This window comes from Beta vulgaris, chromosome 5 (assembly GCF_026745355.1).
Source record: "Beta vulgaris subsp. vulgaris cultivar EL10 chromosome 5, EL10.2, whole genome shotgun sequence".
Lineage (NCBI taxonomy): Eukaryota > Viridiplantae > Streptophyta > Magnoliopsida > Caryophyllales > Amaranthaceae > Beta > Beta vulgaris.
The window spans coordinates 43,854,686-43,926,774 of record NC_079206.1 but is presented as its reverse complement, the minus strand read 5'-3'; the positions used below and the strand labels follow the sequence as shown (position 1 = coordinate 43,926,774).

At 37.6% G+C, this 72,089-nt stretch overlaps 5 protein-coding genes across 5 annotated transcripts; 3 read left to right on the top strand and 2 right to left on the bottom strand.

Annotated features, from left to right (window-relative positions):
- Positions 1-21,511: 21,511 nt before the first annotated feature.
- On the top strand, positions 21,512-30,135 carry LOC104893559 (aluminum-activated malate transporter 9). Its single transcript, XM_010679677.4, has 6 exons — positions 21,512-22,118; positions 23,737-23,874; positions 23,976-24,245; positions 24,402-24,538; positions 24,627-24,773; positions 29,027-30,135. The coding sequence occupies exons 1-6, from the start codon at positions 21,566-21,568 to the stop codon at positions 29,633-29,635; spliced, it is 1,854 nt and encodes a 617-aa protein (XP_010677979.2). The 5' UTR covers positions 21,512-21,565; the 3' UTR covers positions 29,636-30,135.
- An 8,079-nt stretch (positions 30,136-38,214) lies between these two features.
- On the top strand, positions 38,215-42,119 carry LOC104893560 (hypothetical protein). Its single transcript, XM_010679679.4, has 2 exons — positions 38,215-38,743; positions 41,739-42,119. The coding sequence occupies exons 1-2, from the start codon at positions 38,306-38,308 to the stop codon at positions 41,910-41,912; spliced, it is 612 nt and encodes a 203-aa protein (XP_010677981.2). The 5' UTR covers positions 38,215-38,305; the 3' UTR covers positions 41,913-42,119.
- Positions 42,120-42,310: 191 nt separating this feature from the next.
- On the bottom strand, positions 42,311-43,366 carry LOC104893561 (non-specific lipid transfer protein GPI-anchored 10). Its single transcript, XM_048645401.2, has 3 exons — positions 43,006-43,366; positions 42,769-42,843; positions 42,311-42,642 (listed from the first exon to the last, which is right to left on the bottom strand). The coding sequence occupies exons 1-3, from the start codon at positions 43,364-43,366 to the stop codon at positions 42,500-42,502; spliced, it is 579 nt and encodes a 192-aa protein (XP_048501358.2). The 3' UTR covers positions 42,311-42,499.
- An 8,834-nt stretch (positions 43,367-52,200) lies between these two features.
- On the top strand, positions 52,201-60,723 carry LOC104893562 (heavy metal-associated isoprenylated plant protein 25). Its single transcript, XM_010679681.4, has 3 exons — positions 52,201-52,361; positions 52,509-52,590; positions 60,344-60,723. Exons 1-3 carry the CDS (start codon positions 52,350-52,352, stop codon positions 60,541-60,543), a joined length of 294 nt encoding a protein of 97 aa, XP_010677983.1. The 5' UTR covers positions 52,201-52,349; the 3' UTR covers positions 60,544-60,723.
- A 5,684-nt stretch (positions 60,724-66,407) lies between these two features.
- LOC125497729 (uncharacterized) lies at positions 66,408-70,739 on the bottom strand. The gene is made up of 3 exons (XM_057394736.1): positions 69,960-70,739; positions 66,964-68,460; positions 66,408-66,896 (listed from the first exon to the last, which is right to left on the bottom strand). Exons 1-3 carry the CDS (start codon positions 70,737-70,739, stop codon positions 66,408-66,410), a joined length of 2,766 nt encoding a protein of 921 aa, XP_057250719.1.
- Positions 70,740-72,089: the final 1,350 nt, after the last annotated feature.

The following is a 72,089-nucleotide window of genomic DNA, read 5'->3' as shown; positions in this document are numbered from 1 at the left end:
TGTTTATAACTATAATCTATCAAAATATCATCAATAATTTAATTAATAAGATATCTAGAGCACATGTTAATCCTACGGTCGGGCATTAACGCTCTCAAATCAACACGCTCAACATAATCAGATTTGCTAATTGTAGGTAAGCCTCTAAAGAGTACTATCTCTCGATCTATGACTCTATATTAGCAATATTTAATCAGACAATTGATCAAATTGCAAGATTAACAATAAAAACACTACTAATCAGTTAGAGAAATCAATAATTAATTAAACCATGAATAAATATCAATTAAATCATAACATATAAACATGGATTCCCGAACATAATCAAAGAAATCAAGGAAAGAGACTAATAAAACTCATGAATTAATGAAGAAGAATAAAAACTAGGGTTTACAACTAGAAAATAGAGAGAAAAAGAGATGAGAAAACTAAACTAAAACCTAGAATATGAAAATAACTTGTGAAAGGAGGAGGAGAGAGAAAGAATGAAAACTAATCTAAAAACATTCAATAACCTAATATGGCTAGAAAAGTCATGTTACAAGATAAGAAAAGTCATAAATAAATCATTAATGGGCGAATTAGTGATCCGCGCGTACGCGTGGTAGATTCCAACAGAAATAGTGCAATCTTCCGAAAGGCATAACTCCTTGACTAAAAGTCTCCTTAGGGCATTCCAGCTATCGTTGGAAAGATCTTCAAGTCTAGTTTCCAAATCTGCTGGAATTAATTGATTTAAACAAACACATCAAAAGTTATGATCAGAAGAGTAGATGTGACTCCTTTTTCACATTTCTTCTAATGATTTTCCGCTTTGTTTTTGCTCAAACTCGTACTATGACATATCCATACGATCCTTATTCATTGTAGCTTCTTTCGAAGTGCTCCTAATCCTCAAGCTTAGCTAATAATACTCCAAATACGTCTTCAATACCTGTAATTCATCAAAAACAAGAAAACATACCGAATAGGAGTAGAAAAGCACAACTTAAGAATATAATGCAATAACGAACGTAAATATGAAACTAAATGCTCTAAAATGCAACCTAAATGTACCTAAAAACTATATATAAAAATGACTTATCAAATCCCACTAGTGAATGCATGTATCATCTTTGATTCTAAGTAAAATTCCGCAGCATTTTCCTTCAGTTCTCCAAGTACACAATAAAGATAATTGTTTATCTTATATGTTCCCGGAGAACAAATTAGGGAAATGACTAACCGAATTTCACTTAGAATCAAAGAATCAACACACATTCACCACCTAAGTGAGATGTGACGTTTAAAAACAGTCCTAAAACGAGGATTATTCGAGACTTACTCCTAATGAGTAAGTCTTGAATGTGTATCTAGGCAGTATGATGTACACAAAAACAATCGCATTCAAATGATTCCAAGTCATCACCAAACAATAATCGCATTCAAGGATTTCAAATTATCACCAAACAATAATCGCATTCAAGGATATCAAATTATCACCAAACAACAAGTACCAAACCACTCCTTAATTTCCCTTCCCCTCCCATTGGAGAGTCTATCAATATAAAGGCATTGCATATCACTTAAAATAAAGAATAATAACATCACAAGAACTTAAGCATAAACAATCCCGTATAACATATTAGGGCATACAAAAACTTAAACAAAATTATCACAAAATCTGTTTTTTATACTCAAATCTTATAACTAATCATATATATACTTCATACTAATCATTTAAACTACAATTTAAGCCAAAATTTTCATTAAAACATTATTAATTAAGAAAAATTTATAAAAAACTAACCTAATATGACAAACCCTCGTCGGAAATTTGGAAGATAAGCAAGGGATGGGAATTACGAAGGGATGAGATTACGAAGGGATGAGCATTACGAAGTCGGGGAAAAAGTATTGCTTAAGGTGTCACCAATGAAAGGAGTGATGCGATTCGGGAAAAAGGGGAAGCTAAGCCCTAAATTCATTGGACCATATGAGATTTTGGCGAGAGTAGGCAAAGTCACTTATCGCCTGGAATTGCCCATCGACTTAGAAAGGGTCCATAACGTGTTTCACGTATCCCAACTCCGGAGATAAGTACCTAATGAGTAACATGTCCTTGAACCTGAAAATGTCGAGTTATATGAAACCTTGTCCTATGACGAAAAACCTGTCCAGATCCTAGACCACAAGGTGCGTAGTACGAGGAATAAGGAAGTCAGAATTGTCAAGGTGTTGTGGAGAAATCAAAATACCGAGGAAGCCAACTGGGAAGTCGAAGATGCGATGCGTCTGAAGTACCCTGAGCTTTTTCAAGAGGTAGGTGAGTTATGGGGACGTAACTTTTCTTTTAAGGGGGGAAAAATGCGATAGAATTTCGCGCTTTCACCCTAAAGTATGTTAATTATGTTAGTTATGTGTAATTATTGCTTATCTGATGTGCGAAAGTTAGCATAACGCTTGTGAAATTTTGGGACTTAGAAGTACAAAAGATCGTCGTTAAGACTGGCTACCTCAAAGTTTCGGGACGAAACTTCCTTTAAGGGGGTAAGCCTGTAATACTCCATATTTGGAGTTAATTCTTTGTAATTAAGAAAATATAAGGAATATAATTAAAAGGTATTTTATTATTATTTACAAAAATATAATTAAAGAATAATAATAATATAGTTCGGTTTAATTAATTTCGGAATTTAAAAAGATTAAACCGAGTCCTACTAGACCTAGAGTTGCCACACTATAAATAGAGTGAAATAGAATAAAAAAATTAGAAAAATTCAGAAACCCTAACTCTCTCTCTCTTCTCTCTCCTCTCTCTCTATTCTTTTCTCTATCAGATTCTCACTCCTCTCTCTCTATTCTTTTCTCTATCAGATTCTCACTCCTCTCTCTACTTCTCCTTCGCCGTTCTCTCTCTGACCTTCATCGGTGAGGGACGGAGGTGTGAGTGTAGTGTGTGTGGTGCGAGAAGGCTTCTCGGTGTGCGAGGGAGTTCGAGCGTTCAACGAGGGATTTCGAACGTCCGCAACGAGGGAGTTTGAGCGGCGAATCTCGAGGGTTGTGCAAAGTGTGTGCAACAAGTTGTGAGGGAGTGTGCAAGGAGTTCGAGGGTTTGTGCGAGGGAATCATTGCTATGCGACGTTGTTGGGCGAGGCATGCGTGCGAACCAGCGAGGAGGTCGTGCGAGCGGTGTTATGTGGCTTGTGCGAATTCGGTTGGTGCGATAAGGTTGTCGTGCGAATTCGGTTGTGTGACAAGCTGGTTGCGCGAGGCTAGTGGTACGAGCGATTTGTGCGCGCGGAAGTGGTGCACAAGTGTGGTGGTGTGCATCGTTGCCAGAAAGTTGGTCGCCGGAGTTTGGTTGCCGGCGAAAGTCAGTGGTATAAAACCTAATATGTATAACATAATATTATGTTAGTTTAATATTATATATTATGTTTTTATAATTAATTTAAGCTGTAAGTAATTAATTTGTAATTTGAGTAAAGTAGTAACTAATTAAGTTGTATAATTAGTTTAAGTTATTAATCTGATTTAAGTTGTGAATCTGGTTTAAGGATTGTAATTAAGTAAGGTGGGAAGTAAAGAAATTAGATTATTGCTATTAGTTGGAAGTATAACCTTGCTATGCGAACCTGATTTTGGATATTGGACATAATACTTGGTTGGACATATGACTTGATTGGATTTGGTAAAGGTAGTGGACTATTACACGAACTAAAATCAGTTTGCTCACTAACATCGACTCCTAAAAGACACTAAACTCAATAGAATAAAAAAGAAAAGGAAGTTCATAAACAATGAGTTTAGCTATCATTTATATTTCGAATTACTAAGTCCACTAGTGGAAAAATAAGGAAGGGCTGCGCTAAAAAAGGCCCTTAGGGCTGCGCTTTTTGACAGCACCCCTTTCAATAGCAACCCTTCACTTTTTAAGTCCACTAGTGGAAAAATAAGGAAGGGCTTTGCCTTACTAATCCTATGATGACCCATTTTGTTGATCAGATCGATTCAGAGCATTAACATCTACAGGTTTGCAAATGTTGAATCATGGGAATCTGGGAATGGAGAGCTTGTGTAACAAATTGTTTTATCAATTGCTTTAGTAGGAACATATTATATTAAGTTTAGTTTTGAAGTTGACATTTATAGTGTGTTGGTTTTAAATACTTATTTATTTATTTATAATAAAGTTTAAAGATTAGTTATTTGTTTTCCGCTGCAAAATTCTGAATAAGCCGATACGTTATCACACGGGCGATAATACTTGGGTAATTCTCTAAGTTTTATATTAAAAAGGTATTTATGAAAAGAGAGAATTATCGGGGTGTTACAAAGTGGTATCTGGGAGCTTTAGGTTATTTTCAAAACTTTTAGGTGCCTAACTAACTACTCCCTCCGTTTCCTAAAGATCTTCCCTCTTTCTGTTTAAGAGTGTTTCCAAAAGATCTTCCCTCTTTTGCTTTATTCCTTATTTGGCAAAACAAATTTCCCTATTTACCCTCTCATGTCACTATCATATGGTCCACCATTACATTATTAATTCAATTATACTCCCTTTCTCTCTCCTACTTTAACCCCTTTATATTTGTTTATTTATCTTAACCCCTTTCTCTCTCCTACTTTACTCACACCATGCCCCACACAACTTGATTTTCCTTGGTATCTGTAGGAACAGTAAGTGGGAAGATCTTTAGAAAACGGAGGGAGTAGCTTACTAGTTATTTGAAGAAATTCTTAGAATTGCTCATACTTATTCATTTTGAAAAATTTATAGGAAAATATTATTATATAACTTTAGATGTCCGAATTTTTTTTTAAGGACCGAAATATTTTCATTTATTATTCGAATTTTTTGTATTCGAGAATTTTGTGGTTCAAATTTTTTTATATTCGGAATTATGATGTTAATTCGGAAATTTCAGATTTCCGGCATTTTTGAAAAAATCAAAATAATTTTTTTTATTTTTGACTTTATAAGTCCGAAATTATTTTGTATAGTGGAAAGTTTTATTTATTTTTTATTTTATAAAGTGTGTCTGTATTATTTTCCATGACTTTAAAGTTTTAACTGTAACATTGTGAGAATGGGTAGTATAGGAAGGGCATATAGAATAGAATTATTATATGCATGCATTGAATAGTTAGTTCAGCATGATTATTATTTTTCTTCCCTGCTAATGATGCATTATTATTTTTCTTCCCTGCTAATGATGCATTACTTCCCTGCAAATGATGCATGATTATTTTTCTTCCCTGCTAACTGTTTATATTTCTTACCTGCTAAGTGTTATGTTCTCATGCATATGATGTTAGTAGTTACTCTTTATTGTGTATTGTTGGGAATGCGTTAGGGAGAAACTGAAATATTATGGTCTATTGGTGATGTAGCTCCCTAAACGTGTCTGCCATAATAAGAAGCTATTATAACCCCATTGTCCTGAGTGACGATGAAATTGATGAATACATTGCTCCCATCTATGATAGGGAATATACCAACTTAGAGTTGACCATGCATAGGATACTGAAGTCAAGAGTTCCTAGTGATGACGAGCTTATTATAGAACTTGACCATGCTAGAGGCATCACTAGAGAAGATATCTATCATGCATGTTTCAGGTATGAGACTAATACTGCATCTGAGGAAGATGAAGAGTCTCAACCTACGAGAAGATCAAAGCGACAGAGGAGATATGTCTACTACGATGAGGATGGGGAAGAAGAAACTAATGATGAGACATTCATGCTTGAACAGTACCAGGAAGCTAAAGATAAGATTGACAACGTAGTACCTTAGATCATTATACGTCTCTGATTAACAATATAGAGTATATTAGTATTATAAAATAATGTTGGATAGATGACCAACAATGATAGAATAGTTTATATAGAACCATTGTTTTTAGGAAAGTATAATATTATAGTAACATTCATTTCATTAAATACCCTTTATGGAAGAATAAAAGCCATTATTGAATTTATATGAGTGAGTAAGAATTTATTCTGGGAACGTGATGGGAAAATTTTATTATTTAATTTTTCCTTATGTGATTACATTCTTTCTTGCTTGTTTCTACTTACATGTTGATGTGAGTATGTTTTACATGGATGATTATATGTTTATTAGAGAACAATTCATGTGAACTTGAAACTAGTTGAGAAATTGTTTGTTGATGCGATCTTAAATGATCAGATCAAATGTTGCCTTCTTAGATAGACATGTAAGTTATGCTGGAACCTAAAGTAGAGTTACATTACTTTCAGATCCCGAGGTAGAATGGCTAACAACAACGACCTAGCTGCTGCTATTCGCCTCTTGGCGGAGAAATTGACTCAGGAGAGAGCTGAGCGTCCTGAGATTGCTGGGGAAATGTTTGAAAGACTAGCTAAAGTTAAGCCACCATACTATAAGGGGCAAGCTGACCCAACCTTCTTAGAGAATTGGATTAGGGAGTTTGAGAAGCTTTTTGAGGTTGTGAACTGCCCTGGAAATATGAGAGTAGGTCAGGCTATGCTATATCTGAAAGATGAGGCTGATTTATGGTGGAGAGCGAGTGGAGCTAGATTGAGTGCTGTTGAAGGATTCAATTGGGATGCCTTTGTGATTGCCTTGAGAAGGAAGTTTTACCCTACCTTTATGAGGAAGCAGAAAGCCCAAGAATTCATTAACATGAGGATGGGTAGTATGACTATCTTTGAGTACTATGGCAAATTCATAACCTTGTCTATATTTGCACCTAACACTAGGGGAAAAAAAAGGAAGGGCTGTGCAGGAAGGGCTGCGCTTTTTATATAAGCGCATCCCTATAAATGAAGGGCTGCGCTTTTCTACAAAAACGCAGCCCTACAGAACAGAAGGGCTGCGCTTTTGTAGAAAAGCGCAGCCCTTCAGTGAGTAGGGCTGCGCTTTTTAAAAAAAGCGCAGCCCTTGTACTTAGTAGGGCTGCGCTTTTTTTAATAGGCGCAGCCCTATTGGGCCTTAAAATAAATGCCCGCTAAACTTAAGACTCCTCACAAAAAAACCCTCGCTCATACGCTCACTCCTCTCATTTTCACGCCTCCTCACAAAAAAACCCTCTTTCTCTCTCCTCTCATTTTCACGCCTCCTCACAAAAAAACCCTCTTTCTCTCTTTCTCTCTCCTCTCATTTTCACGCCTCCTCACAAAAAAACCCTCTTTCTCTCTCCTCTCATTCTCTCTTCCTCTCTCCTCCATTCAACCCTTTTTCTCCATTCAACAACTCTAACATTTTAGCTTCTGCATTTTCAGTTCATTTCAATGGTTGTTCGTTGCTTTTTTTTTCGATTTTATTTTTGTTCGTCGCATTTTCTGTTCGAGAAATTTCGTTCGACTGCACTTCTGTTCGAGTAATGATCTATAATTTTCGAGAAATTTGGAATGATTTAGGGTTCACGAGAGCAACACAGCAACAACAACCACGAGAGCAACAACTTCAGATCTATAATTTTAGGTTTTTTTTTTCATTTTCGTTTTTTTTTCATTTTTTGTTTTTTTTTCAGATTAGTTTTTTTTATAGGTTTTTTTAAATTTTCGTTAAATGTTCATATTAGTTCATTTTCAGATCTATAATTTTAGGGTTATTTTTTCATTTTTTTGTTCATTTTTGTTAACTTCTATTTTTGTTTTCTTTTTTCTTCTATTTTGTTCGTTTTTTTTTTTTGGAATTATTTAATTTCTAGAATTATTTAATTTCAGTTGTATATTACATTATTTTGGTTGTATGATATTAATCAGAATCAATAAAAATCTAAATTTTAATTCTGGAATTGCATTTACACGCCTGTTGTTGTTGCTCTATGGATCGATATGATTTCAATTTTTTTTTTAATTTTTTTGGTCGAAAAGGGCTGCGCTTTTTCCATAAAAGCGCAGCCCTTCACTTGTAGAAGGGCTGCGCTTTACAAGCGCAACCCTTCTTAAAAAGTGAAGGGCTGCTATTGAAAGGGCTGTTGTCCAAAAGTGCAGCCCTACATGTCATTTTCAGCGCAGCCCTTCTTCATTTTTCCACTAGTGTAAGGTTGTAGCCACTGAGGAGCTTACGGCTCAGAGGTTTGAGCAAGGCTTAACTGAGGAGAAACAATTGGGATTAGGAGGAGAGACCTTTACGTCCCTAGGTGTTGTGTATGGGAGAGCATCTCATATTTATGGTTTACAGTCAAGGAGAGATAAGAAAAATGGGGTAGTAGGTGAAAAGAGGAAAGATTTTAATGCTGGTGAAACTAAGGTAATTTCAAGAGAAACAAGAATGGTAATGGGAATTTCCAAGGGAGAAACAACTAGGATAATTGCAATAAGGGTAGACCTGAGAGAGTGCATCACTGCAAGTTCTGTGACAAAAACCATCCTGGGAAAGACTGTAAGGGAGAACCAGTGATTTGTAACTATTGTCAAAAGAAGGGTCATAGGGAGTACGAATGCTACTCTAAGCATGGCAAGGAGCAGAAAGGTCAAGGGAATGGTAATCAGGTCAGATCAGGGTTCAACCAGTCTGGAACCAAGGTCCTAAACCTGGAGAACAGCAGAATAACCAAGGGAACTATAGTAAGCCTGCAAGTGAAAACCCCAACCAAAGTAAGCCTGCGGGATAGATGTACGTGATGAGTCGAAAGGAAGCTTAGAAATCTGCCGATGTAGTTTCTGGTAATTTTTCTATTAACTCAGTCCTTGTTAACACATTATTTGATTTGGGGGCAACTTATTCTTTTATATCTGTCCTAAAGAGTCTGGGGTTGGTAGATTACGAAGAAATTGACTTGTATATTAGTATTCCTACCGGAGAAATCATAAGGTGTACCAAATTGTTTAGAAATCTGCCTTTGAAGATAGGAGACTATGTCTTTCCGTATGACTTAATAGAATTTAATTGGGGAGACCTAGATGTGATTCTAGGAATGAACTGGTTAAGTCTTTACAAGGCAAATAACGATTGTGAAATTCAGAAAGTAGTGTTGAGAAACCATTTGGGAAAATTGACCTCCTATAGATGTTTTGGGAAACCTAAGAAGTTCGGAGTTATCTCTGCTATGCAAGTGAGGAAATTAATGAGAAAAGGGTGTGAGTTATTCTTCTGTAGTGTGCAGGATGTGAGTAAGGAAGTGGAAGTGAAGCTTGGGGATGTCCCAATTGTGAACGAGTTTATGAATGTGTTTCCAAGTGAGATTTCAGGTATGCCACCTGGTAGAGCTGTAGAGTTCACCATAGACTTAATTCCTGCAACTGCACCTATATCTAAGGCACCCTATAGAATGGCACCTCCTGAGATGAGTGAGTTGAAAATGCAATTGCAAGAGCTACTAAATAATTTTATATTAGGCCTAGTGCATCACCTTGGGGAGCGCATGTGTTGTTTGTGAAGAAAAAAAGGATGGAAGCATGAGGCTATGTATTGATTATAGGAAGTTGAATAATATAACCATAAAAAACAAATACTCGTTGCCTAGAATAGATGACCTATTCGACCAGTTGAATGGAGCGAGTGTGTTCTCAAAGATTAACTTACGTTCAGGATATCATCAATTGAGGGTAGCTGATAAAGATGTCCCAAAGATTGCCTTTAGAACGCGTTATGGTCACTGTGAGTTCACTGTAATGCCATTTGGGTTAACCAATGCTCCAGCTATATTTATGGATTTAATGAATAGGATTTTTCATGAGTTTCTAGATAAGTTTGTGGTGGTTTTCATTGATGACATACTAATATATTCGAGGAATGAAGTTGGGCATGATGAGCACTTGAGGATCATTTTGGATACATTGAGGAAAAACCAATTATATGCCAAGTTCTCTAAGTGTGAGTTTCGTTTGGAGAAAGTAGCATTTTTGGGTCACTATGTGTCTAAGGAAGGAATCTCAGTAGATCCTGCTAAGATTCACAAACTCCTATAATATCCAGCTAGACCTAGGAAACTTTTGATATCTGACACGTTCTTTGGAGCTGGCCACTCAGTCACAACTTGAATCTTAGTAGGATCCACTGAGACTCCTTCCTTAGACACATAGTGACCCAAAAACGCTACCTTCTCCAAATGAAACTCACACTTAGAAAACTTAGCATACAATTGGTTCTTCCTAAGCGTCTCCAAAATGACCCTCAAGTTCTCATCATGCTCAGCCTCGTTCCTCGAATATATCAGTATGTCATCAATCAAAACCACCACAAACTTATCTAGAAACTCATGGAAGATCCTAGTCATTAAATATAGCAGGAGCATTGGTTAATCTAAATAGCATTACAGTGAACTCATAGTGACCATAACACTAACTAAAGGCAGTCTTATTAGGTACATCCTTATCAACTACCCTCAATTGGTGATATCCAGAACGCAAGTCAATCTTTAAGAATACACTCGCTCCATTCAACTGATCGAATAGGTCATATATTCTAGGGAAAGGATACTTGTTCTTGATGGTTACATTGTTTAGTTCCCTATAGTCAATACAAAGCCTCATGGTTCTATCCTTTTTCTTCACAAACAACACAGGAGCTCCCCAAGGTGATGCACTAGGCCTAATATAACCTTTATCTAGTAGTTCTTGCAATTGCATTTTCAGCTCACTCATCTCAAAAGGTGCCATTCTATAGGGTGCATTAGATATAGGTGCAGTTCCAGGAACTAAGTCTATGATGAACTCAACAGCTCTCGCAGGTGGCATACTTGAAATCTCACTTGGAAAGACATTCGTAAACTCGTTCATAATTGCAACATCCTAAAGCTTCACTCCAACTTCCTTACTCACATCCTGCACACTACAGAAGAATAATTCACACCCCTTTTCATCAACTTTCTTGCTTACATCGCAGAGATAACTCCAAATTCTTTAGGCTTCCCAAAACGTCTATAGGAGGTCAATTTTCCCAAAGGGTTTCTCAACACTACCTTCTGAACCTCACAATCGATGTTAGCCTTGTAAAGACTTAACCAATTCATCCACATCTAGGTCTCCCAAATTGAATTCTATTAAGTCAGATGGAAATGCACAGTCTATAATCTTCAAAGGCAAATTTCTAAACAACTTGGTACACCTTATGATCTTCCTAGTAGGAATACTGATAGGCAAATCAATCACTTTGATCTACTAACCCAATTGCATTTCCTTATTAGTCAAACCTTGCTCAAATCACTGAGTCTTTAACTCTTCAGTGGCTACTACCTCAAGTGCAAAACTAGACAATGCTATGAGCTTGCTATAATACTCAGAGATGGTCATGCTCCCCATCCAAAGGTTGATAAACTCTTGCGCCTTCAGTTTCCTCATAAAAGAAGGGTAAAATTTTTCTCTTAAAGCGGAAATAAAGGATTTCCAATTAAACTCTTCCACAACACTAAGTCTATTTCCATTTTCTTTTCACCATAAGTCAGCCTCATCTTTCAGATATAGTACAACTTGACCTACTTTCATACCCTCAGGACAGTTCACAGCCCCGAAAATCTTTTCAAATTCCCTAATCCAATTCTCTAAGAAGGTAGGATCATCTCACCCCTTAAAGTACGACGGTTTAATCTTATTTAGTCTTTCAAACATGTCCCAGTAGGATTGGGGCGCTTAACTCTTTCGTGAGTCAAATTCTCTGCCAATAGACGAATAACAGAAGTTAAGGCATCATTGTTGTTTAACACTCTACTTCGCGACTGAAATTTAATTTAACTCTACTTTGGTTTTGATTCACACTTATTTACCATTTTCTACGAAGGCAACATTTGATTTGATCAATCAAGATCGCATCAACAAACAATTTCTCAGATATTTCCAGGTACAACATGAAATGTTCCCTAGCAATCCCATAATCATCCATGAGCAAATATCCTCATCAAGACATACATGTGGAACAACAAGCATTTAATCACATAATAAAAATTTAAATAATAAAAAGATTCCAAACACGTGCCTAGAATAAATCCTTGCTCACTCGAAAAAATAAATAATTAACTTTTATTCCTCAAACGATAATAAGAATATTTTTTCAATCCAAAATAGCCAACTTATTCCTCAATAATATAAAGATGCTAAAGAAGGAGATTTGAACCATTTAGCTTGACTACTTTCCAACAACTAATCTTAAAGCATAAATAAATACTCTATGGAGTTACACTATCATTCCTATCCTTATTTTCTTTATACTTTCATGGAGTAACATTTCATCTTCAAAGTCTCCTGAGTCTTTACTATAATAATAATAATAATAATAATAATAATAATAATAATAATAATAATAATAATAATAATAATAATAATATAATATAATAATAATAATAATAATAATAATAATAATAATAATAATAATAATAATAATAATAATAATAATAATAATAATAATAATAATAATAATAATAATAATAGTAATAAATAATAATTGCCTAAATTCCTAGATCTAGTAGATCTTCGAATCCTTTTGGGTTGATGTTCATTTTCATCCACTTTTGAATCACTTACATCGCTCAGATAAGGTCTCCAAGTAACATTGTAGATGTCCCTTCAGGTTTGCGCTCTAGTATGATCAAACTCTTGAATTACTTCATATATCGCTAACAAGGATGCCTACTTTTAACACATAATGCATAATGATCTCTAGGCTAGTGTAGCTATCACTTCCAGACTCATGACATCCAACACTCTCATCATCACTTATTATAATAGTGTTATGATGGTTTCCTACTCTTTTAACTTGCCTGACAATTCTATTAACTTGCCTGAAAGACATGGTTAGGAATCTACAACAAATAAACCTATTCAATAAATATTTAGTACTCTCCCAGTACGCAATTCCCAACAATAATAGTAAAAAGTTGCCATTAACATCATAGGCACAAGAATGTAACACTTAGCAGAGAAGAAAGATATAAACAGTTAGTAGGGAAGAAAAATAATCATGAATAGTTAGCAGGTTAGAAAAATAATCATGAATAGTTAGCAGGGAAGAAAAAAAAAACATGCTGAACTAACTATTCAATGCAGGCATTTAATATTTCTATCCTATATGTCCTTCCTATACTACTCATTCTCACAATGCAATAAGTAAAATTTTAAAGGCAATAAAATAATGTAGACACTCCTAATAATTTTAAATAAAATAATAATAATTAAGTGTCAAACTAAAAAAAAAAAAAAATCAGACTTATAAAAATTCGAACCATCATAATTCAAAAAAAAAAAATTCGACTCTTGCAAAAAAAAAATCGAATGATGACATAAAAATTTCGGACACGTACCAATAATAATAAAAAGATTTCGGACTCCTCAAGGAAAAATTTCGGTTCTCTTAAAAAGTATAGAATAATATATATATTCATATAACGTTCTCAAAATGAATCAGTAGGAGCGATTCTAAGAGTTTATTCAAATAACTAATAAGTTAGTTAGGCGCCTAAAAGTTTTGAAAATAACCTAAAGCTTTCAGATACCACTTTGTAACATCCTGATAATTCTCCCTTTTCATAAATACCTTTTAATATAAAACATAGAGAATTACCCAAGCATAATTGCCCGTGTGATAACGTATTGACTTATTCAAAAAAATTGCAGCGGAAAACATATAACTAAACTTCATACTTTAATATAATAGATAAATAAGTAAATATGTACTTAAACCAAACACTCTATAAATGTCTACTCAAACCAAACATATTATAATATGTTTCTACTAAGGCAGTAAATATAATAATAGATTACACAAGCTCACCATTCCCAGATTTCCAATGATGCAACATCTGCAAACCTGTAAATGTCAATGCTCTAAAGAATATGCTCACCAAAGCGGGTCATTACATGATCAATAAGGCAAAGTCATGATCAACAATCACAAACAAAGCACGTAATCAACAAAGCTGAGTACTACATAGTATTACATAAACATTCCTGAAATGATACTAATAAATAACATGCAGGGATAAATGATAATATAACAATATAATATTCTGTAGATAACTTCTACTGAACTAAACTTTAAACATCTTTTTATTACTTTAATGGAATAGTTATTGGACCGAGTTGTCTTATCTAAACTTGCCTTCACCTAGGAAGACAAAACATGGGGGAATCCTTATTTCAGAATGACCTGCGATATCGAGGAACCTTTGAAAAATAATAGAGATGGTGATCAATCCATCTCTCAGAAAAAGCCAGGGGCTACCACCATGTACTCTAACTCCTGATTGTCCAACTCTAGACGAGGTGCACAAACCTAAAGTCTATTACTATCCAAGTTACACTTTACGTGATTTACAATTTATTACTTGTTATGATACACACACAAGTAACACAGAAATATCAAATCAAACATTCACCACCGAACTTCTCTTTTATCTCAGGATTTAATAAGTGATCACACAACTTACAATCCAAGATTACTTTCTTTAATCTCAATCTTTCTTATTTGTTGAACCTAGCCAACAATCAATCTTACCTATCAAAGACATAACTTATCAACTTACCACATAAGTCCCACGGTCCTTATGAAGTAGTGAAAAAAATATTGTAAGGGAACACATGATTAAACATGATTCAATCTCAATAATATTATTAATTCCCCCATATGAATTAATAGCTAAAGTTCCCATCCACATGCTTGCATCAACAATTGCATACAAACATGATAATCTTAACTCATAATCAGATCTCAATATCAACATGCTTGCACACAGGCATAAAACATGTAAAATCCAATCATACTAGAATTCACATATGAACTTATCAAGTTTCTATACATGAAACTACAACTTTTCTTCTTAAATCATGATACTATATCACATAGCACATAGGTATGTACATACCTTGTGTAAACCAGTTGATAGGCCACCTTTAATTCCTTAAAAGTCACCTACTGAATATTCTCCGCCTAAAATAATCAATATAAACTAAAATCAAAACTCTAAATAAAATACAGCAACTTTATACTCCCTCTGCTTTTTTTTACTTGCTACATTTGGTTTTACACAACATTTTAGGAGATGTCCCTTTCAAAGCCTTTTAGTGTACTTTTTCACTCTTTTTGCATTAAATGAAGAAGGTCAACATCAGTTAATTAAGGAGTTATGGTGGATATTTTATAGGGCCACAAAGTTAAACCATCCGGTTTTTTGGGATTAAATTTGGTGGGAAATTTTTGAAATTTTCCACTTCCCTCCAAATGCAAATAAAAAAGCACCTGTTGGACTAAATTTAAATTTGGAGCCACTTTTTTCTCAACATTTCACTTCACATTTCAGCCATACACAAAGGTTTCTCATTACCATAAAAATTTTTGTAACCATACAAACTTCAACTTTCAGCCATTACAAGGAAATTGATAAGAGAAAAAACATGGGGAGGGGGGGATTTGATCACTCTCAGTAAATTCTCATCATCGAGTGATTAGGGACTAATTTTTTTTTGTAAAAATTAGCATTTTGCTTCACTTGAGGAGAGTAGATGAGTTCCTTTGGCAACATCATGGTATGAAATAGCATCTCATACCATGGCTTCTCAAAGCCCTCAAAGACCACCCTCCTCATCAGCTCAATCCGTATTTCGAAGGCAACATGAACCATCAACAAGGAACCATCAACAGCAACATGAACCAGAAAGAGTGAACATCCTCCAGCAACATTTGATTCTTGAAGTTCATAACTCAGCAATCTCCAACAGTAATCTCCAACAAGTACATGAACATCAAGATAATGAACAAGGCATCAATCTGAATAAAGAACCATAACATCATGTTGCAGAACCAGAACATGAACAACAACAACAACAACGCATCAATCTCAATGAACAACAAGGCATCAATCTCAATGAAGAACCAGAAGTGAACATCCAAATAAATCTCAATGACGAACCATTTCCTAGTGAGGAAGAGATGATGTCTAATGAATTTTATGATTCAGATGCAGAGGGTGAGATACACATGGAGTGGCTTTCTGATGATTCTGATATTGAAACAATGGGTTATGACTAGACAGATTCAGAATCAGATGAGGACCAACATGACCTCACAACAAACACACAGACAAATGCAACTTTAACAACCGACAAAGGAAATCAAGAACCAGATATCCAATTCTTAAAAAAATCCTAATCAATTGCCACAAATTACCACCATCACTACAGATCCAACAATTATACAGCAAAAAATACAACATACAAATAAAAACTAGATTTTTGAGAGTAGTACTTCCCTTATTCAAAGCCGACTCAGTTTTGAAAGAGGCGAGGGACATAGATCTTCAAGAGTTGGAGAACAATATCAGGAACCCCAATTGGAAAATCTGGGTACATATCCAAAGAAAACCCATCTCGCAGCCTATACTCTGAAAGCCCCAAAATTTCCACTAGCAAATCTTGATTTGACTGTCCGAAATTCAGATCTTCCCCATTTGTTTCTGAAAAACCAAACCCTAGATCCAGTTGGTCAGGAGTGTCTGGGACAACCAGATCTAGATTATCCAACTCAGTAGCACAAGGATTCTGATCAGGAGTGTCCGGTACCATAAGTAGATCATCTTCATTATTTTCCGGTAAGCCGGAATTCATGGTGATTAGTGAGATCGAAAGAGAGAAAAGTTGTGAAAAATTAACAGTTGAAAGACATGAGAAAAGGAGAGAGAGAGATAGAGAGATAATGAGAAAGAAAATAGTGCAAAGGATTAGCACCGGGAGTTAATGTGAAGGTTGGATCCAGAAACTCCATTAATAGGGGTAGGTGGCTGGTGGAGAGAGAGAGAGGGGTTTTTTTATGGGGAAATGAAGATGGTTAGGTGAGGAAGGATTAATTAGCCCTTAATTATTTGTTACAAAAATCCCTAATGACTGAAAAAGTAAAAGACAATGTCTCTTTTTATGGGCCAAATATACCAAATAAGGAAAGAGGAAGAAATGTAGCAAATAAAAAAAAGCAACCCTTTTAGGAAAATGTAGCAAATAAAAAAAAGCGGAGGGAGTAATACTTTAAATCCCCTTTAAAAATATTTAAAAGTTGTTTTTACTATTAAAACTTCAATTACTTTCAATATATAGCATAGTACTACCATACTAGTAATTAAAATCCTTAAAACTCCATTATTAAAGTCCTTTCTAAAATTTCAGGAACCTATAAAATTGTAAATCTATCTTTAAACATACATAAACATGCTTAAATTCATAATTTAAAACAATCTCATAGTTTATAACATGTTACTATGATTTTCCAGTAATTAACACCCTAAAAATCCATACTTTGAAAATTAAAAACTCAATCTACAAATAATAATCAAATCTGAAATTTTATTCTTTTAATACATAATCTATATGAATCAAGATTAATAATTAAAAGAGCAATTTAAAGTTAATAAATCATGATTAGTATTAAAATAAAGCATAAAAACATGATCTTTAATGAAAACTTGATGAAGAAGAAAAGAAATTAACCAACAAATCAAAGAACCAAGAAGAAGAGAGGCGCCGAAAATAGGGAAAGCACGTGGCAGCCGCAGTGGCACACAAGAGGACTTGTGGTTATGGAGGTGTAGTGACGTTTCTTGTCGAAGAAGAAACGTAACTTGAAGAAGAAGAAAGACACCTGAGATAGAGAGAAAGAAAATCACGTGGAAGAGGAGAGAGCAAGGGGTCGGCTGGTATGAGGGAGGAGAGAGAAAATAATCTTTGTGTGGTAAAAATCATTGGGTCTAAGGTATTTATAAAGAGGCTTTTCCTTTTGGGCTTAGGAAAAGGAGATTGGGTTCAAATAGAGTTTGATGATGAATAGGATTAATGAATTAAAACTCATAACATCAATATAAATCATTTTCCTAATTTACTTAGGATTTTGGGTTCTTCAAGCCCATTTAAACTTCTTTTCCAACTTAAATTAGAAATTTCAGACATTTTTCAAAGCATGCCTAAATAAAATATTTTTAACTTTCTTAAATCCTTAAAATAATTTCCTTTGACTTTCAAAATAGTCAACCTTCTTTAAATAATTAAATCATTTAAAACTAAATTAAATATAAAAATAAAAATACTAAAATATATTTATAAAATTACGGGGGATTACACCAACGCGATATAAAGAATATATAAATTTGGTGCAAAGTGTGAACGTCAATTGTTATGAAGTCTATACCATTGTCCAAACAACTACTACCTCCGTTTCCTAAAGATCTTCCCTCTTTCTGTTTAAGTGCGTTTCCAAAAGTTATTCCCTCTTTTACTTTATTCCTTATTTAGAATTTTTTTTCCTTTTTACCCTCTCATGTCACTATCATATGGTCCATCATTACATTATTAATTCAATTTTACTCTCTTTTTCTCTCCTACTTTAACCCCTTTTTATTTGTTTATTTATCTTAACCCCTTTCTCTCTCCTACTTTACCCACCCCACACCCCACACAATGGATCTTCCTTGGTATATGTAGGAACAGTAACAAGGAAGATCTTTAGGAAACAGAGGTAGTATTTGGTAAATTGGATTGATCTGGGAAAGTGAATTCCACTATATTTTTTGGAAAACCAAAAGAATAGGAGAAATTCTATATTGGGTCTCCAACTTTTAATTTTTCTATATGATGGTAGGACAAAAAAAAATATTATACAAAGTGCCTTCCAACTTTGACAAATTCCAACCAGTGACCTTATTTCATTAATGGCTAGATTTTTCAACCACAATATAGCTTCCTTAATCATACTTGTCAGCAATCTGTTGTTTTTTGTCCTGATTTGTATTCTTCTTCTCCACGCAACACATCTAATAACTTTGCACTTTCTCGCTAATTTCGATTTCTGTTTTTCTTTTGAGTAATTTCACTTTTCAAAGTTTGATTTGGTGTAGTAATTTATCGGGAAAAAGAATCATGTAAAGCAGTTGATACTTGATATTGTCATCTGGATTTTCGGCCATTGATTTTTTCTTGAGTGATTGAACTTAAAATTTTGAGTATTATAAGAACATAAGGGTTTTGTAATTTAGTGCTTGATTTTCGGAGGAAGGGGATTGTGCTTTTGAAGGATGATAGTAATTAATAATCATCTAATTACACCCGGAGGGGAGTAGTTGGAGTTTTCCGAAAATCAGGTCACTAGGCAATTTATTTCATACAAGAAAGAGGATGAGAGATGATAGAGAAAACATCGTGTCTTGCGTGTGGCCGATCACACGCGAAATTACAGGTGTGGCCGCACGCGCGACAACCTGTCAGCCCGTCAGCTCATTTTCAAATGGTCACATCTCACTCGTTTCTCATTGCAATCACGATTTTGACTAAGCGTTATCGAGCCAAATTCATCTCCAACTTGAATCTTCCCAAAATATTAAATGTGTTGTGAGATATGACCTTTTGAAGTTGACCCTTATGCACAAACCCTTATGAACAAATGGAGTTACTCTTATGAACAAATGGAGTTACTCTTTATGACCAAATGGAGTTACTTGTATAAGTATGTGATTACTTTTAACAATAGAAGGGTGTCACTCCTATACAGAAATATGGTTACTCTTATAAGCAAAATGCGATTACCAATGTGAACAAATAAGATTACTCATATGATTAAATGAGTTTACTGAATAAATGGGGTTACTCCTTATGAACGAATGAGGTTACTCATATTAATAAGTGGGAGTTACTTGTATGAACATTTGGGGTTGTTGATACGAATGAAACGGGGTTACTTATGTGAACAAAATGAAGTTACTCATATGATTAAATGGGGTTACTAGTATGAATAAATGGGTTACTCCTTACGAACGAATGATGTTACTCGTATTAATAAGTGGAGGTTACTTGTATGAACAATTGGGGTTACGGATGCGAATAAAATGAGGTTATTTTTGTAAACAAAATTAGGTTAGTCATATGATTAAATGGGGTTACTAGTATGAATAAATAGGGATACTCTTTATAAACGAATGAGGTTACTCGTATTAACAAATAGGGGGTTACTTGTGTGAACAATTAAAGGTTACTCGTACAATTAAATGAGGTTACTCGTATAAATAAATGTGGTTAATCAGGTTACTCATAAGATTAAACAAAATAAATTTCTTAAATTTCAAATTCCATCAAAATATATGATCAAAATTCATGTTTGAACTCATTTATAGTGGTTGAATTCGCCTTTTAGTCTGTAAGTGATTGTTTAAGTCTGTAACTTTCATCAGTGGCGAACCCTAATACCAGAAATTTATTGTCGAAAATATGGGGGGATTTTCGAGTGAGATTTTTTCTCATTGACAGATTTGAAGGACTTCAAAGGGCTTCCATTAAAGTTTTGGTCTCAAGGTGTTGGTAAAAATGGAAGACAGAGAAAGTGTGGCGTGAGGATGCCATTGTTGTTGACAGAATTGAAGTGTACAAATTGTTATACGGGGATGTGGGAAGAAATGGAGGAAAAGGAAGGACGAGGTTTTGAGGTATTATATCCGTCTGGACCTCATATATGGGCCAACCACATGCGAAATTATAGGCTATCATGTAGAATTTTCCAAAAACAGATATAGAAAACTATGGTAAGAGCTACAAATGTTAATAATGTAAGATTTTGCAAAAGGTAAGGAACTTATTAGAATTAGATCGCAATTATGTTTCACACTATGAAAGGAAAAAGTTGATTGGTAGAGCAAAAAAAAAAAAACAAGCAATTGCACTCCTCGAACCGAAGTCATAAACACAAGAGTCACTGCCAAAACTGAATCAAATAACCTACGACCAAAATAACTCAAGGCATCACTCAGGCGCAAAAACTAGTTAGATATAAATAAGGTTATATCAGGACTCATCAAATCCAATAACATATAATAAGTTTAGTTCAGATTAACTTATTTGAGAAGCAAAAAAGGGGATTATTTAGCCCAACTTAATGACAAAGACGTCGTAGCCTAGTAGAGCATAACCTCAAATTCCAGAGCTTTACCCCAACTGTTAAGCCTTACTTTCTGACCTATAAGCCTTGTATTTCTCAGAGATTGGTCCTTGAGCTAAATATCTTTCTCAATAAAAACACAAATTATTAAAATAGTCGGTCTAATTTTAACATGAAAATAGAAGAATTCAAGACTAAAAATTTTCTAACAAGCCTATTTCATTTCACTTTAATCCAATACTATCCTAGTCATCCCTTCTCTTCTCCTTCCTTGCTTTTCTTGATGATCGAACTACAACAGATAATTTCTAAAAACTAACTCGATAGTCTTACCAAACGGATTAAACTAATTACTAAATGGATTAACCTAGTCACTGAATGGATTAAAGAATGTCATTACTGAATAAATTAAACTAATTACTAAATAGATTAACCTGGTCCCTAAATAATCAAACTAGTTACTATATAAAAAAAAAGATGGCATGTTCTCTTCTTAATATTGAACTTGGACAATGTCTAATTTTAAATTAAAATTAGACGGTCTCTTACAAAACTCACTAGAATAAAAAAAATACTTAGCCCAACTTCTTTCAGATAGTCTTTTAGATACAAAATATAAATAAATCCAACAAAACTCCAAGATTCTATAAATAATAAAACCACAAAATGGTGATTCCTAAATATCTTTTGGTTCTTCCAGGTTACGAATTTCTAGGCGAACAACAACAAAAAAGAACACGAAGAAAGCTACTAATAATGCGCTCCTTTAAAAAAAGACAACTATTCATACACAATTGGGGTTTGTTTCATTCCTTGAAACTTGTGCTTCACTTTCTTTCTTCTTCACTCAATACTCCTCTTTTTCTTTTTCTTCACTCAGTTAGTTCATCATCACCAAAAACATCACTGATCAGTTTAATGGCGGGTAAATTAGGATCATTCAGATACAGTTTTGCAGAGAGGAGAGAGAGAGAAAGATTACTCCAGTCAAAAGGTCATGGGTACTCTTCTTCATTGGGTTTACCCTTTTTAGAGGACCCACTTGAACAACACCAAAATATCAATCATCATCAGAAAAACTGCTTAATTAAAACTTTTGTAAATTGGTGGAATGGGTTTGCAGAATTCACAAAAAAAGCTGTTGATATGGGAAAATCAGATCCTAGAAAGATTGTATTTTCTGCAAAAATGGGACTTGCTTTGACACTTTTATCATTTCTTATCTTTTTGAAGAAGCCTTTTGAAGATCTTGGCCGTTACTCTGTTTGGGCTATTCTCACTGTTGTTGTTGTCTTTGAGTTTAGCATTGGTAATATATTCATTTCTCTCTCTCTATCTTTTTTTTTTTTTTTTTTTGTATGTGATTGAATTTTCCTTTTCTAGGTTTGTTTCTTAAATTAGTAATATATTGTGTGTGCTATGATAATTTTTATCCCTGGAAATGGAATGTTTTCTATTAATGGAAATTTTTTATTCTAAAAGAAATTAATTTTGACTTCATAAGCAATATGGTGGAGTTTATTTAATAGTTTTCCATTGCATATGGTTTCAGAAGATATTGTCTTCTCTTCTATGTTGTGTTTATAGTATGTAAAAGGTGAATCTTTTTTTTTGTTTTACTCCTTGGCCTTGGTTGATGAAAGAAAGATCAATTTTATTGATTAACATATGAGACGTCCTGATTTGTCTATGTCATAGTAACAATTTTGGTGTTTCTTTAGGTCTGTTCATCTTACATGATCTTTAATTTAGCTGAAATTAATAAATGGTGCATTCTTTTCGCTTCGACTTATCTAAACTTATTAAACCTGATTGAACTTGATTTCACCTTATACTTTCACTTTATTAGACGTGATCAGACATGAAACTTATTCTCTTAAGGTGAAGAGAATGCACCCTAAAATTGTGTTTTACCTATTATATTTGGTGATTAAATATTATAATGATATTAATTCTTTTGTTAAATCAAACTGTTAGTAGAAAATATGTTGTGAGAAGATCTATATTCTATAAGCATTCCAGTGAATGTTTGCTGCTTGGGTGCCTAATGCATGCACCTATTCTATACTGAAATAAACTAGATTTTACTGAATTGAGCCTTTATTCACTAAATATTACTCCCTCCATTCCTATTTAGAATTTTTTGAGAGAGAAAAGAAAGTCAAAATAGGAAGAACAAATAGGAAGGGAGGGAGTATTATTTTAAGGTGAACTGAAGAGGCCTAATTGTTTACATTATGTTTAAAGCTAGTGCTTTCTCTTGTGAGTCCTCTCATGTAATCCCCTACCTTGTGGATGTTTCATTCAAACAAGTGAACTTAAGTTAATCCTTTATGTTTAACTCTTATGCGCCCTTTCTAGTGATCCATCTAAATGAGATGGAATTGAGAAAAGATTGTTATGATCTATTAAGCTTGAATATGTTGATAATAAGTGGTCGGAGCGATAATAATCATAAGATGTTTGGTGTGGCTAATAATTTGGTTCTATCTCTTAACTTGGCCTTGCTGCTTCCTAATTCTTGTGTTTAATCTTTAAAGATTGGATGGAAACTATAGAAGTCACCCTTGTAAAATACTTCAAGAAAACTTCCCTTTTTCGCTTTTGTGGAACAACATGAGTGATACCTTTTGTCTAGCATGTTTTTGAAAAGATTATGCTGTTGAGTAGAATGCCAGATTTGAGAGTAATGCCATTTCTTTGGTGCTTTAGATTTGTAAAAGCTGTGAAAATTTTCTTATAGCTAATATTTTTTCTTTCCAAAACCTAGTTATTGTAATTCTGGACAATGACTACACACTGCTACACAGTCTGTATTTGTAATTCCTGATGTTCTGCTGAATCAATGCTCTTTACTGTTGTTTTTTTTTTGTTTATTTTGTCATGCTTACATATCTTTTTTTCCTGCCTGTCTGATGCGTTTCTAGGAGCAACTCTTAGCAAAGGATTCAACCGTGGATTGGGGACATTATCTGCTGGAGGACTTGCTTTGGGAATGGCAATGTTGTCAACTTTTGCTGGTGACTGGGAAGAACTTGTAATTATCATTAGTATTTTTATCATAGGTATGGTACTAGTGACAGCAACTCTTTCCTGAAGAATTTTCATCCCTTTTTTAATTTTTTTTCCTAAGCTGCTTTCCTTATATGGTGCTGCTCAATGATAGGATTTGTTGCCACATTTTTGAAGCTATATCCTACAATGAAGCCTTTTGAGTATGGATTCAGAGTATTTTTGCTGACATATTGCTTTATCATGGTATCTGGGTATAGAACAAGAGAATTTGTCGAAACAGCTGTTACTAGATTCATACTTATCGCACTGGGTGCTGCTGTTGCCTTGTTGATAAATACTTGCATTTACCCAATATGGGCTGGGGAGGATCTGCACAACTTGGTGGTGAAGAACTTCACAAATGTTGCAGTTTCTTTGGAAGGTTGGATGATATTTCTTTCATTTTTTTTATAGTACACTTACTTATCTATGATACTAATGGAAATTCTTAGGTGTTGATTGTCTATATATGTCTTGCCTGTTGTCTTTATCTACAAGTTTGCGATTTTTGAATAACTCCTGCTAAGTTACTCTTTAGGTGTTGTGAATGGGTATCTAAGCTGTGTTGAATATACTCGGGTCCCTTCAAAAATTCTTACTTTTCAAGCTTCTGATGACCCACTTTATAGTGGTTATAGATCGGCTGTAGATTCAGCAAGTCAAGAGGATACTTTGGTAAGTTCTTTGCTGGATAATTCAGTGCATTCTTGCTGTTAGCATTCATCAGGTGTCTGAGAGCCTTTTTTGTTTGTTGCATGTTTAGGTAGGTTTTGCTATCTGGGAACCACCTCATGGTCCTTACAAAATGCTTAGATATCCATGGAAAACCTATACCAAAGTCAGCGGCGCTTTGAGGCATTGTGCATTCATGGTTATGGCCATGCATGGCTGTATTCTGTCTGAGATTCAGGTTTATATTCATAGCTATCTGCTCCTTGGTGGTCAGTTGTGTTTATTGCTTGTTTGGGCTTCTATATCAGTAATCAGTATTATTATTTAAACATTCATATTTAAAATGTGAACTTCATCTGTTCTGGTTGGTGTCTTCTTCCTGGGAAAGCTAGGTGAGTTGGTATTAGCGAATGAAGTGCTGGATCATTAAAATCGAGGCAGTTGTCTCACTAATATGGTTGATGGTTCAACTCCTTATTGGTTGTGAGCAGGCATCTATCCTGTTTTTTTTTTTTTTTTTTTGGCATATGCAGGAAGGATGTGTCGCGGACTTATATAAGGGAGAAGGGTATTCTAGGAAATAGCTTTATGAGCTAGTAATTAGTGGCTTGGAGAATAAGCTAGCTACTTAGCTAGGATAGAAACTATATAAATAGAGGAAATGAGAGAACGGAAGAATATTGTTAAGAGTTTTAGTTAGTTCTTGGGAGTGACCCAAGCCTCTCGGAAGGTTGTTACTATCTTTACATTTTCTGCAATTTCTGTTAAATCAATACAGATCCACTTTTAGTCCCTAAGCACTATCTTGATCTAGAATATGCCATTTCAGTTCATTAGAAAATGCTATAATTATATGGCCCCCCGCACTTCCTCCCCGTACTGGTATTAGGCTGAGGCAAGAGCTTCATGAGAGGCAGAGGAAAAAGGTAAGGTGTAGTACTTTGATTAGCTCGTTGTTCTTTAAGTTGGATCATGAAACATTTAGTGATAACTCCAATGGTGCAAAAAATTCAAGATGGCTAGTGTTTACACAAGAGAAGTAATACTCTCGTATGAAGGTTGCCTACTGATGTACTATCCATAAAGCTGCTTTTTCTAAGGATTTGATTGTTATGTCATTGCAAGTGAATTCTTGAAACCAAAAATGTTTCTTTGTTATGCCATATTTATGGGGTGGGGACAAGAGGGCATGGTGTGGGCATTGAGGAGAGTGAGAAAAGGAATGTGTGCTAGTCCTAGTATACAAGCAAAAACCACCCCCTAAATCCTAGCTAGGAAACAATTTGGACTTAGCCTCTAATTACTTTTTTAATCTAAAGGTTACTTGGATGAGGAAACAAACCAAACTTAAGAAGACTATTACAGGCAATAGGCGTTCAATTACTAGTTGCAATTAAGCAACAACCAACGACAAAACAACAATAACGCCTACTTTAATTAACTAATGAACTAGATCAGTTCATTAACTAATCATTGCTAGTTGGGACCTAATTGAAGGGCTTAAAAACTAGATGTGTCTCCATAGCTTAAACTAAATAAGGTGAAAGCCTGAAATGGTCCCAAAATAACTATAACTCACTAAAATTATTAAAATTTTGACATGTTAAAAGCCTTGCTTTTAAGTGCGAGATAAGAACCATGCTAGCTCTGCTAGGAAAGTTGTGAAGATAAGTAAGATGAAAGGTCTTGATCTGCATCATTGATAGTGAATTATCTATGAGATATTTGTGGCATGGCATCCCCTTGGCGTTAGCATCTAGTTAATTTCATGTAAAGTAAATTGTTTATGAGGCAAGTTATGTGATTGCTGAATAGGGTATTGGCCTCAACAAGCAAATTATTGTTTCCTTGGAATATTCTGAATTAGATAAAGTTGATAGCTGTAAAACTATAAGGATGATATTAAGTTCAGTAACCTGCTACTTCATCTGGTATGCTTATCTATGGTACATTTTTGGGATTGTAGTGTTGATCTTCTGACTAGGGGTGCATTTGAGAAGTTCCTACTGCCCTATAAGATCAAGCTCTGTTTAAAGTGGACCCATAACTTTTGCATGGGAAGTAGGTTTGCTTCTGCATTTACTATTACCAATTCAATGAACACCTCAGTCAGAAATTTAATCAAGGTTTTATCCATTAGATAGCCTATCGGCTATCACCCTTGTAAACTATAAGGATGATGTTGAGTGCAGCTAGCTGCTTGCATCACCTGGTATGCTTTACATTTTGCTATTTTGGCAACTTATGTGTTGGATAATGTTGAACATAAAGCTGCCTACTTTAACCAGTAATGAAATTGTTGTTCAAGCTCTTGAACTAAAATGTGGTCATTACATTTGATTGTGGATAATTTAGACAGTTGTGGCAGTGGCTGCAGTTTGTAGCATTGTTTTGTTTGATGTGACAGTCGAATGACCTTATATGTTGACCAGATGAAAGAAAAATGTTATAGGACCTTCGACTCTAACATAACCCGCGTGAGCAAACTTCCAAAAAATTTAAAGCAAGGTGTACAGTTCTTCTGCTTTATAGAATAAATTTTCGATGGATTATACAAAATTTGCTAGCACGCTTGGAACACAAGGAGCCAACACACAAGCTACTACGATGTAAAAGCTTCATGAACATTGGGATTCTCATATATTTTCTTTTTTGGTGTTTCATAAGTTGCCTTAAGGAGGCTCTGTTGGTTCACTTCATAGTATACTTGGGGTGTTCCCATGGTAACTTCCACAACTAGAGTGTCAATTTATGGGTGCACCAAAATATCTATCATTACGCCTTAAAGAAAACAGAAATATAGAAAGGGATCATGATATTCTGTGGGGCCTCGTGAGTAAGGGTCAAAAGAGACCTACACAGATGGAAATCATGCCAAGCTTGTAACACACTAAGACAGATCAAGTTTGGAACATGGTAGCTCAGAATTGTAGAGAAGGCTCATGCTTAGATACTCAAGTTGACATGATCAATAGCCTAACGGGGCCTGTTAACTTGATAAAGGATGCATCCAAGCTCTTTCTAAGTAATTGGCTGTCTTATGAGGAATAAGAAATGCACCTAAAGTAGAACTAGTGGTTATCTTTAGATAAATTAATTAGGTAATTTCTGTTTACCTTTGATATCATATAGCATAATGGTGTACGTAGTGGTGCCAATATGGTGATACTTACTAAAATGTAGGCAAGAATTGGCCTTCGTCACATACTTTTACTTTTTTTGCATCCTAATTTTTATTTTATTTTTGGTGGTATGGAAATTTTAAAGAACAAGATCTTCAGACTGTTTTTATTTATTTATTTATCATGTAGATGATAATTGTTAAGCTCCGTTGTCTTTGCTTGGGATTTGTTTAAAGTTTGAATTCCCAAGAAGACTCCAACAACTATATGCTAGTATTATTCCCTTATTTCTTCCTATTCTACCTGTTCTCCTCCCCTTCTTTGATGATTAAGGAATATTATGTGCTAACTGTATCCCATTTTGTCTTACTCTTCTGCTTGTTCTTTTCCCTTTCTTGGTGCTTTTCTTCCGATGGATACTTATTGCTGGGAGTTTCATTTGCAAAGCAAAGGTGTACATACCCAGAATTCTTACGTTAAGCACCAAGTACCCCCCTTTCCCGTCCCAGCAAATAAAATGCAAAAAAAAAAAAAAAAATGAAAAGAGGAAACGTAATGGATACTTGTGCACAATTTTTGATTTACTAAAAAACTTGGAGTTACTTGTTTGTCAGTATGTTTTGTAAGAGAGCACCTACTTTTAATCTAAACTTAGATAACAGCTCAAACCCTTTATTAAGAAGACAACGAAACACCTTTTTTGAATATAGTGACTAGTTTAATCTATATGGCGATCAATTTAATTTATCTAGTGACTAGTTCAATCCATTTAATTATCACATTTTTTAGTCCACTAAGTGACTACTTTAATCTATATAGTGACTAGTTCAGTCCATTCGGTAAGAGTGTAAGACTGCCGAGTTATTTTTTAAAAGTGTTGTTCTAATTCGAGATTCAAAGGGAAACAAAGGAAGGAAAAGAGAAGGGATGACTAGGTTGGTGCGAGATGTCTAGAAATAGTGCTAGGTTGGAGTGAGTTGTAATGAGCTTGTTAGGGAGAATGTAGGTTTGAGTTTGTCTAATTTTATGTCAAAATTAGACCTCCTATTCTAATAATAGGTGCTTGTCTTAATGTGCATAATTCATGTCATACACCGTTTCTTAAATTTTAGTGCTTTGTGACAATGACAAGACATGAATTTTTGCCTTTTTTTGAGGGAACCAAGACATTAGTTTTTAGTATAATGAAATATCATCTTAAGTGAATGTAAGATTATTGTTGCAATTGTGTCTTCTATTATTTATTTATTTGCTCAAGTGCATGTACTTCCTCAAGCCTTACTACTTTCTCCCCACGCTGTTATCAGCCTCTTTTGCAATTATTTAGCCTCTTACCACCCATTTGTCTTTTTTCCTCTCCATACAACAGGCACCTGCTGAAAAAAGACAGGTTTTTCGCATTGAGCTTCAAAGAGTAGGTAATGAAGGTGCTAAAGTGTTGCGTGAGCTGGGAAATAGAATCAAAAGAATGGAGAAGTTAGGTCCAGAAGAAGATATACTTTATGAAGTAGACGAGGCAGTAGAAGCATTACAAAAGAAGATTGACAGAAGGTCTTATATTCTTGTCAACTCAGAGTTTTGGGAAGTTGGGAATCCTCAGAATGACCCTGCACAAACTCGAGATCTGCTGATAGCGGATCATGAAAATGCAATATCAGAAGTGAAGTCAGTCAGTGACTTTGAAGCACTACATAGATTGGCGAACCTTGATGGTGAAAACCTTGGAACCCAGAGGAAGCAGTCATCTTTGCCTGCTCCATTGTTATCCATTGGTGACGACAAGGATCCAAATAAAGATGAATCAAAGACTTATGAGAGTGCAAGTGCTTTATCTTTAGCAACTTTTGCTTCGCTTCTTATTGAATTTGTAGCAAGGCTCCAAAATCTTGTTGAATCATTTAAAGAACTAAGTGAGGAAGCGAATTTTAAAGAACCTGTTCACTATCAAAGACCAGAAGTACGAGTGGCTGGTACTTGATCTGATCATAGAGATTCGTGGTTCTTAAAAGAACCTTTACTTCAGTTTTCCGAGTTTTTGTTTCATTCACGCCCTATTTCTAATTACGGCATGATCAGGAAGTTTCTTGCCAATACGGGACTGTAGATAGCTATGAAAGAGTAATATTAACTCACCTTTTTGGCTTCAGTCTTCAGTGGTGATGTCTCTCGTGCAGATGTTGTGGCAGGAGTGTGTACTTATTATGTCTTCATGTCTGGCAAGTTGAGGAGCAGCAGCAATGTTGTAATGCCAAGAATTTGATGTTTCTTATTAGAGTTCAATCTTGAAGAATGAAACCTCAGAAATGCTGGTTGCAATTGAGGGATGTTTTGGTGATTAGGATCATGTATCAAACTGTACATATAGGAAACTTATTCATGGACAAAATTGGGAGATGCTACCATGCTTGTACATAAGCTAAAATTACTCCTCGCACTGATGTTCAGAAAAGTTTTAACGAATCATTTCCATTGGATCGATCTAGTCCTTGTATAATTCTTAGGGAATCGTCTGATGATCATCAAGGATTGTTGGATCATGGTGAGGACTAATATGATTATGTGAGCCACAAGTTTCTTGCGGGGACCGATTTATTTTTTTTAAAACAAATTTTATTGTGTTGTGATATACAAGAACAAGTGTGGGGCAAATCTGGACAAATATAACAGGTTCGGTATACTTTCTTGAAATTGGACCCTTCATTTGTAGTTTGAAAAAGATATAAAATTCATATTTACAGCTTGCTAATAGGGACTATTTTCATATAATGAATTTTGCGGATAACAAGAATTAAACTAATGTTCTCATTGTTCCTTCCCTTGCAATTTTACTGTTGATCCAAAAGTTTTTCTTTTACCTTTGCTTCAAACAATTAAAATAAGTATATTTTGGGGTCCTCATATCTCGGGGCTCTATTCTATTGCCCTAATTACATGGGCTAAAAACCGCCCTTGTACAAGAGTACGAAAAGATTTTATAGGAGAGCAGAATTTTTTATTTGACAATTTGCGCATCTTATTTTTTTCCTTTGATTGGTCAGATGAATAGCCTTTGGGATACTCTTGCATAGACCGTGACATAGAGGCTCGAGCACTTAGATAATAGACGACGACGACAATGACAACACAAAATATATCAATAAAGTAAAATTAAAAAAAGTAGTATATTGAAATAAAAAATGTAGTTGAATTTTTGGGTATTTCTCGACTTTTCACATTGAAATGAAGGCCATTGAAATTGGTCTTGATTTTGCTAAAAGAATGGGTATTGAACGTTTTATTATTTTAACGAGCTTTTAAATACGTGCAAATTGTATGGAAAAGTTTATGCTCACCATTCAACGTAAGGCTGGAATGGGCCGTCACATGGTCAAAGTATAGTAACCAATGACAACAACAACATACATGTTAGCTAAAGCTGAGTGAATACACAAAAGGAAAGAAAAATAGGAAATGTAGACCTTGACATGACAATGTACACATGTGGGACAAAGAAAAGACTCGACTTAAACTCTACTCATATTACTTTATAATAAGATTAGCATTGAACGGGAACCTTCATCTCATGGATCATATGGGCTATTCATTACTACATGCCCCCAACAAGCGTCCCTTGGACCGACCTTTTCCTGTGGAAGTCTGACTAACCTTAGCCATCTCGATGCTTTACTCTAAACTAACAAGGTCATTACATCGTCGTGCATAGCCTACGAAGAAGTATACAACACGACAGTTGCAATTTTCCCTTATGTTCATTGCTCATAAGGAATACTACTTACGAGCTTTAATGCCAACTTCCTTTCTCTTTACGTGATTTAATAGATTATAGTAAACTCAAGAGAAAACATGTGAACACAGGTACACTTGTTTTATCTTGACATACTTGGTGATCAAATAATAAGTTACTTTTATTAAGTCCTTTAAGAGCTTACTTAATACTTACAAGAATATACTTGAGAACTCTAATAAAAGCTTTCTTAATGAAATATAACTTGTCTTCTAGTATATATGTAGTTGTCCGCTCTTCGAACTGCTAACGGAACATACTCAATAACCACAAACTAGAATTTCACTCTTAATTAAATAAAATCGCAGCGAAAAATATCCTTAATTACACCAATATTTCTACTAAATTCCCACATAATGATATACAATAACAACATCAATAACTATTCTCCAATCAACTATCTAGATACACTCCTTAAACCACAATGACATCTTGATCTCGATCCATTTTAACTTCCAAGCTTTCAATACACAACTTGCAAATTCAGGGAAGAAATACAAAACAAACTAATTCCTAAATGAGCGAAAAACTCGTAACCTTTACTTCAATCCGTTAAAAATAACTTTTGTATTTCAAATCATTTTCTTTCTTTACAACGCTGACATAACTCACTCTCTTAAAAATATAAGTGGCAAGTACAAGATTTGGACAAACGCCGCCTCCAAATTAAAGTTTGTTATGGGTACAACAATTCTACCCCCAAGGTTCATTATGGAGCATAGCCGACCATATCAGGTCAAACACTAGTAGATTAATTGCTTATTGCTGCGATGATATTGCTGCGATTTTACCCATACGCAACAATATATCACGTAAAAATAAAAATATAAAATAACCATATTGCTGCGATTTCGGCCGAAAACCGCAGCAATATGGTTTTAACAAAATTTTTAATATATTGATGCGGTTTCTGACAAAAACTACAGCAATATATTCAAATAATATAAAAAAAATATTATTTGAACCTATTGTTGCGGTTCCTAGAAAAAACCGCAACAATAGGCTTTAAAAATTAATATTAAGATAGTGGGGTGCCGTTATTATGTCATTTACCAACCTAGGGTTTCCCTCCCCTCTCTCTCTCCTCCTCTTACTCTCTCAGTTTCACGCCTCCCTCTCATCAATTTCTCTCCTCCTCTCACTCTCTCAGTTTCACGCCTCCCTCTCATGTTTCACGCCTCCCTCTCATCAGTTTCTCTCCTCCTCTCACTCTCTCAGATTAACGCCTCCCTCTCATCAGTTTCTCTCCTTCTCTCTTCCTCTAACCATCTCATCCTATCATCATTGTCTGATGGTTTAGCCACATGACCTTCGACAATATTCACTGCCCGACGACCGTTCGACAGCAGGCTGTGGCGGAGAACAAAGCAACGCATATTTTCTAGTCTCGGTGGCTCATCTCGAGATTTTCTCGTTGTCGTTTCAAGATGGCGAAGCAACGCAACTTCAATTGTCGTCGTTTCTCAGCGTTGGTTTCTTCTCCCTCTCCTTCATCCTCACCATGGCGAAGCAACACAGCTTTTCGGCCTCCGACGAAGCAAAATTTGTCTCTAGATTTCTGTTTCTTTTCTCTTTTTTTTTTAGTTTTTTTTTTTCATTTTTTTTTCGTTTTTTTATATCTGTTTGTTGTTTTTTTTTTCCTTGTAGATCTTTTTTTGGTTGATTTTTCATATTTCGTTTTAGATATTTTTTTTCCTTTTTTTTAGATCTGTTTATTGTTTTTTTTTTTTTGTTTTGTTGCTCATTTTAAAATTGGTTGATCAAGCGGTGCAACTAGTTCGCCCTGGAGGAGTTATTGTATATTCAACTTGTACGATAAACCCAAGTGAAAATGAAGCATTGGTGCGTTATGCTCTCGATACATACAAGTTTCTATAACTTTGATTTGGTGGACCGGGGTTGCTTGGTCGCTGTGAGTTATCTGATAGGTATACAGAGGAATGGTTAAGGCCAGGGGAGGAGGAACTTGTGCAGAGGTTTGATCCTTCAATATCTAACACAATTGGGTTTTATATAGCCAAGTTTAGTGTTGGTTGCAAAGAGACATAGGTGAGGTTTTTCCATGTGCATTTTTCACAGAGATGAATATCAAACATATCGTAGACAGGTTATTGTTGTTTGAACAGGTCTATTTGTCAAATCTTTATAGTTATTGTTTGAACCAACATTCTTTAGTAGTCTTAGTTTATGATTATTGAAGAATTTAGATATAATACATGTAGTGTTCAGAGGAAAATACCAGACTTTGTTGCTTGTAGAATTGAAGTATAGTTTTTTTCTTCATTAGTTTCATTTTCGTTTTTTTTGTTCACTTTTCTTATTGTAGTTTTTTTCTTTGTTAGTTTCATTTTATTTTCTGGTGGAAGTTTCTGATTTTTTGCTATTTTTCTTAATCTTTTTTATCTTTTGAATTTATTGGCAAAATGCAAAAAATTTTTTTTTTTTTTTGCTTACACCTGTACCTTGCGGTTTTCCTAAGAAACCGCAACAATATGCCTATTTTTTTATTATTGAATACAACATATTGCTGCGATTTTCCCTAGAAACCACAGAAATATACTTTATGAATTTGATATAAAATATATATATTGCTGCGGTTTAACCCAGAAACCGCAACAATATGGTCAAATATTGCTGCGGTTTAACCCAGAAACCGCAACAATATGTTCAAATATTGCTGCGGTTTAAAACCGCATCTTAAAACCGCATCAATATATTAATTACCTATTGTTGCCCCCTTAATTGCTGCGCGGCCAAAACCGTCGTAATAGGCCACTTAATGACCGCATCGATAAGGATTTATTCTACTAGTGAAAAGAGTAATAACCATCCTCCACCCATACCTTGCCCACTTTCTATTTTCAATTCATAAATCCAGCAAAACAATTGTGTATTCATATTATCAAATAATATTTCCAGAATCAACTCACAACATCATATTCATAACCACAGCCATAGTACGAACTAATTTATCAAAAATAGAATAAAGAGATCCACACACACATGGGCATAAGTAAATTATTTTAGTGAACATAAAAGTTACTTCATTTGTGATCCATTCTTTAACTCTGACAATAAGAACTTTGAGAACTACATAATCCTATCAGCTTTCTTGAATTCCATAACATTGTTCCATAATTAAACTCAATGACAATAACGATAATCAATAACATAACTATTCTAAACTAGAAAATGAAACCATAACCAATTCCTAATTTAAAGATCCTTTATGACAATAATCTTAATTCCTCAACTCTCAAATAACCACAAATTCAACAACTATTCTCAAACTAATCAAAACTAGAAAACGGAACCATAATCCATTCTCAATTTAGAATCTATATACGCTTATCATTATTCCCTAATTACATGTTATGTAAACCGAACTTGTCATCATATAACAACAATTCTTAACAAATACTATAACCATTCATCAATAACCATTCCAAATATAAACGAACACAACTCCTTTTAACTAAACTCATAATCAATTTGCTAATTGTTAGGGGCCAGATTATCCTAACTTGGCATCAAACGAAGCAGCCAAGTTATGTTACTTCGCCAAGGTCAGGTCGCAGAAGTCCATTAAGCGTATAAAAAGAACAAGGATCGCTGACTTGGCAGGAGGTTGGGGTTTATCCTACATTTAAGGAAGTAGCGTATAATGGAGAAGAAAGTGGGCTAAAGATAACTACCAAGGGAAGAGATATACGCACGTCCCATTAGAATAAGATCTGGGCCAATCAGCATCAAGGGAAAAAACGGCTATGAAGCAACGTCATTATTCTAATTTAGTATAAATAGTCCATTATCTCAGATATTGTAAATCATCACTGGCTACTTTCTCTACTCTCTCTCTAGCTAAGCACTTGTATTCTCTCACAAACCCGAGCAATATAGTGAATTGGCAGATCAAACCTGTGCTGACTATTCAGATACACTCAAAGATATTTGACTGAGATTCAAGCTTTATCAGCCCTCATTCGAATATACCCAAACAAAACTCAAACTCAGGTTGACGTCGACAAAACGTCATCCCACACTCAAACTCAGGTTGACTTTGACAACGTAACAGGTCAGTCTACATTCAACTCCACGTCGACACCAACACGTGTCACTCTCAAGTGACGGAACAGAATCAGAGGACTTAGTTTATTTTCATTATAAACTGTTTACAGAGATTGTACTCAATACATTTATTGAAATATAATTTCTTTGTTACTTTGTTTCTTGTCTTATATTATTTTGACTCGAAATTTTTTGTGTATACAATAAGTTTTAAAAGAATATTATTAAAAATGGAATATTTGCTTATCGAAAATAAAATAATTTTCACAAAAAATAGAATATAATTTTCTACTGAAAAATAAGTTTAAAACGAACATTTGCTTATTGAATATAGAACAACTTTTATGAAAAATACGACTTTTTTTTGCTAAAACATATGCTTAAAATGAACATTTGTTGAAATTAAACATTTACTCATCGAAAATGGAACAAATTTACTGAGTGCATGTTGTGCACCGTGCTCCTGGGAGTGTAGAATCTTTAGATGATGAAAGAGAAACTTGGAGAAAATTAGAAAGACTACATTTATATATTTTTTTCATACATAAATAACTAAATAAAACAATCTTTAAATAGGCATATAAAACACTACTAATACTGCCCACTACTTAATCCACTACTTGTTATCCCACTAAATAAACCATTATGTAGATCACTATAGAGCAACTCCAATGGTTAAGCAAAATGGAAATTTAGCTAAGTTGCCACCTAGATTTCTCTAGCTAACTTCACTTTAAATCAAAACCCCAACAATGGTTAAGCCAAATTCATTGAGTTGCTTGAAATATAACCATTGGTGGAAAAATCAAAGATGTAGCATGTGGGTCCAACCACACTTTTATGTTTCCTTTCAATAGCTTGTGCGTGAAACCCATTTGCTACAACAATTGACAGTGAAGGCCACGCACTATATCTTTCTTCATCCTCCAACAACATTGGGCCCACATAATTGGCTTGGCAAATTTGGCTTTGTAGAGCAAAGTTCATTAGCTAAATTGTTTCCAGCAACTTACTCCAACGGTTGGGCAAGTGGCTTAATATTTCTGAAATTTGCTAGCAAGTCCCTCTTCAAGCACCATTGGAGTTGCTCTAATTATTAGTAATTAGTTCTAAGTGAAAGTATTGGGTCAGACCGTCTGACCAAATACTTACTGTCAGACGGGCTGACCCAAATGAAAAAAAACCACACTTCCTCCACTGTAGTTCTTATATTCTGTGTCTTGAGATTGAGGTGTCCCGCGTATAGCTTACAAATACTCCAACATCTTTTTTTTTTTTTTTAAGTATTTCATTCAATTCTTTCATTCAGAAGCAAGAGTAGAAGATTTCTATACGAGCAGAAGATGGTTGCCGCAGAATTGAATGAAAAGTAGCAGAATTGAATGAGATTGTTGCCGCAGAAATTCTTGAGGAAGGGGAAAATCTTCACAAGGGGAAATTCTTTCTTGAGATTTCAAGTAATTAAGAATTAATGTGTTAATTTCATGTGAATGGTGGGAAGAAACGCAGAAGCAGAGGAGAGAGAAAGAATGAAAATCCCCCTTGTGAAGAGGAAGGGGAAGATCGCATGAAATTACTTGAGATTTCCACCATTCACAACAAATTGAGGTTCGATGTTTTCTTCATGAAATTCTTAATTTCAGTCTTCATTCTTTTCCTATTTTCCATTTTCAGATGGTTATTTTTTTTTTGTTTCAGTTGGTTATTGTTTTGTTTCAGTTAGTTATTGTTTTGTTTCAGTTGGTTATTGTTTTGTTTCAGTTAGTTATTGTTTTGTTTCAGTTGGACTTTGTTTCGTAATATGTGTACCAACTGAAAGAAATAATAGACCAACTGAAATAAATAATAGACCAACTGAAACAAATAATGGACCAACTGAAAAAAAATTAAGACTAACTGAAAAAAATGAAGACTAACTGAAAAAAAATTAAGACTAACTGAAAAAAAATTAAGACTAATTGAAAAAAAATTAAGACTAACTAAAAAAATGAAGACAACCTGAAAAAAAATGAAAACTACCTGAAAAAAAAAGACCAACTGAAACCCAAGTGCGTCTAACTGAAGCACAAGTGCTTCTAACTGAAGTGGTCCGACCAATTGTATTGTGTCAGACGAGTCTTAAGAAAACTATTTGATTAGTTTTGGAGCATAATCCAACAGGAGCACAATAGAATTTTGAGCTTGAGCCTATTGCAAAACTAGAATTTTTTGCACGCGATGCGTGCTTGAATTTTTTCGAAATAGAGACTCGATTTTCTTCGGCATAAGAGTCAAATTTTGAACATTAGACATACGAAGTATAATTGTTTTTAGTTGCAAAATTTGATTGGTTTAGTTTCTGTCACTTAAGTCTCTCACCATTATTTTTGTTTTTTTTTTTACTTTTCAAAGTTAAATTCTATGAATAAAATATAAATTTTATTGAATTTATTTATGATTTCTAATATTATAATTTTTTAGTTGATTTTTGAATTAAGTACAATACTTCATAAATTGTAAAGAAAGTAGGCACTTTGATTTCAAGTCAATTTTTTCATAGATTGTAGTTTGTAAGTGAATTTGTAATTTAAAAAGGGAAGGGGGGCAAAATAGGCATTTCAAAAAAGGACACCATTACTCCCCCTTCCCTTATATAATAGAGATAAAGAGAACAACAATGATAATATGACGGGGTGGAGCTTAAATAATCACTTACTTGAAGAACCAAAAAGGAAAGATAATAAAAAAAAAAAACCCATACTGAAAAAAAAGCTCACAAGCTTCTCGTCCACTCAAAAAAGAAAAAAGAAAAACAGAATGGCTCTCACCATTAACAAACCCATTGGTGGTGCCACTCTATTCAACAAATACACCACTATCACCACCACCACCACCTTGTCAAACACTCAATTATCAATCCAATTCTTCCGGTCTCCACTTTCTCTCTCCTCAAGAACAACAACAACAACAACAACAACCTTCATCGCATCCGCCACTGGAAAATTCAGCTCTCGAACTGGTAAATTCGACAGCAAAAACAGAAGAAATTCTTCGACGACAACTAAGGATGAAGATAAGAAGAATGTTATGATTGGAGATTTTGAGAATAATGGTGATGATGTGATTGAAGGTGTTGATGATGGCTATTTCTTGCCTGACTTGCCTGGTCTTCAAACTGACTTTTGGGAGGGACCTCAGTGGGATACTTTTGGCTTTGTTGTTCAGTATTTGTGGGCTTTTGGTATTGTTTTTGCGGTAATTTCTTCCTTTTCTTTCTCTTATTCTTTGCTATTTTAAATGATTAATTTAAGCCTTAAAGTCAGGAAATGGAATAATGGATGGTGTTTTGCATGTGAAAACTTTGTTAATTAGGGCCTGTTCGTTATGGTTTGAGTTAATTGAAACTAAAAAACAGAATTTTGGAAACTAAAGTAGTTTCCCTTTGTCTGTTGTCAGCTTTTTTCAATACAAAAGTGAGTTTCAAGTCTTTTTAATTTAGTTAAATTCAGGTGAGTTCTAACATCTTATAAAATAAACTTCAATAATATCTAGTTAAGTTCATTTCAGATAAGGTAAGGAGTATTCAAGTGAATAGAACGCATCCTAACCATAGGATAAAGTACGAGTAAGTTTAAGTTCATTATATATACACTAACACTATCACCCTGATTAAATAATAGACTGTTTTTGTTGAAGCTTATGCTTTATTATGATATAAAAATACTTATACTTCTAAGAGATGTTGAACGCAAAGCACTCCATCTCCATCTGGCTTATTTAATCAAATTTGTGATAAATACAGCAGGTATGTGTATGAAGCCATGAGGGTATTATCCTCGGAGTGGAACATGCCTGTCCGAACAACAAACTTAGGGGGTGTCTTCTCATATGAACCAAACACCCCCTTATAGATTTCAAAAGTTGTAAAATCCTTGTCCGAATTGATAATATGAACCAAACGCCCCCTTATAGATTTCAAAAGTTGACAAGGAGTCAACGAGAGTCCCAACTATGCCCCTCTTCTTTAAACAACTCTAACTATTGAATAACCTGAAATATTCTCAACTTTAGATGTCTTCTCATAATAATCCCTTGTTACTTGTAGCATTTAAATTGGTAAAGAAGATTCTTTTCTTTTGAAGATTATTGATTTTGCTATCAATTGATTTTGCTATCAATTCATTATTTAACAAGTCATAAATCATACAAGATTATTTTGGGAAGACACCCCCAAAGTTAGGGACTATCCTGAGTTAATTAGTAGTTCGGACTGTTTAAAGTAGAGAGGACATAGTCGAGACTGCTCATGTCAATTTTTCAAAGATTTTACAAGTTAAGTGGTTTATGTTGGTGTGAGGTACTCTCTTTTGATCAAAATATCAAGTATCTTACTCTAACATCATTTTAGGTACTTTGCCCAATATCAGAGATTAGGGATATGGTTTAGTCAAACACACAATTTGTGTATAATGTGAAGCCACATAATAAAGTAACGTTGCTTTGCTGTGAAAAGTAGGCAAATCCACTTATTTGCCTTCGAGATGGATTTATGATGGGGCTTGATGTCTTGTATATTTGGGAAAAGAAAGGAGGACCAGCTAGTGTGAATTCCAGTTTCCAGTTTGAAGCTAAAATAGAGAGATAGAACATAGAAAAGCTAATGAATACATACTTCTTTTTTTTTGGAAAGTCAGTAATTTGTATTCCCAAAAAGGTAAGATTTACCACCTAAGACCAACAGTAGAAGAAAACAAACCTTCCAGGAAGGACCCTTCTCATATCTACAAAGGTCATGCACCAACTAACCTTTACAAGGCCAAACTTAGACTAATTACAAACTAACATGTGACTCTGTTCAAAACCCTCTAGTGACAAACGTTTACAGTGTGAATTTCCCTATAAGACTTCTGAATACATTCTGTACAATGTATCTTATTTCTCCTATACTGTGCTTAACAGTAGCAAACTTGCTGTTCCGGAAAAGCATCATTCCCGACCATCCACAGTTGATAGATAGTAGCTGCAATAGCCACTCTAATCACCTTACTCCTGCAACAGGTCCACTTGTAATCATTGGCAACCACTTGAGCATCTTAGGTAGTCTCGTAGCACCATATCAATCTAAACATAGAAGAATGCTGTGAATACATCTCTTACTGCATGAACAGTCAAATAGGGTTATTACTATATTTTATAGTTAAGGAAGGATTTAAATCAAATAGGAGCATATATTAGCTGCAACTAAGAGCATGTGCTCTAAGGTGAGGCAAATGGTTGTAGGAGATGGTCCCACAATGATTTATTATGAACTTTTCAATTCTATGGGATGTTTTTTTTAAGGAACTTTGGACATCTCACTTACTTGCTCTTTAATCCTTTTGTACAATCAAAATAATTTACAGGGAACAAGTCGTTCATTCCTCATATACCCTCTAGATTGTTGCTTTTTTCTAGGTGCACAGTCTGCACACATTATTTGACGTATCTAATAATTTGCTTTTTAATTGTGTTTCTTGAATATCTCGCATATCAAACTTTGTGAGTATTGCTTGAAACATGTGGAGGTTTTCCAACAAATTATTTTGACATATAGAGACTCATCAATTCATTATTAGAGACTGTAGAAAAGACATGAATTGCCTATTTTGTAGCGAGGCTTGTGAAAGTCCAAAGTAATCTATTGATGAGAGATTTGAAAACCATGCTTGCTGGCTTGCTGCAACTTAGTGTAAAGGAACTTTTAGTTTGCTAAATTCCTTTTGCCAATGAATTTTAGCAAGTTCTCAACATTTGGTTGAGCATACAAAATCTGTTGTAAGCCTAATAGTGTCTACTGAGTCATAGAGGAACTAGGATTTCATGGTAATACTTTTAGATGAGTTTCCCTATCTCGTGTTTTGGTGGTTAATTTGAGTGTCTTATCATTAGAGAGGTTAAGACATGCAGTCATTTCCTTCTAGTCTTTCGCTGTGATTTCTGATTGACTCTTATGACTTATGGCCTGTTATATGAAGGCATTAGGATTAGCACATTTGTCTACTTTATGCTGATGTGAAATACTTTTTTTTTTTTTAAGTTTATGTTGCTGTCATCTTAGCCATTGCTCTGTTGGATAGTCAGTCTTAAGATGTTGCACGATACAATTATATGCATGTCTATGCTTGTATCTACATCTTTCACCATCAACTTGCAGCGCTAAAGTCTGTTTAATTTTTTTATACTGACTTTATGTTTGATTTGGTCCTGACAGCTGATTGCATGTGGCATTGCTGTGGCCACCTTCAACGAAGGGGCTACAGATTTTAGAGAAACTCCTGCATTCAAGGAATCTATCCAGTCACAGGACCTCTTGGAAGGACCCGAGGCTTCTGACACGGATGTATTCGAGTCTAATCCTACTGAGGAGGCTCCAGCTTTGGAATAGCAACAAGGTATTGGAACAAAGCACTATCTACAACTTGGTTATGATGGAACAGCAATTATCTTAGCCTTAAATTTGTCCTGTATTGCTTTTTATTTTCCTCTGTATACATAGAGTAAGGCTACCCGTGTAAGAAATGTGTAAACACTAGGAGTGACAAGATAGAATGAAGGTCTTTTTAATAGCTATAAATTATACTTGAAGACTTAATACGTTGTCCCTCTATTTTATTGGAATGTCTATTCCTTGTAGAAGAGGAAGTGGGATTACAGAACGTCTACTCCTGTTCACACTCATGCTATCGTTTGTTTCCCCGACTCGTGTATATGCATTACATACTGAAGGGATTATGATCATGCAAGCACCATTCAAGTTGGGGAAAAATGGTGGGGGAGGGGGTAGCGGCGGGAAAGTGTAGAGTAATAAACTGCTGTAAAAAAGGTAAATTCTTGGTTATGAATTGATAGAATAAGGGTTCAATTAACTAGTATGAAATCATATGTGGACAAAGTACTACTTGTCTTTTTTGATTCTCCCTAGCCTAGATGCAATTACACAGTCATCGTCATCAGTTTCTTCATCAACAACGATCACGCTAAGTTTTCTAACAGTAGAAAGATCGCTGCTACAGCAACTCCCCAAATCTGACAGCCTGCTAACTTGTAAGCTGAGCTCTTCCCTAACCCAAATCTGACAGTGCTTGGCCTTGGTGCAACATTAATAGTTGGAGCCCCTAAAACTCAGAAAACCAAATTAACCAATTATTTTCTTGCCAAATTTTTGCTATAGAAAATAAATAATTTCTTAGTAGTTATAAACTCAGATATCTTGCAGCCGAGTGAAGTCCAGAAATTCCTACCTGCAGCAGCAGCGGCACTTGGACTGTTCCTGAATGAATCCGGAGATGCTGGTGATATAGGAGGTGCTGATCCACCTTTTACTCAACCCACCAAAAAAGTAAAAACAAAGAAAACCAAATTGAACGAAAAACATGTTAGCTAAGTACACTGATAAGTGATAAAGAAGTTAAATGTACATATATGTCAGGACCTCAGAATTTTCATGTAATATAGAGGAGTCAGAAGTGAATGTATACCTGAAGGTGAGCAAGTAGAGGGGTCAATTTGGGGACTACAGAGGCCAGGCAGCTGAAGAGCGAGGGTAGTGTTGATAGGGAGAGATGCCAATGCAGTACCATTGAGGAAGAGGCAGAGGCAACTTCGCTGCTGGTCGTACACTTGAATGAGGTTATCACAGCACTGTTCAGTGGGCCCTGGAGTTTGCCCTTCCACGAACGGTGCACATGGAGCGAGTACAATGAGGCGTGGCCCACACTCTGCCATTGTCGCGGGTGAAGGGGTAATAGGAGTTATCTGTGATTGAGTAAAGGTGAGGAAGGAGACGAGAAATAGCAACGAAGTAACGGTGATTTGAGAGAGGAGATAGCAAGGCACCATTTTGTGAGACCTTCTCTTTCTTGGGTTTAAATTAATAAAGATGGAGGTCTTATACTCTTATTAATGGTGCCAAGGTCTGGGTTAATATATAGGAGACATGAAAATGCATATGTTGAGTGTGAATAGCTACATGCCAGTTGTGTGTTTCATCCACATGCATCTCTTATTTTTCTCTACATAACAAACCTTGACAACTTTTTGTGGTAACAAGTCTCTGACCTGTAAGTAAATAACTCAGCCCTCTTCAACATTTATATATATATATATATTTGTTCTAGGAATTGGATGAGTTTCATGACCAAGTGATGGAAATGTTACATTGAACAAAATATCATCTGAATTTCATTGAACGACATTAATTTGACTACTAAGCATTACCATTTGTTTCTAGATTAGAAGCTAGAAATGAACATTGTTTGCAGTTTGTGATATCTGATTTAGCTAGCTATTACAGTTGACATGGATTTGGCTCACTAAATTTCCTCGTTTTTCAATATCTAGTTCACTTTTCCTCACAGAATAATAGTGCCATTTATTCTATAAAAAACTTTCATTTTGATAGGCATTTCGACGAGTTTTTAAAAGACTACATTTTTCTCTACATAAAAAACGAAAGAAATACCACTCAGTACTTGTTATTATTAATTTTTACTTTCATAAAACCATTAACCATTTACATCTTTGTTTTCGGTATTACGAAGGAACTTATGTTCTTGGTGCTTGGTCCATAACGATGATCGTTCTCAAGTCCAGCGAGACCATATCATGATGTCAAATCTTTTACATCTTTGCAATTTTCTTTAGCCTTAGGCATAATAAATGAACTTCTAGCTGGAAGTACCAAAGTCTTTGTATCTTTATTACATTTACAGGGACAATGGTGTCAAGTCTTTTACATGCAATTCTGCAGCATGTAGTTCACATTTTTCTTTATGCCAAAGATGGTGCGCATGATCCAAGAGCAAGATGTGCATCATGCACCTTGATCCATAATATAATTCGGTGTTGCTAGCATGCATGAGCATTAATAAACCAGACAAATGGTTGTAAAATTTTGTTACCACATCTTTGTATCATCAAGGTGATGCGATATATTATTTATTAGTGAAGTGATAAGTCAATTAAAATCTCTCAAATCTGACAAGAAGGTGAATGGAGAAAATATTATAAGGCAAGAGTGTTATAGCTGAATTTTCACAGGTCTAGATAAGATGACATTCACGACAGAATATGCATCCCAACGGTCTAGACGTGAGTATAACAGATTGGCTATATTAAGGAATATAGGCCAATTTGGAAGGAACATGTTCTCTTGGTTTGAGTTTGAACGAGTAAAGAGACTCAATGAATAACGACACACTTGCAAAGAATTAGAAGAGAAGTAGCATGGAGGATAGCTATTCCAAGATCATCTCCTTGATTTTAGGAAACTTTTGGACGTGTCACAAAGCCTATAAATGCAAGATTAAATGATGGAAATTGCACGCAAAGCTATCATACAAATCCTGTGAGTATATCTTATAAGCGTTATTATAGAGCAAACTCTTTGATTATTATTCATTGTTTTTACATTCTTAGATTGTCTACTTGATTTTAGGAACCACTTTGACGTGTCCCAAAGCCTATAAATACAAGATCAAATGTTGGAAATCGGACGCACAAGCTATCATAGAAACCCTCGGAGTACTTACAAGCATTCTGGAGCAAACACTTTGATTATGTTTCATTGTTATTGCATTTGATACATCACATTGTACGTAGAAAATTTACTTAGGTTGTATTATTATCGTGAGAAATCAATGATGGTTGCATCTAGTGATGGTGGACTCACAACTACTCTCGATTTCTTGCCCATTTTCATTGGGATTTTTTCGCATTAACATTTCCTTGCATCATTCTCCTGATTTTTCCTCCATTATTTCATTCCAATTCGTCTAGTTGTTGACGTCCCAATTAATTCTTGTCCTTAATTGAGCAAAATTTCACGTAAAAAATTTGGCGCCCACCGCAGGGCCAATACTTAGACCCTAATCTTTTTTCAATAGTGAAGAGCAATGGCCTCATAAATGACTCTTGAAGAAATGATAAAGATGTATGAGCAGATGAAAGCAGAAATGGCATAAATCAAAAAAGAATAATGAACACATGTCGTCTGAATTCACCAAGTCGCAAGAAAAAGTAGTCAAACACTCCAAGAAGAGTTGGCGTCAACCAAAGCCTCAAATTCAAGCGCTAACAAAATATCAAGAAAATCAGGTCCATAGGTAGTCTCTCTAATGCAGACAACGCTGATTCCGACGAACACGAAGAACCTGACTCCAATGAGGAAAAAGACGAAGATCAGAATCAAAAGAATAATGTTATCTTCTAAATTTCGAGGAGCTCCAACCCCAAGTATCGTGGAGCATAGAGACGCTATGCAGCGGCATCATTCATCGAGAAGATCACAAAGCTAAGCTCCCCAAAAAGCTTAACCTCCCAATACTGACCGCAACATATGATGGATCTAATAACTCAACTAAGCATGTCGCCTAGTACACGGAGAGAATCTGGCAAGCGCCAATCCCTTGGAATTTGGTCGAGGCTTGCATGTGTAAGTCTTTTGGAGCAACCTTGACTAGACCAAGATTAATGGCTCAGATATTTGAAACCTAGAAGCATCGATAACTGCTCAATTTTGGTCAACAAGTTCTACGACAAGTTTGAAGCAAGTTGCAATCTCGACAAGCAAACCAGTGACTTAGATGGTGTCGTGCAAAAGCTAAGAGAATTCGTTTACGACTATTTCAATCGTCCCAACAAGGAGATGATCGGGATCAAAGATCTGGATGCCAAGACGACAATAGGGTGCTTTAGAAAGGGTCTCATCTTGCGTTCCAAGTTATATAACCGACTAACAAAGTAATACCCGTGTAAGTCCTTTGAAGAAGTGAAGTCTAGAGCCCTGGCTTAAATGAAATTAGAAGAGGATGATGCCATCCTTAACACAATTTTAACGCACAACACGTCAAAAGGGTTAATCGATCTAAACACATTTGTCCCAAAGTGAAACAACTGAAGATCTCATCCGTATAGTAGTCTAAACCAAGTAAATAATGTTCATGATGTGCAGGAAAATGCAGGTACGGACATGAAGGTTGACAACAACACCTTTTACGACATCGAGTCATATGGATTTTTGGTCGACGTCGGAGGAACGGTAAATGCATATACAAAGATCGAAGCCCTTGTGCGTTGGCCATGGAAGAATTATCGTCTAGACGCCCAAATGGACCAGAGAAAGTGGTGTCAATTCCATCACAACCACTGTCACAAGACAAAGGATTGTATCGCACAAGACATCTCCATGACCTGCTTAGAGACAAAGGGAAAACCTCCTCTAATAAAATCCCCCTAAGAAAAATTCTCTCACATCACAGTCGCATGTAAAGGTATTTAATGTTATTTATGATGAATACGATATTTGTGGAAGAACATATTCTATAGTAAAAAAGCTAGCAAGAGAGGGATCTCCCTCGTCAAAAGTACCTAAAGATTGCAGGTTAGAAGATGAAAGGAGACTGGAGGTGATGCCTATCACGTTCAAAGACGACGATATTTGTTATGAATAGTACCATGACAGATCAATAATATCTCCTTAACTATTAGCAACTGTCTTTTGTATAGGGTGCTAGTTGATGGTGGAATTTCAACAAACACTTTATTCAAAAGTGCACTAGAAGGCATGGGTCTAGATGACAAGGACATGACTCAAAAATCAACTATCCTGGTCGGGTTTAGTGGAGAAACACAACAAACCATTGGTGAGATCATTCTGCCGACGTATGACAAAGGAATCAACCTACAGACCAAGTTCAATGTCCTCGACTGTCCTTCAGCATACAACATCATCCTTGGGACCCCATGAATTCACAAGATGAAGGCGATTCCCTCAACCAACCACTAGAATATCGAATTCCCTACTGAGTGGGGCGTCCACGAAATCAAACGCGAATTGAAAGCAGCTAGGAAATGCTTCAACACATCGCTAAAATTGTTCAAGCCGACGATTTAGCAACTACAGAGTGGATCAGCACCAGATGAGAGCAACAAATTGACGACATCTTGTTAGGTCCTGACCATTTTGATTGTGTCATCTGCATAGGAGTGTCTGTGTCACCCGAACTAAGTGGCCAGATAATCGATTTCTGAAAAACTAATCAAGATCGTTTTGCATGGTCCCATTAAGATATGACGAGTATAAGTCTAGACGTTATTATCATTATGACTTGCTATATCTAGATCGTTTGAGATATACTTTGGATTGCGGTAGATATGTTTGTATTTAGAAAATTCTTATGCCATTAATTAAATGGTTATAAATTTTCCACATCTTGAATCAGTTAAATTAATACTTCTATTAGAGACTTTATGGTTTATACATACTATTTCAATTAAAAGACAATTGACAATATGTGTTTAGCTTTAAGTAGGCATAAATGCGTAATAATCGAGAATGAAAGTAGCTCAGACCACGTGCGTCACTTACAATCCTGGACGTTATAACACATAAGCTGAACATTCGATTGAAATCATGAGCCTCCAAGCAGAAGCGACGAAAGTTTGCACCAAACAAACGAAATAATAGACAAAAAGAAAGCGATGAACGATGTATAAAGATCTTGCTGAAGGCCCCACAGTGGGCGCCAAATTTTTTATGCCGATTTTGTACCAAGTATGCAAAAGGAAAAGGGAACCAACAACGAGATCTATATACTATAGCAATCGATATTAACGAATAAATGAAATACCTAAAGGAAATAAAGCAATAAAAAAACAAACGAATTTTTGACGCGGAAAACACGAATGACGGGAAAAACCGCGAGTAATACTCTTGATCACCAATCCACTAGTAGGCCAACGCCGTCAATTACAATGAGGAATTACAATGGTAATGCCTTCTTCCCTTCGTAACAATGAATAATAATGAGAAAGGAGAAAAATGGTCTAGTGAATGAGAGAATTTATGTGAGCTAGAGAGAGAATATTAGTTAATGGTCACTCCCCCCCCTAAAATAAACTACATATCTCTTATTTATACTTGACCGAAAGAAAATCCTGATTGTTGTTGTAGTACTTCCTTCAAAATAGGGGGCAGCTCTATCTCCTCAACTGCCTCCTTATTTCTCTCTTAATTTGTTAAAGATTGAGTTAACTCCTCCCACCATATGTTCTCTTGTGATAACTGATTCTTTGCACTTGAAATCCAACACGTAAAGTCTAGGGCCCAACAATTGCCCCTAATTGATGACACTTGCTCCACCGCTTGAGGAAGTGGCAGCAATTACATGCCCCAAGACTTCTCCATCTTTTGTATACCTGCACACGCCTCCTCCCCTTATATGACTTCATGTTTGTTCATTTCGGACGTCGTCGTCGTAATTAGAGAACACCATGTTGTCTGCCGCCGTCACTGGTGCTGCGATAACTACTACTGCTGTCATCTTGGATGATGCCAAAATCGTCAAGGTAAGACGGCGTCATGGAAGGTAAGATGGCGTCATGGACTCCAAAAGACGACGTCCATAAGTTCCTTGCTGCTTTTGGAACTCTCGACGATATGCTTCCTGACGGTGCGCTTCCGCTGCTGAGACGGCGACAACTGCTGAATATGCCCCTATTGTAAAGGACAAAGATGTCATGGAGACAAATTAGTTTTCAGTGTTAGTTTTTGTGTATAAAAGTCGTTGCATATCTTTACTGCGTGTTATGCGAATGTATGTTTGTAAGTATGTATGTACGTATGTATATGACTTTTCCATTGTGACTAGAGGTTTTATTATAAAACTAAACGTTGTCATCCATGATATGTCGTCAAGTGTAGGGCCCTTTTGTTTATATGAATGTGTGTACGTATGTGTGTAGGTACCTTTGATGTTTGAAACCACTTGCAGTGTTAATTATTAAGAAGGGCTAATTTGCCTCTTCTAATGAATTGCGTGTGGTGTTTTGTATGTTGTTGTGATTACTTATTAAGGTGTGTGTCCCTTTTTGTATAGTAGTCACGTTGTGTTCACCTGAACGCCGTCGAACCTTGATGCCCCAGCTTAAAACTGTCGCCGTCATAATAAAGGTCGGCATCAACTGTGATGTCGTCGTCGACGCTGATGATGGCGTCAGGTGAATGTGAACATTGTGGTGTTCGATTGTCTCAAAGTTGACTGTCAACTAATCCTCGTCCCCCATGCTTGTCTTCATACAACAAAGGTGAGATGATCGTTGGCTTCCCCCAACGGTCCTACGACGCTCAAGTTAGTATAATATAAAGAAATGACGTTTAAAATACAAAGGAAATAAAATATGTTGAGAACAATATGAAATGAAATAACTCAATTTAACTTGTTTGTTACTTACATGTACTAGCGTCCCTTTTGTTCTCATATATACGATTAAAAGTGATAGAGTTTTAGATGGATGACGTTCCACTTCAGGGACCGTGCTTACCCTCCTTGAAATATGAAATAATTGACGATGTCCAATTGCCAGATGCCGTCGCAATTGTTGACGTCAAAATCACTTTTTGGACGACATCCAATTGCCAGACGCCATCACAATTGTTGACGTCGACATCACTTTTTGGACGACGTCCAATTGCCAGACGCCGTCGCAATTGTTGACGTCGACATCACTTTTTGGACGACGTCCAATTAGGATCGTTTTCCAGTCGTTGGCTTGATGAGTCTGACGGACGCTATGAACTTGTTGTGGACGATCATAAGGCTTTGGACGCCACAAACTTTCTTTGTCTGGCGTCGACTTCCTGCTGTCAACATCATAGAATTCCTTTCTTGACTGCATATCTTCCTCCAACGATCTGGCCGAGGCTTTGGCTCGAGCATCCTCGAACGTTGGACAGAGATACTTGGTAAGCTCTTTTTACAAATCTGAGTCTTCATCCAGTCCCCGTCGGAAAGCTTCAATCGCCGTCTTAACGTCACAATTTGGAATCGACACCTTTTCCCTGTTAAACCTGTGAACAAACTCTTTCAAGGATTCATCAGATTTTTGCGCGATTCTATGTAAGTCACTAGCTTGTTTTTCCATCTTACGATTGCTAGCAAACTGTAAATTAAAAATATTAATCAATTGAGCAAAGGAAGAGATAGTGTCGTTGCCAAGGTGGATGAACCACTGCAGGGCTGGTCCAATCAACGTCGATCTGAATCCTTTACACATGCATGCCTCGCGCATGCTACGAGGAATTGAGATGGTGATCATCTTGTTTGTATTGGGCGACGTGGTCATTTGAATCTGTAGTGCGTCGCACATCTTCATGGTGGGACGGAGAACGCTTTGGAACCTCGACATGGCAATAAATTCAGCAAAAGGTGAGTCCGCATAGCTGTTTGGCGTCGCTTTCTCCATAGGCGAGGACGCCGGGATTCTGGCGATCATGTCTTCTAGTCGCTGAAGACGCTGCTCGATGTCGGCGTCATGCTCGATGACGGCGTCATGCTTGATGTCGGCGTTAGGCATTTTGGAGATGTCGCCTATGTTGCGGCACTTAGAGCCTTTGGACTTTTGAGCAAATTTCAGGCTTTGGTTCTCCATGCATGATGCAACATAGCTATTCTACAATTCCGCCATAGCAGCCTTGACGCGGTTGAGTTCATTTATGACTTCTTGAGTGATTACCCAATCTCCTGCCATTGCAAACACAGAAAAAAGAGAAGGCACAAACGAAATAATAGACAAAAAGAAAGCGATGAACAATGTATAGAGATCTTGCGTGCTGAAGGCCCCACGGTGGGCGCCAAATTGTTTATGTCGATTTTGTACCAAGTACGCAAAAGGAAAAGGGAACCAACAACGAGATCTATATACTATAGCAATCGATATTATTAACGAATAAATGAAATACGTAAAGGAAATATAGCAATAAAAAGACAAACGAATTTTTGACGCAGAAAACCCGAATGACGGGAAAAACCGCGAGTGATACTCTTGATCACCAATCCACTAGTAGGCCGACGCCGTCAATTACAATGAGGAATTACAATGCTAATGCCTTCTTCCCTTCGTAACAATGAATAATAATGAGAAAGGAGAAAAATGGTCTAGTCAATGAGAGAGTTTATGTGAGCTAGAGAGAGAATATTAGTTAATGGTCACTCCCCCCTAAAATAAACTACATATTTCTTATTTATACTTGACTGAAAGAAAATCCTGATTGTTGTTGTAGTGCTTCTTTCAAAACAGGGGGCAGCTCTATCTCCTCAACTGCCTCCTTATTTCTCTCATAATTTGTTAAAGATTGAGTCAACTCCTCCCACCATATGTTCTCTTGTGATAACTGATTCTTTGCACTTGAAATCCAACACGTAAATTCTAGGGCCCAACAAATAGCATTTGATATCAGATAGCAAATGGTGTTAGAACTTGCATTACATGCCAAGGGTGAACTAAAAACAATTGCAATATCGAGTTTGTTAGTATGCGTGTTTATATGAATTATTTATACTTTGAAAATAAATTATTTTCAGGTTATTAAAATATGTGAGAACTTATAAATCACGCAATTTTCTTGATGTGTATGTGGAGGATTATAATACTATCATCCTAACTTCAAATTCCTGGGTCCGAATGTTAAATTACTATATATTGATTGCTTACAAAATGCTTCTATTTCCGAACGTAGAGACATCATGGTGGCCTAATTGCATAGGAACAAGGCTGGAAATTCTGCTTAAAGTTAAGAATGCTCTCCCCCTAGTAAGCTAGGATCCAAAGAGAACCAGATTCTCTTTTTTTTTTTTTGTACAAAAGTATGTCTTTAGAGAACAAGTGAACCAAGCTTGTTAACCCTACGTGTTTATTATGCTTAGCTTGTCAATGAATAATCACAATAATGTCACTTTAGTTTATTCTACTTTTAGCCTGTTAATTACAAAATTTGCTCTCTGCATTCTTAGGCTTTTACTATCATTTGATTCTTGCTTGCTTCATGAAAGAGAAGGTAATCTGATTAATCTCCTTAGATTTTTTCCCTTCATATTTCAATTATATGGAGTTTAGTAGTTATTGACTTATTGTTCCCTAATAAATTGTTTTATAAGATAGTTATTAATTCTTTTAATTGATTGAAGCTGTTTGATGTGAGCAGTACTTTTGCATGATCTTGAGGATCAAAATTGATTGCAATGGTTGCTATAGGAAAGTCAAAGAAGCACTTCTTAATATTCGTGGTAAGCATAGTTTATTTTCATGTTGTGGCTGAATTTTATATTTGTATTATTTATATGACATTTAGTGTAGAATAATTTCATGTCAATGATATTTAATATGGTGGCTTTGGTTTAGTCATCCTAAATTCCTAACTAGAGACGAATGACGACCATTAGGTCTCTCTAGTTCTTAATCCCGAGCAATGCACGTAAAGTTATTTGTATAATTCTTTTTTAAAATGGTTTAATTTGGAAATTGATTTGAAATGATATAAGATGTCTTTAACAATGCATTTTTATTGGTGATAAAAAATAATATGATTTGTATAAAATAGCTAGGATGACTTCATGACAAGCTATAATTCCTAACTATTATCTATAAGTTATAGCAAGGATTTTGGGAACAAGTTTGGAGAAAATAGAGAAGGGTTTTGAAAAGAGTGTAAGAATTGTGAGTGTTTGTATGTGTTATGACTTATCTCTATTAAGTAAGAGAAAGGGAGGAGGATGGTGTCCTCTTCTAAAAATACTAAATTATCTTTGATGATCTAATTAATAAAATGAAAAATATTACAAACAAAAACAATTTAAGAACTCTTTCTCATTTCAAGTTGTCATTCTAAACACGTTAAAAATGACATATGCATCAAATACTTCAATCAAAAATTTAGATATACAAAATATCTTGACCATTAAAAAAAGGTATATGACGTTCACCTGAAAAGTATGAAACACTCACTACATTTGATACTCTTTCATTCAGTCGAAACAACTCATTATTCATGCTCAAAATTCATTCACAAAAAATAATATTAAAAACCAATTACAACTTTGTTAGTTTTTTACATTATTGAATTAATATATCTAAATTCATCTATTTATTAATCGTTCACATGTTAAGTTTGATCATAAATATAACACAAATATAGTATATACTACCTCTGTTTCCTAAAGATCTTCTTTGTTACTGTTCCTACAGATACCAAGGGAGGATCCATTTGTATGGGGTATGGGGTATGGGGTGGGTAAAGTAGGAGAGAGAAAGGGTTTAAGAATAAACAAATAAAAAGGGGTTAAAGTAGGAGAGTGAAAGGGAATAAAATTGAACTAATAATATAATGGTGGTCCATATGATACGGACATGAGAAGGTAAATAGGGAAAAAAATCCAAATAAGGAATAAATTAAAAGAGGGAAGATCTTTTGGAAACGCACTTAAACGGAAAGAGGGAAGATATTTAGGAAACCGAGGGAGTAATAAAATAACAAGTTTTAAAATAAACGCACATATTGCATACATATAAAGCTAGTAATACTATAGATTATAAGTTTCTCCTCAATGACTAAAGATAAAAAGTCGAATTAGGCGCTCGCGGACACAAAGTCCATACCAAAAGAATCTCCATTATATAAGCCAAGAGAGGAGGTGTGGTGTACCCATTTGAAATGACTAGAATACCCTCTATTAAATTAAAACAACATTTTTTAATAATAAATTAAAAATGAGAATGAATACAACTTGCCATATGGAATAAGTCAAAAGTGGAATATGCAATTACCATGAATAACTTGACTAGATTGACACAATCAATTCACCAAATTAATTAGAATCTTCAATTAGAAAAAGTTAGTGATATATCCTGACAACATAATACTTCATATTTACAAAGTTCAAACAGTATAGTTTATTAATATTACAATCGTTAAAGAACTATACTAAAGCCACTAACAAAAATTATTAAATCTTGACCAAATTTTTCTAACAATTAAAAATCAGCCACCTTTAGTTCAAAAATACAATAACTTCTACAAAAAAAGCCTCAATAATTTAAGTCACTAACAAAATAATTTTAGTTTTAAAAATTATATGCCTATTCGTACATCGACGCACACATCGCGTGCATATAAAGCTAGTACTATTATATAGAAATGACTTATAAAGCGTAAGTGCATGAACATATCAATCATGTTGATTTTAGCAAATACAAAGTCCATACCAAAATCTCTATTATATAAGCCAAGGGGGAGCTATGGTATCTTCCAATGAAATGTCTTTTTTATCCTTAGCTTAATATATATACTTAATTGGATTTTTAGATTTTATACAATTATATCCTTTCTTAATTTAAAGATGGTTCAAAAAATTCAAATAAACTAAATAAGCATTAACAAAGTAACTTGACATAATAAGAAAAATGGTTACTCAATAAAAGAAAATTACAAATTTATTTTGACTACAAAACTTTACATCTAAATATTTATCTCAATTTCTAAAAACTTTATAGATTACAGTCGTTTGTATAACAATAATTATAAATCACACTTCTATAATTATATTTTGATGAAATTTACTAAGAATAGACCCAAACAATCGACGCACGGATCGCGTGCATAGAAAACTAGTAATACTATATACTTCCTCCGTTTTTAAATAGAGTGTGCATTTTTTTGGGCACAAGTATTAAGAATAAACCATATATAGGACCTTACTTGTATTAAATCATAATTGAATATAGAAGTTGGTACACTTTTTATGAATTGTTTATTAAGAAATGAGAATGTGAGCTATATGGGGAAGTTAGTGATATTACAAAAATAAAGCAAAATAATATTTTAGTTGGTGGACCCATACCAAATAAGGAAACGGATAATCTATTTGGGACAAACATAAATGGAAAAATGGACACTCTATTTAGGGACGAAGGGAGTATTATGTTAAAAAAAATCTAATAAAGCGAAAGTTCATGAACATATGTATCATTTTGGTTTTTGTTTGAAGAATATAAAATCTATGGCTTTTTCATTAAATATTCTCGAGTTTTCATGAAATTCACCACATGCTCTCTAACTTTTGAACATTCACCAAATATCCCCGACTTTTATAAAAGTATCACAACATGCAATTTTGACTAAAGAAGTTAAGACTTGTGTCAATTATTAGGCTCTAATTAGCCCATAAACCTTAATTAATCCTAATTAGCTCAATAAATAACTCTAATTAGCCCTTCTTCCATAACTTACTTACCTCTTCTTTCTCTCTCCACCAAGCCCCTTCCCCTTTCACCACCTTAACCACCTTGAGAACCACTGCCTACCCAGATCAGAAAACCATCCGCCACCATCACCAAACCCGAAAACACCCGCCCACCACCCTAACACCATCCCCACCACCCAAATACCCACCCTAAATTATTTCTTCAGTATCAAGATCATGTGTCACACACTCCAACACCTCAACAACAAAAAAAAAAACTAAATCTTCTGAAATAATCTCAATAAAACAAAGGAGAGAGAAAAACTATTAGAGTAAATTTAGAATGCTGCAATCTACTTATAGATACAAGGATCACTCAACATTTTGAGGTTTAAGAATATCAATCTTTGGAACACATGAAAAATTCTCCAGCCACAATATAAATCCTCATTTGCTAAACGGCGTCCTGTTTTTTCCTAGTAACGCCATACAAAAATACAAGGGCCTTTCCTTCTCTTTCCCCTCCATTCCATCACTCATTTCTTTACATTCCCCCTCCATTCCCTCTCTCTCTCATCCCTTCCATTTCCTCCATTGAAGGACTACGAGATTTAAATAAATTTCGACAAGTTCACGTTTTCCAATGACTTCATGTTTTCTTTACCATCTCGTTATATTACGAGAAAATGCTAATATGATTTAAATTTTTTTGAATGAAATTGGTAAAATGTTTTAAACATGGCACTTCGAAAAACGTAGCACGCGAGTCGGGGTTCAAGGGGCGAAACACCCTAGTTGGGGGGTTCGGGGGCAACGCCCCCGAAACTTACGATACATAGGGTTTAGTGTAATTATTTTTTGTCTCAGTCTCTATTTTGGTCCATTTTATCTAGCTATATTAGAATATATCAGAATAGAGTAAAGTTTACCATAAATTGACTTTAAAATGCCGAAAAAATACCTAGGCGCCTAAAATAGGCCCCAACCACAGGAACAAGCGCCTAAAATAGGCGCCTGTACCTGTGGTTGCTTGCCTATTTTTGGCGCCTGTAGTTGTGGTTGGGCGCCTATTTTAGGCGCCTGACCACAGGTTCGGGCGCCTGTTTTAGGCGGCTAGCCACTTTTTCGGCATTTTCAATTTTCAGCATTTTCAAATTTCGGAAATGTTGCATGTACTGTAAACGGAAAGGTCGCCGGAGAAGTTGTTGGAGGAGTGGCGGCGTGATGATGTCACTCAACCTCCTTCAATATGTGATGAGAGAGAGTGAGCGGAAAATTGGCCGAAAAAGTGGCCAGAGAAGTGGTCGGAGAAGTCCTTGGATGATGAGATAGTAGGAGGAAGTATGAGAGTGGGAGAGTGAAAGAGAGTGGGAATGTATGAGAGTGGGAGAGTGAAAGAAAGTGAGGAAATGTATATAAGTATATATACATAAGAAGTATTTATACAGAGCATATTAGTAGGAAAAAGGTGGACGACATTTATTAAAATCTTATAAATTCGATTCTCAAATTCAATTATCAGAATAATGGAAGCAAAAACCAATTAGAACCAAGAGTGTGAAATAACAACAATGTGAACTTGATAAAGATAATAGAGAGTGCAGAGATAAAGTACCTCGCCGATGGCGACAATGAAGCCAGGGCGTTAGTGAGAGTCGATGCAGCATATAGCCGTTGCATAGTGTCCTTTCAACTGCCTTGAACTCCGTGAAGCCTCTCCAAGGGTGCAGTCCGCTTACTATTGAAGAGAGCGAAATGCGCAATGTTGGATTTGGGGTTGGTGGAGGGTGGTTTTTGGGAGTGTATGTCGAGTATTTTTGGGTTTGGTGGTAGTGGTGGTAATAGTGGCAGATGTTTTCGAGTTGACAATTGTTGTTGGGGTGAGCTTCTGGGCGCGAGGGGGATTGGTAGAGAGATAAATAAGAGGGGAGTGTATTATAGAAGAAGGGTTGATTAGATAAGATACTTAAGGTTATTGAGCTAATTAGTGTTAATTAAGGTTTAGGGGCTAATCACTAACGTAAGTCTGATTTAGTTACTCAAAAGGGCATGCTGTAAATTTTTTATAAAAGTTCCAAAAATTGAAAGATAGATGGTGAATTTAGTGAAAATTTGGGGCATTTGATGAAAAAACCGTTAAATCTATCTTCTATATCTTTTAGCTTGCAACAAAAGTTAATCTCTACAAATCCTATATTGCTTTATTATTTACATTTTTAATTAAGTGGAATAGTTGGAAGATGACTTTAATAAATAAACATATACTTCCTCCGTTTTTTTATAGATGCTACATTTTCCTTAAATGGAAATGTCATAATAGATGCTACATACCATAAATGGATTCCTTTTCACCATAAAAATCTTAAAATACTATTAAAAAGTTGGTGGTTCCCCACCTTCTCTTTTAAAATACTCATACTTTTTCCTTAACAAATGGATTTTTATTCAAAAAGTGGTGGTCCCCTACTTTCTCTCTCTATCTTTTTTAAAAACCCCCCACTTTCTCTATGTAGCAAGAATAAAAATACAGAGAAAGTAAATAAGAACAAAATCTACACTGACATAACTCAATTTATTTGGTTGGTAGATTATCTGCTTTTGATAGACTATTATAAATAATTGTTGATGATGAGTTGAGTTTCACAATATATTTAATTTTATTAATTAGTAGTAGGTAAACTATGCATTTGATAATCTAAATTTTGTCCTGCTGATACACCATAAGCAAATAAATGAACAAATATACCAAAAAGGTTAAGTTACTCAAGTTTCTCCATCTTTGGATCTATACCGTGTTTTGAAAAACAAAGAGAAAACAAATAAAAGTTGATGGTGATGAAAATAGAAGATACTCCATCGAGTCTTTAGTTACTTGCTACATTGTTATGGAAACGAATATGAAGGAAAGGAGAAAAAGTGTTTTGGGGCCATAAATATGTGGAAATATGACAAATATTTGGGAGTTATAAGTAAGATGATGATAAAAAAATAAACGAGAATATTATATTGATACTTTTTGACAAAGCTATGATTATCAAATAAAGAAGCGTGACAGTAAAATGATATTTTCGTCCATGGAACATGTAGCAAGTAAAAAAGAAAGAAGAAATATAATGTATAGCAAGAGAGGGACACACGTTTTTTAGTTTTATACTCCCTCTGTCCCAGTTTATAGTGGTTGTTTCTCATTTTGCATGAGAAGTAAGAAAACTATTATTAGCTTTATATATTTCTAGCACTTGTATTGGAAAGATAAGTATCTGCATTGAAAATTACAAATATTGTATATGACTATAACTTTTTATGTGAAAAATGTTAATAAATTTTCAGTGTGGGCCATGTGACGACAAATATTTATGTAAAACTAAGGACAAAGGAGGAATTAAAATTATTTAATGAGTGAATTTAAGGAATAAATACCATTTCACAAATATAATCATGAGAAACAAAAATATTTTGGTACACCCAAAATATAGTACAAGCATTGTGACTTGGGATGGAGGGAATATATAAAACAAAGTAGTTGTCAACAAAAAAATTGTAAAAATAAGGTAGTTTGGGACAATAATTTTTTTATAAGGTAATTTTTCGCAAAAACTTGAAAATTAAAGATAGTTTGGTGAAAAAATCTAAATAAAATCATAAATGATAATATCTCTAACCCTTGTCCAGAGTCCCTAGTAGTTAACTTAGTATCTCTGGAGTATCTAGTAGTTGACTTAATATCTCGAGTCTTGTATTTTTCAATTTACATTTTATGATAGACTTTCAAGATGGATGTAACTTTTTTTATGGAATTGATGTAATGAGTTTAATTTTTCAAAATTTAATCATGAAAAAATATTGTGAATCTAACATGGGGAAAATTAATATAATATTCGAATTGGATTGGACTCATTCAAACTCAAGAAAAAAGTTTTGGACGAGACTATACTGTACTTAAAATAAGTTTAGATTGTACTTGAAACCAATTTCTCGAATACAAACAGCTTTGGACTGGATTTAAATTTGGCACGGTCTAATCCAATCCAACCAAAATACACCCCTACCATCTCTCCTCTTTTAGTAATAATGTATCCTTAAATAAATAGAAACAATAATCTCTATTATATAAGTCAAGGGAGGAGGTGTGGTGTCCTCTTTTGAAGTGACTATTACCCTCTAATAATTTAAAGCAATATTTTTATTTTTATGAAAAGTTGAAAAATGGGAATCAATGAAACTTGCCATATGAGTAGGTCAAAAATGGAATATGCAATACCATTAATAATTTGAAAAACTAGATTGACACAATCAATTCCGAAATCAATTAGAATTTTCCACCAAAAAAAAGTTAGCAATATATCGTGATAACATAATATTTTATATTTACAAAGTTCAAACAATATGGTTTATTAACATTTATAATTGTTAAAGAACTATACTAAAGTCACTGAAAAGAAAATTATTAAATTATCGATCAAATTTTACAGTGACGGTATTGAACAATTAAAATCATTCACCTTTAATTTAAAAAGATAAAAACATGATCTACGGAAGAACCTCAATAATTTACATCACTATCTAAATAATTTTAGATAAAAAAACATGTCTATTTATATATAACTATATAAGATTGTCCACGCACACATCGCGTGCATATGCAACTAGTGATGAAATGTTGTATCTGAAATATGTAGATTTCTTTTTTCTAATCTCGTTTGATTTAACTTTCTTTTCCTCCAATTTAATACAAGTAACAGAGATTTTTAAAATGAACTCTTTACATTATGTTAATTTGTTTGCTTTGTTTATTTTGAAGAACTAGAATCTCATATCATAGAGAAAAGATCGAGTAGGGTGATTGTATTCGGAATATTTACCCCTCAAGATGTTGCAATCAAGATCAGAAAGAAAACAAATCGAAGGGTGGAAATATTGGAAATTCAGCAGCTTAGCCCCAACTATCCAGAAAATTATCAAGATCAAGGATATCTGATGATAGCTACCAATGATAAATAGAACCAGATTCATAGATACGAATTTACAGTATGGTAATGGCACCTCTGCCTCAGGTTTAGGAAATTTAAGATTGTATGGTATGTAATTTTGAAGACAATGTTAGCCACAAGCCCACATTGTTCACTCTATATTCATGAAAGTGGCAAATTTCCCCATGAGGTTTTCATTTGTTTTCTATAATGTATATAGCTCCTTACTCGGATCCATATAAATTAGTATTTCTAATTAATTCATGCATATAGCTAAAAAAATATTTTTATTTAGCAAAACTAGTAATGACTTTGGGGTTTAATTGCACATAGGACGAGAGTGGTGGAAATTAATATGCTCCAAATATTAGGTTATAGCTAAATTCACAATTATTAAGAATCTTATTTAACACTCAAGTATTTACATGATACAATTGCGTTCGAAAAACTTAGGTAATGTAGTAATTGCAAAGCAATCTCCTTCCCTCAACTATTAAAAGCTATGTCAAATGTAAAAATACTAAACTTTTCGTTCCATAATATAGTGCTTATATTAATGAGCATTCACACTTATTAGGGGGCAATTATTTATTATCCCTAAAACTATGTTGAAAAGGTAGACTTTATATGTAGATGTTTTTTTTTGGATTGGTTCATGTTTCTGTCTAGAAATTAAGGGTGCTAATTCCTTTGCTTAGGGAATACCGGGTCAGATCTGAATGTCCTGAGTCCAAAGTCCGTACGCCGGAATCCTGCAAAAGTAATGGTTAGACTGCCCCGGAGGTGGTTCCGGGATCGCTCTAGTTAGTGATTAAGCTAGAGAGATAAAGTCTAGAGAGAGATGATCTGGTTTGTTAGGTAAGAATTCAATACCTTCTCATTGATGAGGGGGTTGGGTATTTATAGTGCTTTGGAAATCCCAGCTGTAGGCCAGCTGGAATGCACTGACAGCTGGAAAACCTTGCCATAGGTGGGCCCCCTGAGGGCTTAAGGCTTCGCTGGGCTTGAATGATCTCTGGCTGGCTTAACCTTGGAAATAAGCCCAAACAATTAACCCCACGCCAGGAATGGGAAGTATCGAGGCCTTGCTGAAGCGTCTCCCGTTCGTGGCGGAACCTAGTTGGCCCTGAGGCAAGATCGACCTGATCCTACAAGAAGAGAGCGAGCCGACCCGGTCTCCTTGAGAGAGGGGAGGCGTGTGCCGACCCGGTCTCCTTGAGGAGAGGGGAGCACATGCCGTCCCGGTCTCATAGAGGAGATGGGAGGCGTGTGCCGTCCCAGTCTCCTTGAGGAGAGGGGAGCACATGCCGACCCGGTCTCCTAGAGGAGAGGGGAGGCGTGCGCCGACCCGGTCTCCTTGAGGAGAGGGGAGCACATGCCGACCAGGTCTACTAGAGGAGGGGGGAGGCGTGTGCCGACCCGGTCTCCTTGAGGAGAGGGGAGCACATGCCGACCCGGTCTACTAAAGGAGAGGGGAGGCGTTGGCTGACCCGGTCTCCCTAAGGAAAGGGGAGGCAAGTGCCGACCCGGTATCCTTGAGGAGAGGGGGGGTACCGACCCGGTCTTCTCTGAAGAGGGGAGGGCATGCGCCGACCCGGTCTCCTTAAGGAGAGGGGGGAGCATGCCGACCCGGTTTCCATGAGGAGAGGGGGGAGCGTGCCGACCTGGTCTCCACTAGAAGAAGAGGCGTGAAAAACACAAAGTTTTACCGGCATGGCTCGGATAGGGGCCAATGAGTCCCATGCCTGTCCGAGCCAGTGTCCTTTCTTGCTAAGCCAATTCGTTGGACGCGGCTCGGATGAGGGGCCAATGAGCCCCATGCTGGTCCGAGCCGGTGCCTTCTCTCGCTAAGTCAATCTGGGACTTAAGAGACTGACTCAACCAAAGAGGAGAGCCTCCTTGGGCGAGTTGGTTGGACGCGGCTGGATGAGGGGCCAATGAGCCCATGCTTGTCCGAGCCGGTGCCTTCTCTCGCTAAGTCAATCTGGGACTTAGGAGACTGACTCAACCAAAGAGGAGAGCCTCCTTGGGCCGAGTTGGTTGGACGCGGCTCGGATGAGGGCCAATGAGCCCCATGCTTGTCCGAGCCGGTGCCTTCTCTCGCTAAGTCAATCTGGGACTTAGGAGACTGACTCAACCAAAGAGGAGAGCCTCCTTGGGCCGAGTTGGTTGGACGCGGCTCGGATGAGGGGCCAATGAGCCCCATGCTTGTCCGAGCCGGTGCCTTCTCTCGCTAAGTCAATCTGGGACTTAGGAGACTGACTCAACCAAAGAGGAGAGCCTCCTTGGGCCGAGTTGGTTGGACGCGGCTCGGATGAGGGGCCAATGAGCCCCATGCTTGTCCGAGCCGGTGCCGGGAACTTTTAGGGGTGCTGGCAAAAGTGACCGAGCTGGGATCTGAGCTATGAACTTGAGCTGGTGAACTTAATGGGAATTGAGCTGACGAACTTTACTGAAACCTTGGAACTTGAGATGCCACGTGGCAATCATGGATTATTGGGGTGCTAGAAAACATGGTGGCGATTCAACTTCCGGTGATTCATAGCACTTTGTGACCCTTCGCATTCTTTGGAGCTGTATCTTTTGGATTGTTTTGGGCCATCTGGGAGGCCCATTAAGAGGGCGAAAACGCAGGTCCCGGTCCATATTTCGACGCGGGACACGGAAATCGAGGATTTTTGCCTATAAGTAGGGAGAGAGGGGAGAGATTTTATCACTTTTACAATTCTCTCTCTCTCTCTAAACTTGAGTTTTCTGCTCTCTCTCTACTTCAAAGCTCTTTCTCTCTCTAAGTCCGGGCTTCACTTTATTCGTCCGACCAGGTACGCTTTTGTTTTGTTTTTTCACTAAGTTTTTTCTCTTTCATTTAATAAAATCGGCCGACCCCCTCTTGTTGATAAATAATGGGGAGCTCGTCCGAGTCAGTGACACCTCCTCCCTCACCTCCTTATAATTTAGCCGAGGAAGTGAGGGGTATGGGAATGGTATTGGTGTCAACTTTAATAAGTTGCCCGGATCCCTCGGCTGTGCCTGAGGCGCTTTCCCTCCCGAGTACTCCTTCGCAAGCCGAGGAGGAGGATGCCGAGGGTGCCATCCCTCTACCCTGGGAGGTGTCCCTGGCCTATCCCTCTTCGAGGAGTTACTTAGACAAGTATTTGTCTGATGGTGTAGTTAGGATAACTATGCCGGGAGAAGAAGGCGAGCTTCGACGTCCGGGGCGTTCGTGTATCCTGAAATAGACCCCAAGGCGGACCGGGAGCGAAGTTTCCTCTGCCCTCATTAATAAAGGCTTTGCTAGAAGATGCCCGAGGCCAAGCAGCCAAATTTCAAATAAAGGACCCTATTTGCTGGTCCGACCCGATGCTAGCCATACTATTTTGACTCCTCCACCGGTGACTGCCTTTTATTACAAAGCCATGGAAATGGGCTTGAGGTTCCCGCTGACCCAGTTCGAAGAGGATTGCTGAACGCTATAATTTGTCCTGGGTCAGCTTTCCCGAACTCCTGGGGCGTGAGCTTGGTCCAGGTGATCTGTGACCTTATTGGTGTTAGGCCGACCCTCACTCTCTGGCGCCATATGTACAAGCTGTGCGAGATGCCGGCAGGGGATCATGGTCCTGGTTGGTGGTGCTTCCAGGCTCGGCGGGGCTACCGAACGGTCCTTGACCTTCCCACTTCCCAAAAAGGGTTCCGCCGAGGATTTGCTTTTGTTTATCACGGAGGAGAGTGGGGTATCCCCACCGTACCTCCATCGGCCGACCCAAACCATTGCTTGAACTTCAAGGTGCCCGAGCTATCCGATGAGGAGGTTGTGGCTGCTATTTATATGCAATTGGAGGCCAAGATAGTAGATGGCGGCGAAGTCTTTGTAGCGGGGAACTGGCTCCCGAGCTGCAAACTTTTTAAGAACGAGCACTTCCTTGCGGCGTTCGGTCTGAGCCCGGCCTTTCCTAAGGGTAATTCGGCAAAAGGGGGTCCGGTTGACTTGTTTTTATTGCTTTATTTGTTATATCTTTCTAACTGTCTTTTTCCTTTTGTAGAAGCTTCTCTAGCATTCATTAAGGAAACCGACCAAGAAATGGCTGAACGACTGACTTCCGCTGCTTTGAAAGCTGCTAGAATAAAGGCCGAGATGAAGGCCAACTAAATCAACAAACCCTCCAAGCCAAAGGTATGCACTCTTTCCATCCGACTTAGTTCGGGCTTACATTTCATAATCTCACCAACTTTTGGCTTTTTCTAGGACCCGTCCAACCCTAAGCCGAAGAAGCATAAGGAACGGGACGAGGTGAGGGTCGAGCTGACCGAGAAGGCTTTGGCAAGGCCCGGCCGAAAGGAGGCTTCCGCGAAGAAGGCAGGAAGGAGCCTTCTGTCGAGGTAAACAGTCCTCGACCACTTCCGGAGAGGGTGACACTCATGTCTTGGTTCACCCCTCGGATTTTGAACCGGTCCGGAGTCCGGGGTATGTACCGGCGTCCTCCAACCCTTCCTTGGCTGAGCAGACTCTGTCCGAGGCGCCAGTCCCCTTCACTCAGATGTCCAAGACGGACAAGAAGCGAAGGATTTCTGATGCCTTGGAGATCCTATGTACCCAGACCGACCGAGATCATATCAACGCGGTCAATGGGAGGAACGAGTCGAGCGAGCTTTTTCGCTCCTGGATGGACATAAGTAAATTTATTTTACTTTGCCTATTACTTTGCCTTTTATCTCTCAGCTTCCACCTTCTGACTAGCTTCCATCTTGCAGTTTCTTATCCGGATGACCAAGGTGGCCGAGGACCGGCTTGCTTTGGTTCAAGAGGTCAGGGCTGAAGGATGCGGCTCGGACGCACTTGACAAGCTCATCAACGAGGAGGTAAGCGCTTGGCCGAGCTGAAGCTGGACGAGGCTGAGAGAAATCCGAAAGGGCGAGGAGGCCTGGCAAAGGAGCAGGAGGAGGAAGGTGGAGAGGGCCAACTTATCAACGGCCAAAGGCAATGCTGAATCGGCTAAGGCTGCCGCTGAGGCCAAAATGACTCGGATCCAAGGCGACTTGGACAAGGTTAAATTTAAGCTAGCCACGGCCGAGGCTCAGCTGAAGGAAGCCCAGGCGGCGGTCTCTCCGTTCCTCAGGAGGAATGGTTCACGGCTGGCAGGCCTCTGATGCCTGTACTGATTTTGTGCCGACGTGGGCCAATCCTCCCACAAGATGGGTGAAGACGAGGCACTATCCAAGCTCAGGGTCGCCCTTGCCGACTCCTGCCCTTCAGCGGACTGGAACTCGGTCTGGTCCCGCTACCGAGCTGTTGAAGCTGAGGCAACCGTGATTCGAGCCAAGATGGCCGAGGAGGCGAGCTCGGATGATGAAGATGATGATGACGATGAGGAAGCTGCCGAAGAAGGCGGAAGCACCGAGTCGCCTCAGCCAAGATCGCTGCAGCAGCTGCTGAGCAACCTGCGGCCGACCCCTCCACCCAGCTGCCTTAGGATTTTTCTTTCTCTTCTTAGCTTACTTAGCTAGTGGCCTCTCCGATGGAGTTATTTGTAATTTTGGGCCTTTTGTTTTTTTGCTTTCATCCATGTATTTTTGCAAACTTTTGGTTGTGTTTTGCAACTTCATTAATGAATACAACTGCTATTTTGCAATTTCACTTGTCATTTGCCATACAATTTATTTTTTGTTAATATCGCAATTTATAGTGGACTGGTTAAGTCTTGTTTGCAATATTTTCAAAATGGACTGGTTAAGTCTTTTCACTTCTTGGGCAAAAACCCGACTTGATACATAGACTGGTAAAGTCCGAGTTGTTACATTCGAACATAATAGGCAAATCCGACCAGGTAGCGCCGGTTGTAAATATGCCCCTATTGCAAGTAACAAAAAGAAATTACACATAGTATTTTTTGAGATTATCTAGGTTCCAAGGTCGAGCCAGGGGACCCCTTCGGGAGATTCGAGCCGGAATGTCCCTGGCTTGAGGACCTCTGAACCTTTAAGGGCCATCCCAATTTCCCCCAACTTCCCTTTGAGATGGGAGAGTCCGGTGGCTTCCACTTTTCGGACGACCCAATCACCAAGGCTATCGGCCTGGGCTTCACTGCCTGTTAAAATGCCTTGTGATCTTCTGCTTGTACCGGATGGCTTGCAGTAACGCATTGCCTCGAGTTTCAGGCAAAGGTCTAAGTTGATGGGTTTCTCCTCTTCGTTCTTGTCGAACTCGTAGAATGTCATTCGAGGAGAAGGAATCCCCACCTCGACCGGAAGGACGGCTTCGCTGCCATAGACCAATCCGAAAGGGGAGTGCCCCGTAGCCTCTTTCACTGTTGTTCGGGCCGACCAAAGGACTCCGGGTAGGTCGTCTACCCATGCCCCTTTAGCTGCGTCAAGGGATTTCTTGATTCCCTTCAGGACAATTTTATTGGCCGATTCGGCTTGCCCATTGGTTTGAGGACGGGAGACGGCGGAAAACCTTGTTTGAATGCCGAACCGGGCGAATAATCTCGGGTCGGCCCGCTGTTGAATTGTCGCCATTGTCCGACACCAGGGCTCTTGGAATTCCGAACCGGGTGATGATATTCCTCCAGATGAACAGCTGGACTTGCTTGTCAGTAATTGACGCCAGCGGTTCGGCTTCTGTCCACTTGGTGAAGTAGTCGATGGCCACAATCAGGAACTTCCTTTGCCCCGATGCCGGGGGGAATGGTCCGAGCAGGTCCATGCCCCACTTGTCGAAGGGTAGTACTGCTTGAATGGTGGTGAGGGGAGTAGTAGCAGCTCTGGGTATGTCCGAGTGGATCTGGCAAGATGGGCATCGTCGGGCCAGATCCGAGGCATCGGCCTTCAAGGTGGGCCAATAATACCCAGCCCTCAAGGCTTTTCCGGCTATTGTTTTGCCCCCTTGGTGGCTACCGCACGCCCCTTGGTGTATTTCCCGGAGGACATAGTTTCCTTCCTCGGGGGTTACACACTTGAGAAGGGGAAGAGTGAAAGACTTTTTGTAGAGCTGACCGTCGTGCCAAAGGAACCAACCAGATTTATGCTTGACCCGGTCGGCTTCCTTAGGGTCGTTCGGTAAGGTCCCGTCACGCAAGTACTCCACAATTTCATTCATCCAGCCCGAACGGTTGAGGACCAGCTGTTCTTTGGCATTTATGCTGGGCTCCCTCAACACTTCCCAAGTTATGGTTCTAGGGGCCGACCCTTCAGCAGAACTGGCCATCCGAGCGAGTGCATCAGCCTGATGATTTTCCGAGCGAGGGATATGGGTAATCCGGAATCCGGACAACCGTCCAATGACTGCTCGAGCTTTAGCCAAATACATTCTCATGTTATCCTCCTTGGCCTCGTATTCTCCTGAAACCTGACCCACAATGAGCTGTGAGTCGGATTTTGCTACGATTGAAGTTGCTCCGGCCAGGATGCAAAGTTGTATTCCGAGGATAAGGGCTTCATACTCGGCTTCGTTGTTAGATCCAAGAAACTCAAACTTAACAGCGTACTCAATTTTATCCCCGACCGGTGGTATGATGACCAGCCCGACTCCACAACCATTCTTCGTGGAGGATCCATCGACCAGCAACTCCCATTCTTCCTGTGAGCCGACCGGGGGTCTGGTGGCGCACTCGGTGATGAAATCAGCAAGGGCTTGGGCTTTGATCGCCCTTCGGGGCTCAAATTCTAGCCCAAAATCCGCTAGCTGATCCGCCCAATCGGTCATCCGACTCGAGTGGTTCCTACTTTCAATGATCTTCCGGAGTGGCTGTCCGGTTAGGACTTTGATGGGGTGCTCTTGAAAGTAGGGCTTGAGCTTCCGTCTTGCCATTACTAAGGCAAAGACCATCTTCTCGACATCACTGTACTTCGCCTCAGCCCCTCTATAAGCATGGCTGATGAAGTAAACAGGATGTTGCTTTCCTTCTCGCTCGGCTATCAGGACTGCGCTAAGGGCGTAGTCCGAGACAGCCAACTATATGAACAAAGGTTCCCCCGGCAAGGGGGAGATCAGTTTAGGCAGGGTTGCCAAGTGATTCTTGAGGGAGGTGAAGGCTTGCTCGGCTTTGTCGTCCCATGCGAACTATTTTCGCTTCAAGGCTTTGAAGAACGACAAGCTCTTATCAGCCGACCTGGAAAGGAAGCGACCGAGCGCGGCTAGGCAGCCGGCTAGGCGATGTACTTCCCGGACGTTCCGAGGAGATTTCATCTCTAGGACCGCTTTGATCTTGTCCGGGTTGGCTTCGATTCCTCTCTCATCCACTAGAAATCCGAGGCACTTTCCCCCCTTAACTCCGAAGACACATTTTTTGGGGTTTAGCATCATTCGGTACTTTCTCAGGGTGCTCAACGTTTCTTTCAGATCTGCTGGGTGATCCGACTGAGCCTTGCTTTTGACTATCATATTGTCAACATACACTTCAATGTTCCGATCCAATTGATCGTTGAAGATTTTGTTGACGGTTCGTTGATATGTAGCCCCTGCATTTTTCACGCCGAACGACATCATCTTATAGCAGTAGACACCCTGAGGGGTGATGAATGCCGTATGAACCCTGTCCTTCTCGGCCATGGGAATTTGATGATAGCCAACATTTGCGTCCATGAAGCTGAGAAGGGCATGCCCTGCCGTTGAATCGACCAGCCTATCGATTTTTGGCAAGGGTGATTGTCTTTTAGGCAGGCTTTATTTAAGTCCGTGAAATCGACGCACATTCGCCATTCCCCGCTCGGTTTTTTGACTAATACCACGTTGGCCAGCCACACCGAGTACTGACATTCTTCAATAAAACCTGCCTCGAGCAGCTTCTTGACCTCCGCGGCTGCTGCGACATTTCTTTCAGGACCCTGGTGCCTGAGTTTTTGTTTAATCGGTCTGAACCCCTCTTTGATGTTAAGCTCGTGGCACATGATTTTCGGGTCGAGACCAGGCATTTCCGTGGCCTCGTAGGCGAAGACATCTTGGTACTCCATGAGCACTTGGATGATATCTTGCCTTGTTTGAGGGTCCATGGCCTTGCCTACCCTGACAGTCCGACCGGGGTCCTGGCCGATTGCGACCTCTTCGTCATCCTCGGCTGGCTGAGGGCGTTCATACTGTTTGGGGTTATCAGTTATATATATCCCGAGGTCGGTTGAGGGCTGACCTTCTTCATACTTTCTCTTTTTCGAGTCCTTTTGGACGTCGTTATTCGAGTCCTTTTGGACGTCGTTATTTTTGAGGCTATTCACATAGCACTCTCTTGCTGTTTGCTGATCACCTTGAATCTTTCCCACCTTTCCGTCATCAGTTTCGAACTGCATGAGGAGTTGATAGGTAGATATGGCGGCCTTAGCCTTGTTCAGCGTGGGTCTCCCCATTATTATGTTGTATGGTAGAGGGATGTCGACCACCAAGAAGTCGACTGGTAGGCTTCTCCCCTTGCCTTTTTCACCCATCCGAGTGGGTAATTTTATTGACCCGTCCGGGTGTACAGAGTTGACCCCGAAGCCTATGAGCGGCTGATTCAAGGGGGTTACATCCCGCTCGGTGTATTGCAGCTTCCTGAGGCACTCGAGGGTGATGATGTCAGCGGATGACCGGCTATCAACCAAAACCCTCTTTACCCGGGTGTTTGCCACCTTGAGTTCGATGACCAATGGGTCGTCATGTGGCGTATGCAACGTCCGACTGGGCTCCCCAAAGGTCATAACCGGGCAGCTGGGACGGGGCAGCTGGACATCGAGCACCTGATGCTTAAGGTTTCGGAGGTGGGCCTTGCGTGCTCGGCCGGTCAGGCCTCCTGATGCGAATCCTCCTGCTATGACACCGATGAACCCTTCGGTGTCTCCGCTATTTGACTGACCCACTTTTTGCTTCCCTTTCTCCTCGGCGGAGTGCTTTAGGTAGTGGTTTAGCTTCCCTTGGTCGGCTAGACCGTCCAAGGATTTTTTAAGCTCTCTGCAGTCTTTGGTGGTGTGTCCACACTCCTTGTGGTAATCGCACCATAAGCTCTTGTCTCTCCGAGACGATGATGTCCGAATGGGTGCTGGCCTGGGAAGCCAATTTTTGTTCCGAATGTCAAAATAGATCTCTTTCCGGTTTTTATTGAACCGAGGGTCGTTGCCGTTATCGGTGAGCCGGTCCCCACGGCCCCCCGTTCTCTGATGCTTAGGCTGACCCATGTGACCCCCTTCATCTTTTCTCTTCTTGGTCCCTTCATCCGAGTAACGACAGATGTTTGTCGCTTGAATGAACCTCTGGGCTCTGGCCATGGCTTCCGAGTAGGTCTTCACCTCATTCTCGGCCAGCGACCATCTGAGCCGACCCGGCTGGAGTCAGGACATGAGGGCTGCGAAAGCTACCGCATCCTGTAAGTCGGTGATTTTGAGGGACTCCTCATTGAACCTCTTGATGTAGTCCGATAGAGGTTCATTCTTGTCTTGCTTCACCCCCATGAGATGAAGGCTGGTTTTTCTTTGCCTCTTTCCAGCTACAAACTGGTGGATGAAGAGGTGTTCAAGTATGGCGAAGTCAGTGATGACCCCCGCCGGGAGTTCTTGGAACCAATTGAGGGCCAGACGTTTGAGGGTGGTGGGGAAGAAACGACACCATGTGGCCTCACAACTTGTCTGAACACTCATATGAGCCTTGTAGCTAGCCATATGATCATCTGGGTCAGTTAGGCCCGTGAATGGCTCGATCAAGGGAGTTTTAATTTTTCCCGGGGTTGGGGTCCCTAGGATTTCCTGACTGAAGGGGATCAGGAACTTGAGCCCTCCTCCAGTCAGCCTAGGAGGCTGAGAATGAGCCGAGTCCCCTTGACCATCTCGGTCATTTGCCTTCTTCTTGAGGAACTCCCGGGCGTCATAGCCTTAGCTGAGGCGCTTCTTGTTAAGAAAATCTCGGGCGTCTTGGGGTTTCCGACCCGCGCCGCCTCTCGGGGACTTAGATACGTGGGTCTCCGCGTGCTGACGGGCCGACCCCTGTCGTGCAGATTTCTCTTTCTCCCGACGACTTGGGTCTCTCGTATCGGATCGTGGCCGGCTAGGCTGCTGATCCCGATTAGAACGAGAGTGGTCATCCCTTTGGTCCTTTGAGAGCGGACCACAGTGCGCTCTCTGTGCTCATGTTGGTTGAGCGGGAGGAGCTGGTGCTGTCTCTGCTGGAGCATGGCCATCATGTCCATCATGCCTTTTTGAAAGGTTTCTTGGAGCTGAGCAGTAATAAGGGCAATGTCGGCCGCAAAGAGTGGTTGGGGCTCGACATTCTGAATTTGCTGAGAGGCGGATTGGGGGTCCAAAGTTTGAACGGTGGGTGACCTCCGACCCGGAGAGGGGGTCTGCTCAGCCTCCCTATTATGCGCGGGTGAGTGGCCTCTCTCCGGCCGAGGGACTGGGGGTTCCCTATTATGTGCGGGCGAGTGGCCTCTCTCCGGCCGAGGGACTTGGTCAGAGGCTTGCTTGCCGAGTGTTTTTGGTTGGTGCCATTGTCAACGCGCGTTCGAAGCTGAGTAGCTGAAGGGGTAAATCTTAATGAGTGGTGGCGAAGTAACTTTTCGTACTATCCCCACAGACGGCGCCAAACTGTTTCTGTCTAGAAATTAAGGGTGTTAATTCCTTTGC

Coding starts and splice junctions, on each gene's coding strand:
- LOC104893559 (XM_010679677.4), top strand. CDS start 21,566: ATGCGCTCCTTTAAAAAAAGACAACTATTCATACACAATTGGGGTTTG. Junction 24,246..24,401: donor TGTTGCAGTTTCTTTGGAAG/GTTGGATGATAT, acceptor GTTACTCTTTAG/GTGTTGTGAATGGGTATCTA. Junction 24,774..29,026: donor GTATTCTGTCTGAGATTCAG/GTTTATATTCAT, acceptor TCCATACAACAG/GCACCTGCTGAAAAAAGACA.
- LOC104893560 (XM_010679679.4), top strand. CDS start 38,306: ATGGCTCTCACCATTAACAAACCCATTGGTGGTGCCACTCTATTCAAC. Junction 38,744..41,738: donor CTTTTGGTATTGTTTTTGCG/GTAATTTCTTCC, acceptor TGGTCCTGACAG/CTGATTGCATGTGGCATTGC.
- LOC104893561 (XM_048645401.2), bottom strand. CDS start 43,366: ATGGTGCCTTGCTATCTCCTCTCTCAAATCACCGTTACTTCGTTGCTA. Junction 42,844..43,005: donor CTCTACTTGCTCACCTTCAG/GTATACATTCAC, acceptor GTTGAGTAAAAG/GTGGATCAGCACCTCCTATA. Junction 42,643..42,768: donor AAGTGCCGCTGCTGCTGCAG/GTAGGAATTTCT, acceptor TCTGAGTTTTAG/GGGCTCCAACTATTAATGTT.
- LOC104893562 (XM_010679681.4), top strand. Junction 52,591..60,343: donor AGCACTTCTTAATATTCGTG/GTAAGCATAGTT, acceptor TTTATTTTGAAG/AACTAGAATCTCATATCATA.
- LOC125497729 (XM_057394736.1), bottom strand. CDS start 70,739: ATGGCCAGAGCCCAGAGGTTCATTCAAGCGACAAACATCTGTCGTTAC. Junction 68,461..69,959: donor TAGGCTTCGGGGTCAACTCT/GTACACCCGGAC, acceptor TTGTTCATATAG/TTGGCTGTCTCGGACTACGC. Junction 66,897..66,963: donor CGGTTCGGCATTCAAACAAG/GTTTTCCGCCGT, acceptor ATTGTCCTGAAG/GGAATCAAGAAATCCCTTGA.